At 40.7% G+C, this 69,284-nt stretch overlaps 2 protein-coding genes across 2 annotated transcripts; both read right to left on the reverse strand.

Moving 5' to 3' along the window:
* Positions 1–36,455: 36,455 nt before the first annotated feature.
* Positions 36,456–41,311, reverse strand: kcnj2a (potassium inwardly rectifying channel subfamily J member 2a). Its single transcript, XM_027023251.2, has 2 exons — positions 41,158–41,311; positions 36,456–38,022 (listed from the first exon to the last, which is right to left on the reverse strand). Exon 2 carries the CDS (start codon positions 37,759–37,761, stop codon positions 36,472–36,474), a length of 1,290 nt encoding a protein of 429 aa, XP_026879052.1. The 5' UTR covers positions 37,762–38,022; positions 41,158–41,311; the 3' UTR covers positions 36,456–36,471.
* Positions 41,312–47,284: 5,973 nt separating this feature from the next.
* On the reverse strand, positions 47,285–60,477 carry kcnj16 (potassium inwardly rectifying channel subfamily J member 16). Its single transcript, XM_027023243.2, has 2 exons — positions 60,403–60,477; positions 47,285–50,531 (listed from the first exon to the last, which is right to left on the reverse strand). The coding sequence occupies exon 2, from the start codon at positions 50,511–50,513 to the stop codon at positions 49,416–49,418; it is 1,098 nt and encodes a 365-aa protein (XP_026879044.2). The 5' UTR covers positions 50,514–50,531; positions 60,403–60,477; the 3' UTR covers positions 47,285–49,415.
* Positions 60,478–69,284: the final 8,807 nt, after the last annotated feature.

A 69,284-nucleotide genomic window follows, 5' to 3' on the forward strand; every position in this document is an offset into this window, starting at 1 on the left:
ACACTGCTGTCGTCCCACTGATGGCAAGATGACGGTGGATTGTGTTTCGTGTAGTAGCACTACAGCTATCATCGCTATAGAATACACAGACGATGCCAAGAAAACCAGATTATGTGGTGACCTAAGGTGGTATTATCTGTTCAGTTGTTTTGTTATGTACATGAATATATTGTGATTTTTTTTTTTATGTTATACTTTAGAATTCTTTTGTCTATTTATGTATGAATTTGTGCAATGTGGGGACATTTTGTGGTCGATGCTCTATGAGCACCACAGAAAGCTGATTGCTGATTAAAATGACACACACACCTTCCAAAAATAACATGACCCTCTCTTGCAATGAATGGTGTGTTCAAGTAAAGTGGGACAGCCTTCCAATCTATATGATCTTTTCTTGGGTACTCAGAAAGTGAATTAAAATATAACGAAATATCTTTGCACCTCATTGCATCTTTTGATTTATTCATTTGAACAGTGTAGGTCTGTGTGTGAGAGTAGGGCCAGTAAATTCAGCAAAGGTAAGTTATCCATTTTCTTTTCATCTTAAAAGTAAAAACATGTTTGAAAAGTAAAAATTAAAAATGTTATTGTTTAATGAATCATTACAAAATACATTTCAAAAGTACGAATTCAGATGGATTAATTTATTTGTTATTTGAACAATGTAATAATGTTTACAACTCTAAAAGCTGTAATGTGTTATTATTATCATCAATTCACTTCTGTCATGTGAAAACAATAACTTGGATTATTTGATGTTAAAATAGAGAAAATAAGGAAAAGAAAACTACCTTAAGTTTGGCTACACAAAGCACTCTTTGTATATAAAGAGATCACAAAGAGTGCAGTCTTTACAGTGCACAACTCCCTGGTTCACACAATCACCTCTGATCAGCATCTCATGAGCCTTGGGGTCCTCTTCATTGCGATTGTCCATTTAAGTCTATTTTCTAGCCCCTGCACTTTGACATGTCTTCTCTGAACTTGTTCACTTTCCTTTGGGCTTGTCTGAACTCATCTGTTTGCTTTGCCATTTTCACAGCCTAGGTAGCTATATCCTGTAAAAACAGTCTGAAACATGATATGTAGTGTGTTTGTGGAATATGACAAATATAACAAATATCACAGTTTTATATCATAAATCAAGTGGAAAATTCTGTTATGTTTTACTTAAACTATGCCATAACATTTTGTCTAAAAGGTTCCCTCATATTTTGTTGGTTCTTAACCTGTCTGGTTATCATGGAAAATATTTGTTAGTATTAAAAACGTCTTTTAAAGATTATTCGTTTTTTTACTGTTTTCTTGTTGACACTGTAAACAATTTTTTATAGTATTATTTTATAGTATTATTATCTTGGTCTAGATAAAATAGATCTACATTCTATTTGGACCACTTAGATTTTAGACTTATTGACAAACCAACATAACTGATTTGAGCACCATTACTGCTGAGCACAGTCAACACTGGTTTGGACTTTATATTTACAGCATTTAGCTGAGGCTTTTATCCACAGTGACTTACAATTATGACTGAGTACAACTTGAGCAATTGAGGGTTAAGGGCCTTAATCAGGGGCCCAACAGTGGGAAATTGGTGGTGGTGAGGTTTGAACCAGCAACCTTCTAATTACTAGTCCACCTTAACCATTGAGGACTTAGAGTGAAATCTCTGTAAGGTTCTTCTCAGAGAGTACTGAAATGGCCTAATTTGTTGAAAATATACCAGAGTGAAAGTTCTTGGAGTAGTCTCTTTCTCTTATCACTTTTGGTGGCTAATATGAGCATTTATTAGAATGCCATAATAGCTTTTCCTTAGCGCCATGTTTCGGTGCTAGGTTCATTTGAGCATCGTCATGGTGCCCGGCTGTTCCATTGCCTCTTTAATTTTTGCCTGGCTGAGAAAAGAGAGACAAAACAAGGGGAAAAAAAGGCTTTTATTGGCGATCATGCCTTCCAAATCATGTGGTGGCTTTCTTATTTGTACTATTCAAATGAAACATCTTGTAAGACACCCAGAGAGATACAGTCAAGCATTCTGTGTTAGTGGGTTTGGAATGTGTCTGGTTGAACCATCCTCAGTCATGCACAACATGTAAGAACATTTGTCGTTAGGGTGACGAGAACAACTGGCTTCCCAGTTGCACGTCATAAATAGCATCTTTCCCGCATTTCACACAGTAAAACGTAGCTTACGGTTTTGCCAGCCTGGTATATAGTAACAACATGAGATGAAATGTAATCATTCAAATTAACAATTGATAATCGATTGATATTTCATTTTATATATATATATATATATATATATATATATATATATATATATATATATATAAAACCTTCCCATTCTACCCTTCTACTGGATGGTTATAGCTTTTATCCTCTGGCCTTCTATCAGAGGCCTAGGAGTTTGAGGATGAGGTGCAGTATTTTTGCTGTGCCTAGCTCTGTGTTCTTCTTTTTTATATTCTTTCCTTTGGATATTTCTACCACTTGGCATTGCTACATCTATTACCACTTCTGTTTTCTGCATCTTATCTACTACCTCAGTGCCTGGTTGGTTTGTGATTACTTTCGTATCTGTCTGGATCTGCAGATCCCACAGGAATTCTGTGTCTCTCAGGGTAAGTTTCCCTGCCAGCATCTTACATCCTGTTACTAGGTGTTGGACTGTCTCAGAGGCTCCCTGTCGCAGTCTGTGTCTGCGGTCTAGTCTGATATGACACACACCTGCTTCTGCTCACCTTAATGCTTAGTGCTTGATCTTGTGCTTCCATGATTAGTATCTCTGTATGCTGTAAGCTTTTCTCTTGGCCATCTTAATGTCCCTGCTGTGATAACTGGCAGGGTACGTGTGTCTAGTTCTTTGATCTTAAAAGTTCTGAGCTGATTCTTGAGCTGAGCTGATTCACTGAGCTGATTCTTGAGCTGAGCTGATTTGCTGAGCTGATTCTTGAGCTGAGCTGATTCGCTGAGCTGATTCTTGAGCTGAGCTGATTCACTGAGCTGATTCTTGAGCTGAGCTGATTCACTGAGCTGATTCTTGAGCTGAGCTGATTCGCTGAGATGATTCTTGAGCTGAGCTGATTCGCTGAGCTGATTCTTGAGCTGAGCTGATTCACTGAGCTGATTCTTGAGCTGAGCTGATTCGCTGAGCTGATTCGCTGAGCTGATTCGCTGAGCTGATTCTTGAGCTGAGCTGATTCGCTGAGCTGATTCTTGAGTCCTTGACTTGCCATGTGCAGGTACTTGGATGTTGTTGTGTTTCTGGTTTCTGCCTCACGATTGCCATGCCTCTTGGTTGTAGCGTGATTGGAGAATCCCAAGGTATTTTGTAGCTGTCCTCCTGTCCCTTTACATCTGGGAATACAGCTTGTTATTCGAGATTCCAAGTTCCAAGATTCAAGAATTTTATCATCATATACCCAACAAACAGTTACAATGTCAGTTACACTGAACAGTGAAGTTCTTATTCTGCACCCATTCATGTACAGGAGATATGGGAGGTGGCTGATCCAAGAACAGTAGATGGATGATGGTAGTCTCCTTATTCTTTACCTGTAACAAGGTCACCGTAACCACAGGAGTGAGGGGGCATTTGATCCACCACTGTTCAAAGTACTAGGGCAACACCTGGCCACTTTTAAGGTGCGTTCAGACTTATCAGCTTTGGTTCAAATAAATCTACATTATACACACTCATTCTGGTGTGATTGTTCTGTAAGATTAAGACTAAACAAGTTCTAGTGATCTAGTGATCTGGTTAAGTAGCTAGCTAGCTGTGTTATTTATTGGGTTTTTTTTGTTTTTTTTTAGCTTGCTATTGCCACTTTTGCCAAGTACAAGCATCACAGTTTAAAACGATGGTTTAAAAAGATGTTCTTTCACATGTAGCTTATGTGTAGCTTTTGTCAGTCAAGATCCACTGTAACATAACATGCTGGTTAACGTGCACTTTGAAATTTTATAAGTATTGCTAACAGAAAAAAGTTGTATACAGGAGACTTTAGTATTTAAGATGTTTTTGTAGATTAGAAAAACAGAAGATGATAGACCACTGTGCTGGGATAATCTGGACAGGTATGTTAGCCTATAATTTATATTGCTTCTGTTTTTACAGTTTTATAAAATGTCTTAAATATATCTAAATAGCCTAAATGTTTTAAACTACTGCCACTGGGCCTCTTGGAGTTCCACCACACCGCGTGACCCCACCTCTGACCAGACCCACTCTTATTGAAGATCTGGCTGAGAGGATTCAGGCCTATGCAGAACTGCAGTGGGATTAGTGTATCTCAATCATATATACCACACTTTATGGTCACCTGGGTAGTTGTCTTCCATTTGGTTTCTTGTATTATCCTCCAGTGTTCCAATAGGCTCTGGATGAAGGCGTTTAACGTCTTATCGTACAGGATTACTTGGACAGAGACAAAAAACAGCCAAAGTCGATAGAAGTAGCTTGGAAGAACTTGCCTTGATAAACATTATCTTTTGTGTAAGCAAAGTGTTTCTGAAGCTTTAGCTTGTGATCCAGGAGATGTTAAAATTTGACATTCAAACTTGAATATTGAATATTGAAATGTCAAATGTTTCCTTAGCACTTTGCATGTGCAACTGAAATGTCATGTGTCTCAAGAAAGTGTGTGTTGCCTCTGAATCTTTTAAAAATTAGTAATAATAATAATTTTTAAGATTAATAATAATTCAAATATATGGCCACCTCAAATATATGGCCACAATGCTACACACATTCACAGCTGGAATCATACAGGAAGTGAACTATGAAGCAGCTCCACGACATGGCACAAATGGATGAGCTGATAGCCTGGCATAGAGTTAGACACACACACGCACGCACACACACACACACACACACACACACACACACACACACACACACACACACACACACACACACGTACACACACACACGCACCTACACACACACACATACACACGCACGCACACACACAGGAAACAGTGTTTTGACTTCTCCTGTTACTTACCCTGGTAATTAGATGTGGAAAAACCAACCCAGTAACATCTCAGGAGCTGCTCTTAGTAGATTCTGTAGACAGTTAGAGCCAATGAGGTTGAGATTAGATTATCTTTGAGTGCGCAAGCTTGTGCGTGCACGTGTGTGTGTGCATTTGTGTGTGTGTGTGTGTGATTGTGCATGAGACTAGAGCAGCATGCAAAACTGCACTTTAATTCATCAACATGGTTGTCGCCATTGAAACCGGAGCTTTTGCAAATAAGACCGTCACAAGATGATACGGGTCTTCTCTCTCTCTCTCTCTCTCTCTTTCTCTCTCTCTCTCTCTGTGTATGTTTGTGCATGCACTTGTGTACATTTCTGTGTGAGACCACATGTTCATTCATCATAGTCATTTCCAGTGAAACAACACATGGTGATGTGCTGCAGTTGAGAAAGCATCTGTGCTTTGGTAAAACCTGTAATGTCTACCTGCTCGCAGTATCCACTAACACAAATATTTAACCTGAGCTTTATGATCCCCTGTCTCCATTTATAGTCTTACAGGAAATTAATGGAATATTTTTATAATCAAGACATGAGCTTTCACAGTGCACCAATGTTTAATATAACAAAACGGTAAAGTTGCATGATAAAGAAGCATGGGAAATGGTCAGATTTGTGTTTCCCTATTTTGTTCTTGTTGTTGTAATATCAGATTTCCAATTGCTCACCGTTTCACATGTGTGTTGGCCTACTGTAGTCCTGACAGATTTGGGTGAGCACAGTTTTAGAACAGTTTGACTTGTTAGTGGTGAAGTGCATGTCTCTTCAGGGTAAATGATTTGCACAGCAGAAGTTGAGTTGAGGTCCCAAATATATATATATACATTTGAATTAATTTAGATTTATCGAACTTCCTTTTAGGTAATACTTGCTAACTAAATTTAAAGGAATCCAAATCATTTGGTCTCTCTTGTGCTGACTCATTTCAGCTGAAAGGAACTTGGATACACTTTGACTCTGTGAGTTCCCCTGGTGGTCTACTGACCTTCTGAGTACCACTGGTTTGAGAAGGCTCGTGGCAAAATAGTTGGATGAGCCTTTGCGTTCTTAGGAGCAAATGAACTACAGTGAACTTCGCAGCGCACAAGAAGCACTCATCCATGGTAACAGAAGGAGCGGCCACAGGACTTAATGAGAGATGCTGGAGATAGATCTTAAAATAGCAGGCTGATTACACACCTACATAATCACATCAAACCTGCTCATTATCACCCACACTTCTTCATATTCGGCTGCATGCGCTAAATACTCGAGGCAGAGTAAGCCACACAGACTGTCATGCTGTTCTCGCATCACCTTAGTTGTCTCATGTCGTAACACGCTGTCAGTTTTGTAACAGTATCTGGGCCCTGCCTTTTTTCTCAGCTAACATGAACATATCAGCTTTCCTTATACAATTATGACATGAAGCTTCCGGTCATGCTCTTTCTCGTTTGTCTTCTCTAACAGCACTTATAGTTCTGTTCCCTGCGGTTCCCTCTCTTTTCTCCTTGCATTTGCTCACGCTGCTCCAAGTTTACCTGTGTAGTGTTTACCTGTCTCCCACCTCCCATGCCGGTTGCTATGGCAGTGTGTTTATGGCGGGTGGCGCAGGCGAGCTGTGTCTGCAAGACACCGAGTCAGGTGATTTGAGTGCTCCCCTCCACACACACACTCACACGCTCCCGTGTCTGTTAGTGCTGCAAAGAGCCTGGCCTGTCAACATTAATCTCCCACAGCCCTGTTATTGCACACCCTTAATCAGAAATGCTTTATCGTAAATGAACATGGTGAACACTTCCAAGCTGGCCTAAACCTGCCTGCACCTGTTTGTGGGTGGAGAAGTGTGTTTAATTCATTTATGTTGGAGCTGTAAGGGTTTAAAAAAGCTCCTCCTCCTCTACTAACTTTACATTTTGCTGTAAGCCTCTGGTATTGTGTGTGTGTGTGTGTGTGTGTGTGTGTGTGTGTGTGTGTGTGTGTGTGTAATTTAAAGTTATAATGTAGATAATTGTGTGTGTGTGTGTGTGTGTGTGTGTAATTTAAAGTTATAATGTAGATAATTGTGTGTGTGTGTGTGTGTGTGTGTGTGTGTAATTTAAAGTTATAATGTAGATAATTGTGTGTGTGTGTGTGTGTGTGTGTGTGTGTGTGTGTAATTTAAAGTTATAATGTAGATAATTGTGTGTGTGTGTGTGTGTGTGTGTGTGTCCCAGCCAATAATGGCGTTTTCTTCCCACCATTCCTTTTTCCTTGTCACCGTCTGTGTTCCATTGCCGTGGCGCTGGCTGGGCTATTATTGGATGGCTAATTGTTTTGAAGAACCTGGAGGAGGTCTTGCTTCATTCTCCGCCCTGCTGCCATGATGACGACTCTACAGCCTGCATCACCCAATGACTCGTGAGCTTCTGCAGAGCCATGGGATGCTGCACAGCTTCACATTCACACCTGAGCGTGCGCACACACACACACACACACTGAGCACACAAACACTCTGAGCACACAAACACTGAGCACACACATAAACACTCTGAGCACACTCTACAAACACTGAGCACACGCAAAAAAACCTCTGAATGCACACATACACAAACACTCTGCATGCTCACACACACACACACACACACACACTCTCACTCCAAGCACACATACACTTCGAGCACACAAACACACAGTATTAGTGTTTGAGTACACACACAAATACTCCCAAGCACAAACACACATACCAATACTCTGAGCATACACACACACACACACACACACACACACACACACACACACACACACATATTTTGAGCACAAACAAACACTCGCAGTGCACACACACCTAAACACTACAAGCACACACACACACACACACAAACACACATATAAGCACTCCAGGCAAAGCGTGTTTAAATGGACATATTATACAGGTTGAGGAACACATAAGAACATAAGACTGCATAAGTCAAGCATGGCATGATTGTGTGTGTGTGTGTGTGTGTGTGTGTGTGTGTGTGTGTGTGTGTGTGTGTGTGTGTGTATGTGTGTGTGTGTGTGTGTGTATGTGTGTGTGTGTGTGTGTGTGTGTGTGTGTGTGTGTGCGCGCGCACGCACACTGTGCATTGTGAGCTAAAACATGTCAGCAAGAACAACAATACAAAATGGTTGAACATATGTGAAATTTTTATAGCAAAATGTAAAAGTTGAGTTGCTTTGTAAAATATAAATAGAAAATGTAATTATGTGCAAATCAATTAAACCCTATATTTAATTGAAAATAGTATTAAGACAACAGGTCAAATGTTGAAACTGAGTAATTGTATTATTTTTTGGAAAATATAAGGCCATTTTAAATTTGATGCAAGTAAAACCTTTCAAAAAAGTTGGGACAGAGGCAACAAAACTGGAAGAGTTGTGTAATGGTGGAAAAACGATGGAAAATCTCACAACGAATTAGGTTAATTAGGTTAATTAGGTTAATGTGGTTCATTGACAACAATTCAGTAAGATGACTGGCTATAAAAAAGAGTTTCCCAGAGAGGCAGAGTCTTTCAGAAGATGGAGAGGGGGTCACCACTCTGTGAAACACTAATAGTGCCAATAGTAGCAAGGGACAAGGGACAAGATCTTCGGGTTCTGAGGGTGAACTGCAGTAAAAACACACAACATGGTTAAGGAAACCACTGCATGGAAACCACTGTGTCTGGGAACACAGACCAAAAGCCAGCATCCATGATAGTACGCAGGTGCATTAGTGCACGTGGCATGGGTTATCTGCAGCACCTTTAATGCTGAACGAAATGTACAGGATTTGGAGCAATATATGTGGCCATCCAGACAACACCTTTTTTCAGGAAAAGCTTTGCTTATTTCACCAAGACAATACCATTATGTAATGAAAAATACGACACATGATACTCAGAACTGTCAAGCGTCTGAAATCCTAGATTAAGCAAGAATGGGAAAACATTACACTTTCAAAATGACTGCTATTGATCTCTTCAGTTCTTAAATGCTTATATTGTGTTGGTGATGTAACACAGTGGTAAACACACCTCTGTCCCAGATTTACCAAAATGTGTTGCTGGCATCAAATTCAAAATGGGCTTATATATTTTTTTAAATCGCGAAATGTACATATTGTCTTTCTACTATTTTCGATTAAATATTACATAATAAAGTTTTAAATGATTTGCACATCATTGCATTCTATTTTTATTTACATTTTAATACAGTATCTTTTTTTTTTTTTTTACATGGGATTATAAATTGACAAAGACAGAATGGCCCAGAACTGATCTTCTCTTTCGCTCCTAGGCCCAAGACACAGTGATACCAAATTCCTAAATGTCCTCCTTTCAGCACGTGATGTCTTGTGAGATGAATAAAACATGCCCGAACATGTTCCAAATCCGGTGTTCTGAATCTGACGAAGCTCATTAGCTCTGTACACATTTGAATGGAGCTTGTTACTGGCTCAGCAATATTTGATCTATGTGTTCTTTTATTCAGTTATTTGTTGTTTGGATCCCTCTCCAACCATTCTGTCTGTCTCTGTCTGTCTCTCGATCACTCTCTCTCTCCCTCCCTGTTTTACTCTAGGGGCCTGCAAAGTGGAGCTGCCAGTGTGCTTGTTAATGTTCCAGTGTGGCTGATTTTGTTTCCACAGCAACAATGGCTTGGAGGAGTGGGGCCCTGCTCAATGTGTAGGTGCTTGTTATCCTGTTTCATCGCACCTTTCATCACATTAAGCAACTTTGTTCTTATGGATAATGAGCATTGTTTTGAAACTGATCACTGAAATAATATGTGCAGACGTTTACAGAAATAAGCTTTTCACCTTGGGCTTGATATATCTTGGATTTGGCATTGTAATATAAAAATACAAAAGCACTTTAATTCAAGCTTTTGTTTATACTTCAATGTCCATGTATAATCTTCAGATACTCTATGCCTGCTTCATTTATTTGTAGCCTTTCTCTCCCTCTAACGTTCTCTCTCTCCCACCCTCTCTCTCTCTATCCCTTTTTCTTTCTTTCCTATTCGCTTTCTCTCTCCCGCTTGATGCACTGCAGCAGATCAATGTGGAGGCCTGCCCGGTATCTCCTGTCTTCTGCATCTCTGTCTCTGATATCCCCTCCAATCTCTGATATTCCCAGAAAGCAGGCATGCAGAAGGTGTGAGACTGGTGTTGTCTGCCAATCTTGTGCCACACCCCAGTTTACTCTCCCAAACATGTCACAGCTGCTGTTCCCCTCTTTGCTTCTCGGCCCTTCTCTTTCATAACCAGCTTCTGTTTTTATAATCCCAGTGAAGACATGCTTGCCAGCTCTGTTGTTTGTTGGTATTTAAACACAGATGCACATGCACACATGCAAACATGTACATATACACGCATGCTTTGAGTGACTCAGAAGCCAACTTCAGTGAAAAATAATGCCATTGTAGAATCTCTGCCCAAACAAATCATAGATCATAGAATCATTTGTTCACACAAATGCTGTTCACTGCTGTCTTCTTTCAAATAACCTCTTATAAATGGAAAAGTCCTGTGAAATAAAAAGGAAACAAACACCACCACCACCACCAACAACAACAAAAGTATGGTGTCCTCATATGACAGTCCCACTGTTAACAAAGATAACTCAGCCAGTCAGGTGACATGCCCACATGACCATAATTGCCACATTTGTGACGCTAAAGTGCACTGAACAGCAAACGGCCCACAGGGTACATAAATGGGTGTACATTAGCGCTCATGAACTGACAAATGCATAATCTGAACATTAAAATGAGAAGAAAAATCATTCTTGTGAGACAGTCCATTAAGGTAATAGGTAAAATGAATGAAATAGCTGTATTGATGAATACTGCAAATATTTTTTGATGACAACTCATATACTGCTGGGGAGTGGGAGGAAAAAAGAAGAAGTCAGAACCGATGTTATATCATATGAATTCCAGTCTGGCAGATGATGTAACAAGGCTCGCATGGTCATAGATCAGACATGTTTCCAGTCTACTGCCAGATCTAAAGTGCTTAAAGTCTGAATTGAAATGGACATATTATTATCACACTGCATTAGAAATCAGATCGGTGTCACAAGCATGCAAAAAAAATGGATTCAGACCACTTTTACTTTATGGTGTGAATCTACCCTGTTGCTTTCCAAGTTATATGGGTTTCTACAGACTCTGGCTGCAGAATGACAGTGAAGGAGGTTTCCCCCCATAAGCACGCGTGAGGAGGCGCTCTCTTAGTGGTACGGCCCTCCGACCCCTCCCTGCTGTCAGTGGAGAGCTTTCAGTCCATAGTTATCACTGTCTGACAGTATTGGAAAGACAAGTGCATTTTTCAAAGTCCTTCCAGAACGGCGTCATTCGCACAGACAGGAACCTGCGTGTCCGTGACCTTGTTCACGTTGTGCTTTTAGACAGGTGTAGCTGTATGGACCTAACTGACCAGTCACCAGAGCTATGAGGTATCATATGTATTGAGAGTAATCCTGTTTAATATCAAAGTCACGGACAGGTCTGTCATGAGGGAACGTGTTGAAAAGGGTTCCGGACTTTGACAGTGTTGGCTGACCCCTACACTGAAGCACGCATTCACATATACAAATACAAAACACAAAGAGATAGTGTGACGTAAGGAGAGGTAGACTGCACTAGTGAAGCTCTGTTCGAAGCCAGAGCAATCATGAACATAGCCCCTAAAATCACTAGCATTCCTATAAGGTGTCCCTAAACTCAGTCATTTTCTGAAACACTTGGGTATTTGGGTACACATTACCTACCAAGTCCATTTGTGGCCTTAATACTTACAACGCAGAAGAGTGTTTTGCACCTTTGCCAGACTCATAATCAGAACACATCAGATGGTTCAAAGTTTTCCAACTGTTAAAGTGAAGAGGACGAAGAGACAACAGAAGAGTGCAGAATTAACATACCACACACTCTGATTCAGGGACAGGATAACCAGTAGGATCTGCCTGTGACTGACCCAGATAGCTTAGGTGCTGAAATCCACATTGCACTAAATGCTAAAGTGCACTGACCCTAACCGAAGACCTACAGCCACCCACCAAGCCAATGTGATCAAACTACCGTTATAGCCTTCTCAAAACATTATATTCGTACATCTCTCATGTGAAAATAAATAGGCAAGGGTCAGAGACAAAAGGGTTTGTTCCTTCTATGCCACAAAAAAAGAGAATATGATAAAGTAAAAGTGTACTTCTTTTTTTTTATAGTAACATTTGGCACAACCTTCATCTAAGTACCAGTAAGGTTGTGTGTGTATGCACACCCAGGGAGTCAAACCCACGGCGTGTCACCAACACCACACTTTGGCTGCTCTACCAGGTGAGCTACACATTCCTTATAAAAGATACCTTGGGTGGGTGGAAAACCCTAAATGGATTTTTCCAGGAATTCTTTGGTTCCTGGGGAAATGGACATAGGAAAACCAGAATACAAAGCAAATACAAATGACTTTTGTATAGATTTATTATGCAACCTTCCACATTTGTCAGCCCGATACCATGGCTGCATAATAAGTTCGACCCTATCAAATCTGTATTTTGCGACTGCTTTATTTTCATTATTGGGGCTGACCAACAATTAGCTAGATATTTACCAAGACATTTAACTTGAATAACCAGGTGACACGTGAGGTAACTTTGGTCGAGGCTTGTTTTGAGTTATGGCGGTAACTTTGGTCGAGGCTTGTTTTGAGTTATGGCGGTAACTTTGGTCGAGGCTTGTTTTACAGTTAAGCGAGTCAGGCGATTATAGTGCTTACGTAGTTTACAGACCTGTCGACGGTATTTCAGTCCTTATGCCGTAACGCCGCGCCACGGTGGGCAGGTACGTAGCAGTATTTGAGTATATAGTTAGCCTAATTTTATTTTGTGGCAGTGTTTGTTACGTTAGTTGGCTATACAATTTACGTAGCTACTACTCAGCTCACTGACGATGTTTCAAATGTTTAATCAAACTAAAATTAAAACAAAACGATAACTAACTCAAAATGTCAAACAGAGGGCCAAGACTAATCCCTGTCCCCTAAAATGAACTCATCCTCCCCCCCGTGATTTTAGTTAGGCAATACTGTAAAGAATGAAGTACGATTAATCCCAGGCCCTCATTGTTCATCAGTCTGCTTTCATTTTAATCATTTAGTCTGTGACCGACGAGGCATGTAAAGGAAAGAAACACTTCGCACATGCGCCGACCTGAACAGCTGCTGCACGTCTCTGGACATAGTTTACCATAATCTGTTGAATGAAACTGTGGAGATGCGTGACAGGTTTGTCATCATTCCTCATTTCACGAAAGTGAGACACAAACAAGAAGAAACTGGATGCGGTCGACCTGCTTATCTCTCTTTGAGAAGTGTTCATTATAAACTAAAGATAACCCTTGGCAGACCAAATTAGCATTGGCAGATACTGGTGCGACCAAACAGCTGTTGCACTAAACACATCCTCATTTTATCGTTCTATCAAAAGTTCCTGTGGACAGGGAAGGCTCTTCATATTGTTCCTAACATTCCTGACCTTCACAGTGCGCAGAAGCCCTCACACTCGTGCTGCTGGGTTCCAGCTAAGAGCTCTCGAGGGCCTACACGCTAGACTAGCCAATGGTTTACATGGCGTGGACTAGATGTGGGGGTCCAGGCAACACTTTACTGCCTAGTCACTGGCCCTGTGACGTATGTTTTAGTTTATAAATATGATATCATATGCTAATTGCAGTGTGGTGAGAGCTAATTAGCTTTATGTTTCAGAGCCCTCAGACTGCAGATGGTTCATTTCGGCAGTTTTTTCATGTATCATGTAGTATAAGTAACAAATTATTAAGAAGTGCTGATTATGGGTGACTTGTGAAGGCCGTTGTCATTTAAAAACACCTGAGCCACAAGTCTTAATAGGCAATAACTTTTGGGGGCGTGAAACTGACTCTTGCATTATTCTGCTGCTCTCAGATTAAAAACAAACAAACAAAATGTGCCTACTCAGCAGTCTGTAACCAGAAATGCCATTCTCAACATGTAGTACTATATTTACCTATGCAAATATAACTAACTCAAGGCTGTGTGCACGGGCATATATTTAGTGATTAGACTTTCAAGCCATCTCAAGCTCACTAAGTGTCATGACTCAGTTACACACTGACAGGTGTAGTGTAAATCATTGCCTTTAGCACCCATCCAGCACACTTTTGCTTGTATGACTGAGTTATGAGTGCAGAGGTGCATGAGACATTGCATAATTACCTAGACAGCATATGTACACTGCTCCAGATTAGGGCCAAATTTAGCGCTGCATCTGGTATGGATCTGCAAAGCAGATCTGGCCCGGTGTTGTTTTGCACAACAGCCCAATACCGTAACTGATCCGGTTACGGATCTACACCAAAAGAGTTTTGAGACTGGTCCATATTAGAAATGATGATCATTATATGTGTTCCAGATTTGGCAAAGCTGCAAACATTATCTTCTTATCTGGGCCAAATCTAGACTTGACCCAGTTTAAAAGAATTTCAATTTCAGGTCAATACAAACATCTCTGAAACAGATTCAGCCCTGATATGCCGGATATGTTGGATATGCCAGCTATGTCAGATATGCCTGATTCAGTCCAAAGTCAGCTCATATCCTAGATAATCATTTACAAAAATTTTAAGTTGATTTTGCATGTTTTAAAAATAGAGGTTTTCTGCAAAGATAATTCACATAGGAAAGCAAAACCATATGCATATTTAAAATTTAAAATTTAATATAAGCATCAATGTTTTCAATAAAAAGTTTTTTTTTCTGAAAAGTGAAATAAAAGAAGAAAACTGCCAGTATTAAGGTTAGCAAACATGATTCCAGTAAAGGCCCATCAGCTCGCTCTTTTTAGACTGAACCACTGACAAAGAAAACCTTTAGAAAACTGTTCAATGCTCATTTCCACAACCACAGTATAGTTCAATTTGTAATTCAAACACAAAGCATCAAGGCAAAAATAACCATGTCACATGCCTCCAAACCTAACCTTTAGTATCAGGATTACACACACACACACACACACACACACAAACACACAAACAAACACAAAAACAAACAAAAACACACAGGTTCTGTGTCAGTCAATAAAAATGATCAGAAAATACATTTAGCAAAAAACACTGAGAAATCCATCACCCCTGCACTATAATAAAAACATTGTTAAGAGTTGAGTTGAAACTCAAGAAATATTCTAATAGTTCCTACAGTTAATTGCGGCTGTGTTCATTAGCAGAATGGAGGGCTGAATGGTAACGTTCCTTACAATCGCTTCCCCAGGCTGTTGTTAGATTAAACTATCTGATGATGTGTTATTAATCTTGCCACTGGTCACTTGTGTACTGCACCTGCACAGGAGATAACACAAAGAACTTTTTCCAGATAAGGATAAATATCAAATACCTCTCAAGTCTCATGCATTGGCTGTGAGTTGCATGCATTTGGGACAGATCTCACAGTCTCATGCCAAGCAATCAAATCTCACTCATCACAAAAAGCTCTGCTACAATAGCCAATGTAATAGCCAAGTTTTTTGCTTTGACTGTTTGATTTGTTGCTGAGAACAGAAGATGTAAAAAAGAAGATAACAAGCTTGCAAGAATATAACACGTATAACACTAGTGCAATGTTATATCTGCAGTAAGTATGTTGAAGTGTGTTAAAGCAGTACTCCCATTTTCTATATCCCAAGTCATCGAGCATGTTTGTCCAGCTTCTGCTCATGTGTAAGTATACCCTTGGTTGCCATTGCGTCAAATTTCTTTTTGTGGTTGATGCCCTTTCAATTGATATTTTTAGCCATGCAGTCTTTTCCTATGTGCAAGGAAAAATAAATATAGTTTTAATGCTCATAACAGCAGCAATTGTTTTTCAGAGAGAATGAAAATGTGTAAACTAACATAAATAAAAAATAAACAATCAATTATAGTGCACACTGTGGCACCAACTCTTTGTTTTTGGTCCCACTGAACATTTATTTAACACTATTATTCACTTGAGCTTTCATTTAAAAAATGTGCATTATATGCTTTAGTTTATCTGCACTCTACTTATTATTTTAAAAAGATTAAAAATGTACAAAAAAAATAATCCAAAAAACTAAGCAGAACTAATCTAAGTTGTAAAAAACTTAATTGGCCAACCATATAATTGGTCAACCACTAATAACAGGAACAGCAGCTTTGCAATTAAAACAAGGCCAAGGGCTTCATGGAAATTCTCATAAGCAGAGAATCACCTGGCGAGAGTTTTGGACAATAGATGTGAGTCATAAAAAATATTTGCTTGGCGTGACTTATGACCTCCTCCCAACTCAGCAAAACCTCGGACGGTGTGTAGGTGAAGATCCAAGGTGTGAATTATGTGTGGGGGTTGGGTCACTGAAGCATATTTTACCAGTACATAAGGTTAGCTTGTTACAGAAATGATATATGTGGAGACATAATTAGGTGCTTAGCTCAATAGCATGTTAATTTAAGAATAAGTGCATAGAGTTTACTGCTTAATAAGAGTGGTATGAAAAGAGCATTTAGGTTTTCGTCCAAGGGACAGTGTATTGGAAAGAAAGCACAGGCTATAAATATTGGTAGATGGATTGAAGCATGAGATTAGAAATTGGTAGGATGTATCACTTAAAAAAATACAGGTCCCACAGTTTATCACTTTAACTACTAAGTCCAGACATAGTGGTGTACTTTGAAGATAAACAGATTTATTTGTTTTATAGAGTCACCATGAAGCCCAGTATGGATATGTTGTATTGGGGAATGTTTGGTGCAGTTGGTAAAATCCAAATTGAACTGGTGGCACTGAGAATGCATTAACAGTGCTAGTGGGGCTGGATAGGTGCTTAGTCACTGGGGAGACCAATATGGATTTTACAGTTTAGTAAGTGATTGGCTGCACAGGGGCAGTGCAGTGGGTAAATATAGGGAGATTAACACTGTGTTTGTGGTTGGGCCAGTGGGTAAAGCCCATATGGAACTTGTGGCACTAAGCCTGCTTTAACAGTATCACTGGGGCTGGGCACGGCCTTAGTCACCAGGGAGGCCAATGTGGATTTACTTTTAAAGAGGTGTATATGGCTGGTTTAAAAGTGGGCTTGGAGGAGGGAGGGCATGGCATGCGATGCCAGAACTCACTGTTCTGCCTTCTGGAGGTGTTGTGGGCTTAATTCAGACAGAGGGAAGATAGTTTCACTGGCCATCTCAGCTGTTGTGCCCAACATGTCACCTATATGTGACTACAATGTGTTGACCACGGTGCTGATCTGTGTGACCTGGTATTTCATGGTCTCAAGCATAGTCAAAATAACTACAGCTAACTACAGCTAAAAGACACAGCATTAAACAAAATAAATCATTAATGGTATGTTAAATCTGTGAGGTAAAAACACAGGATAGAATAGATAGAATCTAGAATAGACAGTAGTAGTCAAATTTATTTATATACTGATCTCTGATGAGCATGCCAATGGTGACAATGGTAAGGAAAAACTCCATAGGTGGAGTTTAGAAAGAAAGCTTGGGAAAAGCAAGACTCAAAAGAAAACCCATCCTCTTTAGGCATCCCAGCTTATAAACAGTCCATGCTTTACAAAATGATATAGAGTCCTTGTACCTTACATGCTTCTGTGGTGCCTCCAGGTCTTCGTTTAAATCCAGCTCATATATTTCACAAGTAAGTGAATTTTTAAGTCCTTGTCTTGTTGACATGTTAAATTACAATTATATCAAGGGTATTAATTTAATACAATAACAAAAACCCCACTATTTTATCCTTTCAGTAGAACCCTGAATGTTAAGCTACTGCTTTGTTTCTTAATGAATTAAAATGACAACTTGAATTAAGTGAATTAATATGTAAATGCTGTGATGTTGTGAGTTTTGGGTCTAACAGGAATTTCTTTGAACAAAGTGGGAATTTTTCATTGTATCTGAAATGCGTTGAAATGTGTGTTTGAATATTTTTCAACTAAACTTGTCTCATTGGGACATTGAGACATAATCTATCATGTAGTGTGTTGTGCATATCGTTTCTCTGGTGGTAGAGATAAAAAGCTTCAGAAACTAATGACTGCTCCAACAGTCATTTGAGTTCAATTCTTCAGAAATACTAAAAAGCACATCTATATAGTGCGACACACAGTGTGACACATAGTGTGAGGTAGTAGAGTGAGATGTAAGAAGTGACAACGTTTGCCTTTGTGATTTTTTTTTTGGACCCAGGACAGAAAGTAATATGGAAACTAAATGTGGAAAGTACAGGGAACACAGAGCTTGTCTGGATTTAAGTCTTTTTGCCATTTGCAGAGAGTGAAGGTTCTTGTGATTGGTGATTATGAGTAATGGATGCTGAGCACCTTGTAGCCAATGTCACCACTCCTCGAATGCAAGTGTAATGGCCAGCAGTTCCTTGTCCCTTATACTGTAATTTCTCTCTGGGTTCTAAGCTTTTTAGAGAAGAATGTCACCGGTTTCAGTTTTTAGGACTGCCATTCCTACACCCACATCTGAAGCATCTACTTCAATCATAAGCAGTAAAGAGAGGTTTGGATGCTGTAGCATAGGAACAATTGTGAAGGTGATTTTCAGGGCACTGAAGCCAGATCTTGCTTTTGGAGTCCGACCAAGCTGGGTTTACTTGCCCTTTAGATCTTTGGGTGGTTGAGCTATGGAGCTAAATGAATGGATGAATTTGTGGTAGAAGTTGACGAATCCCCAGGAAGTGCTGTAACTGTGCATAGAAGCTTCGGGTCATCGACTAACTGCCTGGACCGTGTTGGGCTGCATCTTTACATGGACCTCGTCTATGATGTACCCTAGGAAGTCCACCTGCAATTTATGTAACCTGTACTTTGCAGTTTGCAGTTCAAATTGCTCTTCAAGAAGGTGCAGAAAACCTGTATGTGATGAATATATTAGAATGTCATCAATGTTGATGTTGATGTGTTTTTGCAGGATCCAGTACTCAAACTGACTGGAGATCATCCTGAATATTGTTTTCCATTCATCTCCCTCCCTGATCCGAATAAATTGTAGGTACTGCGTAGATCCAGGTTAGTGAAATAACTGGTGTCTCTCAGCTGCTTATTAGGGAATAAAAGGCAAAGGGCATAGGCACTGTACAACGTTGCCATTTAACGTCTGTAATCTATGCATGGTTAAAGGCTCCTGTCCTTGTTTTTCACACAAAGAAAGAAAATCACACTGGCTTTATTGATTCATGACCTTATTCTCTTTGTGGGATTCAGTTCAGTTCCCTTTATGATCCCCAAAGAGGAAATTTGTTTTGCAGCCAGGCATACTAAATATACAACATAAAAACATTCACATCCACAAAATCACAATACAGCGCATATCCTTCAAATACAACAGTGTAACATAAAAAATACAACAGTCTATAAAAATGTAAAGAGTATAAAGAGTAAGACAGTAAAAAAAAAACATACCTCACAAATGGCATAGTCCTATAGCCTCGGGTATGGAAGAATTCTTCCATCTGTTACTTTTCATGAATGGGAGCCTAAACCTACGTCCAGAAGGGAGAAGCTGAAACGAAGTTGATGATCTGGAGAGCTCAGCATCAGTCTTGCTTTCTGGGTGACCTTACCAAAAAATATATCATTTAAATTTGAATAGTGCCAGTTATTTTGTTAGTTCCCCGACCAAGCAATCATAGAAAAAGTTCAAACAGATTCAATAAATGACATGTAAAAAAAGGCTTAGAAAAAGGAGTAAACATGGCTGCCAGGGGGCCACATGTTAATGCCCCATGTATGGGTAATTGAGTGGCCTTCATGGGACTGTACGCATCTGTCAATGTCAATGGGGTGCCAGAACTGGTTTTTTAGACTTCTCTTGGGGACGTTCTACTGAGGTGGACAGGTTGATACATGTTAGTGAAAGGTAACACACAGACCATTTGAGTGTGTGATTTTCTGACCAAGATATGAGTGGATTGTGCTGACGTAACCAGGACATCTCTACAGTGATAGGATAAGCCAGGGAATTAATTAAACAAAACAACAGATGTAAATAGTGCACTGGTTTGCAAGAAGATGTGTGGTATGCAGCATATGATGTGGCCCTTTCGCACAGAGCGCCCATTCAGTGTTCAGGCCAGCTGCAGGTCTATGAAGCAAACTTCTGTCCCAGAGTCCACTAGTGCTGGAGCACATGCAGACCACTTCCATGTGAGAAACATTTACCACAAGAGTACAGAAACTGTGATGGGTGCCATCCTGTTGCATTGAATCTACAGGTGGCAGGATCTCTTGTGCTGGTGCTGGTGGAATTCATGGATGAGTAGGGGTGTAAAGATAAAGGTGATTCTCTTCCAAGAGCTGGTGTTTTATGATTGCCCAGTCTACTGTGTCATCATGGGGATTTGCCCCCTCGTGACACGTTTACTTCTTTAATCTATCTATGAAAATTTCGATCGGCGTCTTTTCATCTCAACAAGCGGCTGCTGCCATCATTAGGTAATCTAAGGTCTATTCAGCTGTTGAGCACATGCCCTGCTTGAGGCATAACTGGGCTCTCCCACAAGCTTGCCCATGTCAGGCAGTGAAACGCTGCCTTAAGTTATTTTATGCTGTCTCATCTGAGAATTGCAACACAATGCCCCAGGCCACCTTATGATGATGAAGGCCACCTTAGCATGACTAGGCATTGATGACAGGAATGCAAAGTACAGTTCACACTGCCTCACAAATCCTTCAAAATGCTCCAGATCACCCTCTGCTGGTCCAAGAGCCCCTGCTGCTGGTGTCCCAGAGCCGTCCCCCGTAAGCTCTGCACTTCAGCTAGGACAGGATTGTTTGCTACACTCTTCACCTGGCTTCACATTCTGTGACATCTTGTGAGGCAGGAGAGCGAGATGTAAGCAATTAAGCACACTTTGGCTTCATTTATAGAATCTAAAACAGCAAGTACAACAGAAAGGAGGAACAGGGAACCAAAATGAGCGCAAACAATTGAGTGGAAATAAACAGATTCGGTTGAGATAAAAAAGATTGAATCAGGTAAGACGCAGACGTAGCTTTAGATGGCTGGCAGGGTAATGCAAAGCAATGTGGGAAGAAACCTGTGGGTTTAGACAACACTGAGGAGATTGGGAACAGGTGTGTATGACCAGTACACAGACGAAGGGGAAAGGTGACATATGTGCAGCAAATGAGAGGTGTTTTGCAAAGTGGAGCTGATTGGTGCTTTTGTGTGTGGTGTGTGTGCGTGGTGTGTGTGTTTGTGCGTGTGTGTGTGTGTGTGCGCGCGCGCATGCCCTACCTTGTGTCTGGCTGGGTGTTGGTTGTTGGTTAGGACGTGGTTCTTTGCTAAAGATTATTACAAATGTATACATTAGATGTTTGAGAAATATCTAAATTAAGCTCATTTCTCCCTCTGCCACATTCTATTTGATTTAAAGATAATTAAAGGGAAGGCTTGTTAATTTGATTAAGGGGAGACAGTTAGGTTTGCTATGTTTGCTAGCATAGCGAACATTCAATATTATGTTTCATGGAAACTCTACTACGGTTTTGAGTAAAATACTGAAAAAGACACACATTGAAAAATGAATTAATAGGTGCCCATGTAAGCAATGCTTCACTCGAAATTTTGCAATGAGCCGATGACTACTTGAAATCAGTGCAGACCAAAGAGTTAGTGGAGAAGAGGGGGCAGGGCATAATTTAAATAAGGCAAGGTCTGTTTTAGGGATATGGCATGTATACGATCTGAGTCCACTGTTAATGGCACAGTATTTAGTGCCAATACCAGCTGCTTCAGGTGTGACCACTAGGAGGTTTCCGTGATGGCCACGGAAAACCAGCCTGATAGTGCGCACTGTATAGGTCATACTTGCTACCCCTACTAGACTCAAGAGTGGCACTGAGAGATGGCTAAAGCTAGATCAACTAGATATGCTTGTATTTATGTCTGCAGGTCATGTTCCTCCATGAGCAGTCATAAATGAATAGTCATGTTCAGTCTTGATCTGACAACATAAAGGGATATTATGAGCTAATTGTAACATAATCTCTATCTGCTGCAACTGCAGTAAACTTTATTACAACAATAAATCAGTGCCTCTCAGGGCAAGTAGTTGGCATAAATAAACTGTTGAAAGTAGTTGTAAATTAAACTTAGATGGTGTAAATATATCGTTTCCGAAGAGAGGCTACATGGGAAGATGTAGAAAGAGGTGCTGTATGTTTTGCTGTTCTGGAGTTGAAACAATTTATAAAACATAATCAACCTTCATAAGATATTTCCTCATACCAGTTTCATGTTGTTTCCATACAGAGTTATATGTAGTTGCACAAATGTTATATAAAAGTTTTTTTAAAATATTATGTGCCTGTTTGCTGCCAGTATGTGTTTCAAACATACATAGAGCAAAAATGTAAACCAACTTAATTTAAGTATACTGGGATACACAGATTTTATTCATGGTTAACCTGGAATAGTGCTTTAACTTGCATAGCTATACCTTATTAGCTGCCATAAAATTAATTTTCTGTGAGAGAAATCTCTGCCAGACTATACAGCCCAATTACTGTCTAACTGCAACTAACTGGTTTGCTTGTCATATTGTAGGGGGCATGTTGTGTTTTGTAGGAAGTGTGACATTTCCACTGTTAGCCCTCCTAAAACACTGTACCAGAATTACCAGGCATGGCTGTCCCCACCCAACAAAGCTGCATTCCCTGCACTGTGTTTTAACCACATGTTGTTACTGTGGCAATGCTGCTCCTGTTTTGTTTAGTTTTATTTTTAAATTACATAAGGAGGGAATGACAAAACCACACACACCCAACAAACACAATTCGATTCAGACATGGACCTCCACTGCAGGAGTGGGAAGTGTGTTGTGTCATGGTCTAAAAAAAGACCAGAGGTGGCTAAATCACATTATCACAATGATCCTGTTCCATAATCATGATGATGATGGTGTGGCTGATGATGATGGCCTTTCTTTAATGACCTCCCAGCATGTTTGGCGGTGTGCAGTAAAGGAAACTGCTAGGCTGAATGGCCAAGTGCGAATGTGTGGCAGGCCTGCGTGAGTCAGGGCTGAGGCCAGCGCCATACAGTGTGGCCACTGTAAAGTCATCATTTCCTTTCTCAGTACTAATCCTATCAATAATAGATCTAAATGAAGAATAATGATGGAAATGCTAAGATAATTTGGTGTGTTATTTTTGGAAATGTCCAGACTCTGATTTGTGCCTTAGCGCACAACAGGACTCATATTCCAGATAAACATCAGCTTTGCAAGACATTCTCTTAGCATGTTTGGTCTTTTTGCTGTGCTTCTGTGATGTGACTGGTCGTTGTAAGAGTTATGAACTTAAGTTTAGACCTTCTAAAGAAGGCAATAATGTGACACACACTAACACTACAGTTTGTTGACACAGTTGACCAATTCATATGAATGGGACTAATGTCAGACATGGCTTTTTATTTGGAATCCTATGGTATCTCTTTCTTATACTAATACTAATATGACTTTTTTGAGACATCACACTAATAGCTAATATATCTTAATGCAGTTTCCTATAATAATAATAATAATAATAATAATAATAAGAAGAAGAAGAAGAAGAAGAAGAAGAATATGCAATATAATAATCACATCTGATAATGCTAACTAACAAAAATATTTGGTTGCAACAATAAATGCACAGAAAAGCACTGACTCCAAGTTTTGGCTGTCTTGTTAAACATGTGATGGAAATGAACAGCCTTTTGATTTTGTTTATTTGTCCTTCCCCAGCGGAGCTATGTAAGTCACTGTGATACTGCGTGTGCCAGACCAATTCTGGACAGCAGGATTCAGCACATCCCAACACTTGAGCTGAAACACATTTAGTCGCATCTCTTGTGTTTCTCGCTTTACCAGGGAGTTCCCGCATGCTGGATTAGCACATCATCTCTAATATCACAGCTGCTGCATGTAAACTTTATTATTATAGCATATGTGGCTATTTCAGACAGAACTATTTCAGGGGATCAGATGGATGGAAAAATATGCTTTTTTTTTGCCCTGTTTATTGTCATCACCTCATTGACCAAGTGTCACACCCTCTGCTGCAACTTGGTCTACTGCGGACTACACATCCCATAAACCTCCTGTACAGTCCCAGTCCCCTGTGTTCTAAACTCACCTGTGTCTCATTCTCCTTAATGTGTTCACCATATATTTATCCTATTGTCTCTATTTGTTGTTGCAAAGTCTCATTTGCTAGCCTTGCATTTCTGAGCCGTAGTTTTTCTTCTTAGCTATTTTGGATATTTGTATTACTGCCCTGTTTTGGATATTCTCTTGCCTGTGCCCTTTGGATGTGTTTGCGCTGTGCCTCTACTTATCGACGGTTGCCTGAATTAAACTGCTCTTTGGATTGCTGCTATTAAATTGAAATTCTATACTGCATTCGACTCTGTCTCTGTTCAAAAACCTGACAGAAGACTTTGCCTCTTATGGACTCGGCAGAATCAAGCTAGATACCCAAAGCCATGGCTGCACAAAACCAATTGCTGAGACAGCATCTTCAGCGTCTTGAGTCTCTGGGCAATCGGGTGAAGGAACTCACTCAACAAACACAAGAAGTCACTGCACTTGTGTTTGCCATCACAGAGTTAACACATTGCTTGGTGACGCTACCTACCAGCAAAGTGAGAAACTCCAGCTTGGGCACCGTCTCGCCCTACCTGCTAAGTACAACGGAGATTCAGCTGGTTGTAAGGGGTTCCTGTTCTTTGTAATTTGCACATCACCTTCCATGTATAGAGTCAGCCTGCATTTCCTTCATTATATAATTATTATGTGGAATTATTATGTGGAAAGGCACTGGAGTGGGCTAACACAGTATGGATTGTCTCCAGTCCTGAGAGTGAGCTGCTTGGATGGGAGTCCCATTGGATCAAGAAATATAACCCATCGCACAATCCCCATCATACTTCATTGCAGTGCAATCCACCAGAAGGAATTGTTATTCCTGATCATATTTAAGGCAAATCATTTTTTGGTTTTATGTCATACTTGGCACCATCTGCACAATCCAGTGATTTCTTGACAGGGACCCGACATCATTTTATGGTCTGCCTTCTGTAAGAACAATTGTCTGTGCTTGCCTAAAGTCATAGTCTCCATGTCAGTTGAAAGCCCAGTGACCATTGAGGGGTTTGTGGTACTGAGAGAATACCAAAATCTGTCTTTACCAAGAGGTCTTTAGCAAAGGAAAGGCTGCTAACTTACCTCCTCATCGCCCCTACGACTGTGCTGTCAACCTCATGGAGGGAAGCCCACTGAAGCGAGTTTGTCCTTACCCTCACTCTTTAGCAGAGAATCATGCAAGGGAGGAATGCGTTACAGAGGCTTTATCACAAGGTTACATTCGTCCCTATAAATCTCCTGCTGCAGCTAGGATTTTCTTCATATCCAAGAAGGATGGGGGATTGCATCCTTGCATCGATTACAGAGGCCTGAATGAGATCACCATTAAGTATCCCTACCCATTACCCCTGGTCCTGTCTGCATTGGAGCAGATGAGAGTTGCCCAATACTTCATCAAGTTGGATCTAAGGAATGCGTACAATTTGGTCAGAATAAGGGAGGGAGATGAGCGGAATTTATTACCAATTCAGGACATTATGAATATTTGGTTATACCTTATGATCTCGCGAATGCTCCGTCTGTATTTGAATCATTCATAAATGATTGAGGGACTGGGGGAACTGTGGGAACTGGGTACTGAGGGAAATGTTTGGGAAGTTTGTAGCAGCTTATATTGATGACATTCTCGTCTACCCCTCAACGTTCTTTCTACTGGAATACTGGACAATAACTGGTACGTTAAAGGTAGGAAATCTGAATTTCATCTACAGAAAATGGCTTTTCTGGGATACGTCATTAGCGACATAGGAGTTACTATGGAGGATGGGAAGGTAGAAGCTGTGGTAGACTGGCCAGTGCCTCAAACCCTAAAGGAACTATAGAGGTATCTAGCATTCGCCAACTTCTACTGAGGATTTACAACTTTAGTGTCACCTCTCACATCTTTGCTGAAGGGAAAACCTCAACGGTTAAACTGGAGCCAAGCATTTTGAGCATTAAAGAGGGTATTTACTGAGACACCAGTTTTGAACAATCTGAATCCTGTTGAACTGTTCATTTTGGAAGTCAATGCCTCAGAGGTTGGCATTAGCTGTCCTGTCACAGAGAAGCGGTAAACCTCCCAAGCTACATCCCATCCCTTTTTTTTTTAAGTAAGCTAACTTCAGCAGAAAGAAATTATGATGTGGGAAATTTGGAGCTATTGGCAGAGCGAGGGTGTTATAGGTGCGGTGCAATGGGAGTTTGGTGAGGACCTCAGCTGCAGTCCCACAAGCGTGCCCAGAGGAGATGCTCTACATGCTGTCCGAGTTTAGAGACTGATTGCTCACCTGAGTTCATTCATTGTTTATGTCTGGGCATCCCAAAAAAGTAAAAACAGAACAGATGCTCGCAAAGAGGTATTGGTGGGAGACCTTGCATAAGGAGTAGATTTAAGTCCTGTTCAGAATGTTCCCAGGCTAAAATGCCTCGCACTCTACCATCCAGTAAGCTGATGCCGCTTCCAACACCCAAGAGACTGTGGTCTCACATAGCAATAGATTTTGTCACAGGCTTACCTTTGTCAGAGGGACACACTGTTATACTTACCATAGTGGATCGATTCTCAAAAGCAGTGAGGTTCGCATCAATACCTTGTCTTCCCACCATGTTTGAGACTGCAGTGATCATGTTGTGAGAGGTTTTTCGGAGATATGGGATACCTGAGGCTATACTAACAGACAAGGGAGCTCAGTTCACATCGCAAGGGTGGTGAGCTTTCCTGGAAAAGCTAGGAATTCATGTTAGGCTCACTTCAGGATACCATCTTCAGATCAATGGACAGGTGGAGAGTGGTAATCAAGAACTAGGAAAGTTCCTGAGATTACATTGTGGTGACCAAAAACAGGAGTGATTTAAATATGTAATTTAGGCAGAAATGGCACAGAACTGTGCATTCAGCTACAGGACTTGTTCCTTTTCAGTGTGTTCTAAGTTACCAGCCACCCTTTGTGCCGTGGGATCCAGAACCTTCCGTATCCCTCGTTGTGGATGAATGGATGCAGAAAAGTGAAGAGGTGTGGGAGAACACCCATCAGAAACTCCAGACAGTTATCAGACGTACCAATGCCACACCAATCGTAGGAGGGCCCATACCAATCGTAGGAGGAGTTTGGTTATCTACCCTAGATCTGCACATTAATTGGTGCATTAATCTAAAGCCATGGTATCTTGGCCCATTCCTGATAAAGATGTAATGTACCATCTGCAACTGCCCATCTCTTACCGTGTTTCCCTGTCCTTTCATGTTTCTCTGTTAAAGCCATATGTTTCAGGTCCTTTAGCCACCCCTGGATACTGATGGCCCCCCAGCTTGTCCTTGCAGCAGTTCAGCTAAACCGGCTGACTTGGACTCTTTGGGGGGGGGGGGGGGTACTGTCATACCCTCTGCTGCGGACTACACATCCCATAAACATCCTGTACGTTCCCAGTCACCTGTGTTCTAAAATCACCTGTGGCTCATTTTCCTTAATGTGTTCAAATTCAATACTGCATTCGACTCAATCTCTGTTCAAATACCTGACAGAAAGAGCTGACCGGACAGCTACTTGTGAGGTGTCCCTACTGTCAGATAAATAAGAATTGACCAACAGGTGAAATTACAGTTGGCTACTAGTGGTTTAATTGAGCAGGAAAACAGAAATTCAAAGTAGCAAAGGAAAAAAAAACAACCCATTACAGGAAAGGTAACATCTTGAATAGGTGCTGCTCTGGCTGCAAAATCCAGTGAAAATTTAAAAACATGTAAGAAGTGTCTGACATATGGATGCGTTTCAGGCTGCTTCAGTGAAGGTCAATGAGCTAGTTCCCTCTATCCTGACACTTGGAGAAAGAAGCTGCTATCATCTGTGGCCTCTCCCTCTGTGGGTGACTAATTGGTAATCAGAAACGATTGTTATAGGAGAGACTGTCACATGAGATGCCTCTTGTTGTCTTCTATGTGTCATTACAGAAGCCAAGCCCTTTTCCAAAGTTGCCTGTAATAAGAGTGACCAGGGGAACATTTGTCAGGGCTTATACCCCTGTTCACAGTTCTACTTGCCAGCCAAAAACTAGCTGTTCAAATCCTTCCCTCTCTTCTCCTCTCTCAGTTAGGATAAGATAATGTTCCAGTTCTAGCCCCTAGTCAGTCATGGATTTGGCAGTCATTTGGCCTTCACAGGGGACAAGCAAAAGCACGCTTGTTTGCGTAATATACAGATCAACAGGAAACATGCCCCAAGTGCTGTGGACACTTTACTGGGTTGTTAATAAACTTCTGCCCTAATCGTGAAAGCTTTGCAGGCTCATCTGTCAACATTATCATTATTATACCCATACATGTAATCAAACTGCTGCTTCAATGACTTGAATTCACCAGTTTTTAAGGTACAATGCATGCAAGTTGTGCCTGGACTGTCTTTTAAGGTGCAAAAGAGTTATATACGAGGTCTTTATGAGCTGTATTTTAGACTGCCAAGTGTAAAAATTGTCCAGGGATCCTGTGGATTCATAAGTGATTTGCTGGTATATCATATTTTTATGCCAGAGCTAAATATTTAGGTTCAGTACTTTTTAAGTAGATGCTGTGAAATTGTGCAGATGGGACAAAGAGCTAAATAGGTTCTGGTTAGAGGAACATTGCCTTCTAAAGAAAAAAAGCAGGATTTTCAGCTTGTAAAAAGTTACATTTGCTCTTTATTTTATTAATTACATTTTTAAAAATATTTATCTTGTTTTAATAGTTCAAGGCATTGAAAATGGAGAATATTTGGAATTAAGCAGTAAGAAAGGCAAAAAAATTTGGAGCTGAAATTTCTTCAAGAATGTTTTAAACAGCAAGTTTTTATTGTTGAGTAAACTATAATTCAGAACAGTTAAACTGGCAATTATGCCACAAACTATAATTTATTACTAATTTATTTATTATATAATTTATTACCTCCTCTTTTCCAAGCAGTTCTATTTTAGTTGTATTTAAGAGTATTTTAAAGGTTATTGTTACTATGGAAGTTTTGCCCATTATCAAATAATTTTACCATTACAGTTAATTGTTATCTGTGCATTTATCAGTCTACCAGGTTTAGTGGAATCACACCGGGACCATAAAGAATGAAGACAAGGAAACTGGAAGCAACATAGCTAGAGAAACGTGTGCTAGAGAGGTGTGTGTGCTGAAGCAACAGACCGGTATTTTTTCTGTTCTGGTGACAGCATCTGTCTAGATATCAAAGGAAAATGGCCAGTGTTTCTCTGTTTGAGTTTGCTTCTGCTGTGCACCTTGAGATTTGAAGGCTAGAACAAACCGAGCAAATGCCCAGTATCACCAACCTATCCTGTTGCTCTATGCTCCTGGAGCACCGTACAATAGCTGACAATACTCCCTTTACTTTTCAGTTTTAAACTGTAAGATGTTTCTTCATAAAATCGTGCATGCTTGTGATTCTTGACCCTGGGTCTGGACCATGCCCAGTACTGCAGAATATAGTTGTCACTCTGCTTTAACACACCTTTTCCATACAGAGGGCTTGATGTTACCTGCAAAATGAAATTAGGCATGTTAAAACAAAGGACTCTAGGACTGGGAACCACTAGAATGAGGAAAACTTTCTTCTCTCTTCGTCACTAATCATGCAGTGTACTCACGGGAAACAGGTTGTTTCTCTTGCGTCTTTTAGCCTTACCTCCTTACTTCCTCATTTCTGATTCAGTCAAATTCTTTCCTTTCTTGACTTTGCTTCAGAGACTGTAAAGTTTCTTTCTGTAACAGCAGCAGGACTTGTGTTGGGTGAAACCTGTCCCGTGGCCCCTTCTATACAATGAACAGATGCAGAGGAAGGAAGTTACACTTTTAGTCTCTCCACTGGTTTCTAGACACATTTCTAGACACATTTCTGGAGAAGAGTGTTTCGCCCAGTAGTGTGGCTGAATGAGTGAAAGTCTGAAGAACGGTTCCAAGTCCAGCACTCGATGGTGGATTTATACTAGTGTTAGGCTCCCTCTGTTAAAAGTGATGTCTTATTGAAAATAGTTCTCCAGTCATGGCAAGACATGGTTATCATGTGGTTGACCAATTGCAGGATGTATGTCTGTGTTCCTATGCAGTAGACACATACCTTTCCTCTTTGAAGTACTATTAGCTAAAATGTTGATGGATCTTGCTTGGTATTGTCTGGTATTGCACTTATAGTTGTTTGATTTATTACTTACATTTTGCATTTCTTCTAGGTATCTGCATTGATTCCTTTTCTAAGTTGCTCTGTATAAGAGCATCTGCTAAATGCCGAATATGTTAAATGTAAATGGATATTCTTTAATTCCAGCCCACAGTCTGCCATTCTGGCAACTGTCACCAGCTGACCTCACGTACCTAATGACCCAGGGTGTCAAGTGTCATGTATGCCCCTGCCCTGGGGTTGGGGAGGGGCTTCTTCTAGCATGGCTGTGTCATTGAGCAGAGAGTTGTGTGGGCCATGTGAAGCCAGAAACCCCCTGATGCAGACAGACACAACAGCCCTGAGGATCGCAGGTCTCTGAGTTTATGAGCTGTTCCCAGACTAACACTTCTTCGAAGGGTGTTCCGGTGATAGTTTGGAGGATGGATTGTTTTGTGATTGTTTGTTCACCCCAGGTCCTTCTGACATTGCATTGTTTACCCTTGCTTCTGATCACAGCTGGCCAGAGAGTTTTAAAGGTGCAGGGCGTAGCAGGAGGTTAAATCAGTTGAAAGTGTTACACAAGGGTGTTTGATTTACATGGTTCTTCTCAGGTCTTGTTTTCTCAAGCATTTTTCTTAAAAAAAATGAGCGAACTTGGTATATGTCTTGACTGAAGTAAGTCCTTTATGGGAAATATATTTTGTTGTTGGAATTTTCTGTGAGCAAGCTTGCCTGGCAAGATTATTCAAGTGGGAGGGTTAGCATATAAGCCATAGGTTTTCATGCGTTGTTCCCTGGGAAACAACATATGCCAAGAAAAAAATGTTTTTGGCATTACTAGACACATATTACAAACACCTGTCTATAATTAACTACTGGCTTCTGTGCATACATTTCATTCTGTGGTGTTTTACCTTCATTCAGGTTTCTGTGTGTGCTTTTAATTCTGTGGTGTTTTACCACTGGTCAGGTTTCTGTGTACATTTAATTCTGTGTGCTTTACCACTGCTCAGGTTACGGTGTGTACATTTAATTCCTTGGCAATTTACCTCCGTTCAGATTTCTGTGTGATAACCATTGAGGGGGAAAAAATGACCATTAGGGGAAAAAAACAGGGAAAATGTAAAAGGATCTTTCAGCTTCTTTCATTGCTGGTTTACTTCTGAAGCAGCCGAATGCTCAGAAGTTTGCCTCACGTCCGATGGTCTTAAATGCATGCTTGGAGTAACTGAGAAACAGCAGCACATAAATAACCCATGCTTAACAATGTGAACTCCTCTTCCTTTCCAGCAGGAAGCACAACCTTGGCGTGCTTTTCCTGGTCACCACCTTGAAATGAATAATTCAATAAATAAATGGAATATTAAATGGTGTGACCGGAAAAAGGGTGACTCCTGACCACAGATTTTCCCACCAGCACAGCAGCACAGCTCACAGCACTCTCAAACTGTGGCACCTGAGACTGTTAGCGCAGGCATGTGTTTTCAACCACTCATATGGTCTGCCTTACACTTATAACTTCTGTAATAGGTGCCTTGCTGAACTTAACTGCCACAATTGTATTTCTGTAATGAGCAAGTTCTGCAGGCTTTTCAGAGTGCCTTTAAAATGGAGAGGTTTCCTAACTGTTTACCTGATCATGACGCTATTATCATCACAGATTAATTGATGAAAAATTATAGAATAAATGACTTAAACATGTAAAATGATACATAGACCACTTCTTCTTATATGTGGATATTAAAAGAAAAAAATATCCCGCATGCTGTCTTTTACAAAGAGTGGAAAGGAAGTTCCTACATATAAATGTAAGTTATAAATGTATAACTGTATCTAATGCAGTGAAAAGATTTAATACTGAATGAAAAATAATCTTATATAGACGCCATCTGCTCTTTCTCTCTCTTTCATGCTGCTCTCATCTGGCCCTTTCTTCCTGTCTGTCTTTCTTATTAATGGACCTTATAATGACCATTAGCAAATAGACTAGATCTCCACACACACACACACACACACACACACAGAGTTTGTTCCTTTTTTCCATGGTTTCAGAAATCCAGACTCCTTAAGTTGACATTAGTGTCAATCTCACTGACCTGCAGATGGTGATATTTTCCACTGAGCTGGACCTGGGTAGAGCATCTCCATTATAATCCAGCCCTGGCAGAAGGGAACTGCCAGAGCCACTGTCAGCTCATATTATTTCAAACACATGCTATTTCCTCTCATCAACAACCTGGGGTTTCTCACCTTGACATAATGACATTGGATTACACAGTGGATTACACAGTTCATTTCTCAGAAGCGTAAAACCATGTCATTTTCTGCTCAGTTAGTTGTTTTTGAGTGAAGAGGCATGGATGTGATTATAGATAATAATTATGTAGTAATTACACAACAGAAGAACACCATGCGAATGTAATGGACACTAAGTGATATTTGGTGCAAGGAACATGACATGACATTTTCTTTCCCCTGGGTTATCAAAATGTGACTTTTTAAAAAGCTCCCCCCCCCCCCCCCAGTTGACATTTATGCTCACATCATTTAGCAGACACGCTTGTCAAAAGTGACTTAAGATGTTCTTCGTTGTTTCCATATAACTTATCCTTCTGCTAGTACAACTAGGCTTTTTAGCAATGATGGAGTGATGAACAGGAAGAGAAAGACAGGTGGTATAACTGAGCAGGAGAGTGTGATGTAGACGTGCTGGGCCTCTCTCAGGGTATCTTGGGTCTGCGCAATGTACAACAAAGTGGTCACTGGATTATGAATTGTTTATGTAGTATCTGCCTAAAACACAGATGACCTCTTAAACTTTCTAAACTGTATCCAATTCTCCAAGATGACTTTGATAAATGAGCAACTTAAAATGTAATTTAAACAAAATGCCTTGTATTTTTAAGTCTTGTTTCAATATTTTAATTCTTAGAACACTGCATGGAAGGCAGTAAGAGTTTCCTTTGGAACTGCAAAAAAACCCTTAAAAAACCCAAAAAAACAAAACCCCATACCTATGAATTGAATTTAGTGTTTTAGTATAAACACCATCTACGAAAATAAGAGGGCTGTGGAGACGTTTTGTGTAATAAAATGAAAAAGCTTCACAGTCAGAGCTTTAATAAAACACCCAACCTTTTGCCTTCCCTAGCAGAACATCATCAAATTATGCACAAAAATCTCTTAATTGAAAATGCTCAGATACTCAGAAAGGAACATGCAACTGAGAAATTATCTCACACCTCTTGAAATGGTTATTACGCCACGTTTTCAATTGTAGTCCATACCATGTTTTGATTTTTATTATTTAAGTCAAACACATCTAGCTAATCACAGGTCCTTTTGATCATTCATCCATATTTTATTGAAAAAAGAAAATAAAATATAATGTACAATAATTACAATAATAATAACTTCAATAATATTAATCATAATATAAAAAATCTGTACATTCCATTGTTTTGCAGTACAAGGAAGACTGATACAAAAAGACTGCAAAAGGTGCTGGGATATTTACATACGGAGGAGAAACGCCATACATCAAACATCCATCATTTAAAGGGGCTTTTTCTGCTTCTGGCAGAGTTGACTGTAGGTCAGTTTTTATCAGGCCTGTTGAGATTGGCCACTAACCTAGTGTATTTTTTTTTTTCTAAAACAAATTCAACAGCAAAAAGATAAAAGGCTAAAAACAAAAACTAATACCGATTCATGATAATTCACACCTTCACACACTCAGTATACCATATGTAGCGTGTTTCAATGTGGGGGGAACAAAAATTGTTGGTCTGGGTTTATTATCTCCGTTTAGAGAGCGTTGGAGAGAATATGCTCTGGTAGACACTTCACTAAAGGGGCTGCTAAAGTGCAGACTAGTTTGATAGCAGAATATCTCTAGAAATCATGAAATCAGGGCTATGTGATCACTTTTGGGCACATATCTGATATTCAGTCCTGAGCTCAATGCTGGTGACACAACTGGGCTACTGGATCACAGTGGTGCAGTATCTGTCCAGTTACCCATCATCCCACAGGCTCCACCGCCCTTGTACACGACCTGGATGAGCCATTAGAGTCGTATTGCAGTTTGTCAGGCAGTTAGAGGTTAGTGTTGGTTGAGAAGTCATAACTATATTATTATTATTAAGCAGGTTAACCCTTGTAAGGGTAAAGTGTGGGATAGTGTTGTTTTCTATCCAGTTCTACATATATTAGCTACCTTAAATCTCCAGACCATGATAAGGTGCAGGTTTTACACATGCACAACTACTATTTTTTGTATGAGAATATATATGTTCAACTCAACATGTTTTAAATCTGTGGGTTTCCTAGCAAAATTTTTATAACCTCAAAACACTTGTGTAGCACTAAATGTTTTAGTAACACTGAAGGTGGGTCAGGGATGGGCTTTAGAAGAGGCTAACCTGTAGCCTTATTTCTAAAGGGTTTTCTTATATGTTATTTTGTCTCACAAACATTTGGCTCTGAATATGAAAATAGCTGATAAAATAAATGTGTATTGGGAATTGAGCAAACAAACAAATGAAAATCTCTTCACTTGTAAAATATCTGAATTTTTTGTATCTCTCCACGTTGATTTTGGGACTTATACCTAGAAAGACTTAGACATACTATTTAACACCTGTATAAGAATTTGATGCATTCTTTATGACAGATTGTTTAGAATACTCTTTGGTTTCAGTCATCTCCAAAACCCTATTATAATATGCAACATAGCAGCATGTATAGAAAAACATTCATTAGCACATTCTCACCCTGTCTGTCCCAGTGGATGGGATGACTGCTGTGTTTGGCTTTGACACTGGTCTTACCCTGTGGGAGTTAGCGCTGTAAACAGGCATGTTCCTTGCATTTTCCCCTGTGAGGCATACAATTAAGCCCAAATGACCCATGAAGGGCAAACTGCTGACTCTTCTTGTAATAACAGTCAGGGACCTGTTTGTATCGTGACCACAGGTCACAGACACCTAAGTCATAAGTCCCCAACAGGACTATTTCAGGTGGTACCTTTGACCCAACTATGGCCCTTGGGTTTGTACTTAAAATAGAAAAACATGGTGGTATGAGTGTTAATAAAATACACTGAATTTGCATTGTCGGATGGTGGATTTCATTATTATGTTATTTTCAGAGGTGTAAAAGTTGGGGTTCATAAAGTGGTTGTAACACTATCTGGTTGCTAGTGACTTAGATATCAGACATGAAAGTAGTCCCTGTAACATGGGATTCTAAACTAAGCTCACCTCTGTCTGTACTGGAAAAAAAGACCAGATGTATTAATACAATGTTTGTCTAGCAAACTTTATATTTTCTAACCAAAAGTCTGGTCAGGCTGCAGCAGGAGCATACCTGACACAGGTAAGCAGCTGTTTTTAGACTGAGGCCAAGTGATTAAACAAGTGGAATCAGGTGTGCTCCTGTTTGGGTTAAACCTGCAGTCATTAAAAGGGTTCTCACAATGTGTTTTTTTTTTTGTTTGTTTTTTGTTTTACATTGTTGTGATTTAAAATAGTTATAAAGGGCATTCGAATTGAATTATTCCAGGATAAATTAAGGACAGTGTGCAAATATTAAAACATACACTTTTCAGTGTCTAGAGTTGTGTGTAGGAATCAAGATTTTTGACCATCATAAATCTGTTTGCTACGGGAGTTTTTAAATAATTATGTAGCTGCCACTAAGGACAACACCTTTCTTCTCATATCAGCCATTGCAGGATAAATGCACAGGAAGACATGCCTGACATTTTCAAGTTTTGCATAGCAGTTACATCCTCTCCACTCTGTGACATACAGAAGCAACAGCCTAAAAGGGAGTGTTGCATAACTGGATAACCCCTCCTTTATGTGCACCCCTTAATCAGTGCAATGCCTCAAATCTGTGGTGTTGTTTTTTTTCTTTTATCAACATAATTTTTTGTATGTTTTTAAACCATGCATACTCATAAGAACACTCTTGTTCAGTTCGTCTATTCATGCTTCCTTGCAGCTGTACCGTCAGCTTAAGTCTGCGTCCCTTAAGGGCCTCAGTTCAGTTCAGTGTGCCTGTTATAATAAGCGCAGTCTGCCAGACTGTTTCTTTAGGTCTGTACAGAGTCATATTTCTGACTCCCGTCGCAGTGGCCGGGGTTCTGGGAGCACACTGGCCGGGTTGTAGTCACAGTCCAAGCCCATGTCGGTGTGTGTGCCTGCAGGCCCGAGCCCAGACCGGTCCCCATCCTCCTTTTCCTCTTTGCTCTGAAGTACAACCTCGTTCTCGTAACAGAAGGAGCTGGGATTGGATAGGATGTATTTTTTCTCTGCAAGCTCCCTCGCGCTGCACAGCGGGGTGCTGGGCACTTCGTAGGTCTTGTGGAAGTGAGAGTAGTCCACTTTATAGTAGCTCTTCTCCTCAAACAGCACAGGCTCAAAGCGGTGGCCCCAGAGGATCTCGCCGGCCACATACGAGCTACGGCACTGGGTTGTCATAGCCGTGGCTTCCACCATACCCTCCAAGATCACCACAATCTCGAACTCTGAGCCTTCAAGATCCTGCTTGCTCATGTCATAGAAGGGGCTGTCCTCATCTATCTCATGTACGATGGTGATCGGAGAAACCAAGAAGATACGGTCAATGCCACTGTCGAAGCCCACATCAATGTCCATCTGGTCCAGAGGGATGAATTCCCCCTCTGCTGTAGTGCGAGATCTGATCAGCTGAGCCCGTACATGGGCCTCCACCAGGTGGCTTTTGCGTAGGTTCCCCACCCTCCACATCAAGCATAGCTTATTGTCCCTCATGGCCACCGTAGCGTTGTGGCTGAACACCAGTGTCTCGTTTCGCTTCTTCGGCTTGGCCATCTTGGCCATAACCGCACCTATGATGAAGGCATCGATAATGCATCCCACGATGCTCTGAAAGACCACCATGAAGACCGCGATTGGACACTCGTCCGTCACATAGCGGTTGCCGTAGCCAATAGTGGTCTGTGTCTCAATGGAGAAGAGAAAAGCAGCCGTGAAGGTGCTCACGTTTGAAACGCACTGGGGCTCTTTGTTATCCAAGTCTCCGTGAAAGAAGGCCACCAACCAGAAGATGCATCCGAAAAACAGCCAGGAGAGCAGGAAAGCCAAGCAGAAGATAATGAACATCCAACGCCAACGAATGTCGACGCAGGTGGTGAAAATATCAGCCAGGTATCGCTGGCCCTTGTCGCTGACGTTGATGAACTGCACGTTGCAGTGTCCGTCCTTTTTAACGAACCTGCTCTGGGGCTGGGGCTGGGGCCGCGTGTACACCTTGCCCTTCCCCTTACCACAGCCGTTTGGCACCGTCATAGTGGCCAACTTCATCCCGTCCTCCTCTGATGACACGACGCTGTAGCGGCTGGCCCGCACACTTCCCATCACCTCAGTCTGGGAGGCCTGTGCTGATTCTGCTTTGGAAAACAGTCCGAGTTTCTGGAAAAAGCGTTGGAGAAACAGTTTTGAAACGCTCACGGGGACCGACACAAGCAGGAAACGGTGGAACTGTTCAGAGCAGGACGCAGGAGGCGTCGCTCTGCTCCAGAGGGACCTTCTGACTGGCGGAGAGGTCAACGCAGCCAAGGGAGTGCTGATCAGTCTGCTCTCATCTGCTCCCTTGATCTCATCAGAGGGGCATCCTAACTGAAACCAGAGAAGGCAAAGACGGTTTAGTCTTAATAAGATGAAACCTGAGAAATACAACATCCTCTCTGTGGTCTACTTCAGAGTCTAAGTGTGTAAGCTTGAAAGCTAGACGTTCAATCTGAAACGCATTTCTCATGGAGCTCACTTGTCCTCAGGCATCAGGTTTAAAGATTAAGATTTTGGAACTTCAGTCTTATCCTTTTAACCAAACACCGTGATTAGTGTTTGTTGGGACTGAAACCAATGTTAATACATGTTGATACATGTTCCACTTAAAAACCAGAAGTACTACTGTGAAGCCAGTGAGGACTATGGTTAATCCCTGAGGTTAGATCAAAACTGCAGGTCATGCCAAAAATACATCATTTAGTTCTTAATAATATAAGATAACCCTAGTAACCTTAGATTGTCATTCCCTAGTGTTCAGTGCTAAAAAAAAACTGTGGGGAAAATGATTGATGGTCCATCTTTGATTGACAGCCTTTTTTCTTGGCAGCAATATTATGACAAGATAATTTCAAAGTTTGTCTCCAAGTCACAATTTCTGATCCCATGGAAATGATCTTATTAATTTTAATACCGTCTTTCCAACAATGCTTTGTCCAATCCATTTTTGCATGATGCCACCTGTGGAGCAAACAATGAATGTGCTGCTACGATTACAGATAAGCAGACAAGAACATGTAATTGCATCGAGTGCAATGCTTATTTCCAGTAGTTGCTTGAAGCACTTGTTAATGCCACATGGGTATATTGGTCACAAGCTCCACACTCCAACTGCCTTATTGCTCACTGGTGCATTATTAATGCCCATTTTCGCATACTTTGCTAATCACAGTCGGAGAACATGGAAAATGTTTTGCATGACTTTGTCCTTTAACCAGTGCACTGGCTGGATTTCTCTAACTGGCACCAGGGTGCCAGAAACTTTTCCAGGAACACTCTAAAACACATTATTTTCAGTGTGCTGACCAGGGTGCTCTTCTCTAAAATACAGGGAAGAAGCCTATCACAGATGTATATTTGATAATCAGTGCAACTTAAAGGAAAATGCTTGTTTATATTTCTGTGGAACATGTTCTGCTGCATGATATTTCTGACCTCATTAATTGCTGAAATTAATTTTTACATTTCTTTTATATGGGGAAAGATATTTGAGCTGGCAAGGAACCACTTACCGTACTGAGCCCTGATGCCTAATGCATTAAAGATGATGGAGTATGTAATAACTAGACACGGGAGGACAAACTATTGGTCGAGCTCCAGCAGAGGAGGAAAACAAAACAAGTTAAACCTATTTAGCTGCAGTGTGCACTGCCGAAAGATGTATGGGACTTGAGAGCTGATCCAATGGGACATCATCTCCCAGCTGTACAACGGTCTGTAAGGGATACCTGACGCAGCTAACACATCATTCATTAAGGCCCTTAGTCTGTTCTACGTGTTTAAAACCACCATGTGATTTCACCATCCTAGCAACCAGCACTAAAAAAGATTGTGGATATTTTTTTAAAAATGATTATTATGTTTATCCTCCTAATGCATAGAATGTTAATTTGCTTAATGGAAAAGACTATAAAGAGGTTATGATTAAAGTGATTACAGTATGATTATTATGATGATGAATATTCTTAATAATAATAATAATAATAATAATAATAATAATAATAATAATAATAATAATAATAATTATTATTATTATTATTATTATTAATATTAGTAGTAGTAGTAGTAGTAGCAGTTCTCATCTGTGATGTGTGCAAACACAATAAACGTTCACAGCAAGGAGATTTTTGATCCCCAAATTCCTGCATGCCTTCTTTTGTGGCATTTGATTGTGTCCATTGCATTAAACTATCTACATTGTCATCTTATAGCGGATCATCTTAGTGTAAAACACTAATAGCGTTTCAACTAAATGTGAGTCAGACTGATTTGGGACAAAGTTAGACAGTGTATCCTTTAAACTCTGATGGTTGAACATGGCAAAATATTCTGTTGTCTTAATAAGCGTTAATGATCTAATACCTGACGACGCGATGAAACGGCTTAACAGATGCGGTTATTTCCTGTGTGAAATGCAATATGACATTGTTTATGTCTGGGAAAAGTGTTTATTTTAATAGCGTGGAACAGGGAAAACCGGTGGAAAATCTTACATAAAATTCATTTTAACACATGCTTTTGATGCTTGTTCCACATATTTATGTGATTTGATTTTGGGGAAATTCCTTATTCGCTGTAATTACTATTCGTATGATTGAATTACCAAAAGCAAACAACATCTAATCAGTTTGTCAGATAAGTGTCTGCAGCACATCACGAACACAACTGGGTTTAAAAAAAAACGGTCGGGTAAAACAACATCGAACCGTCCCATCCTGCCGTCGGCCTGTTGACCAGCTGAGCCCCAGCCAACACAAGCCCGACAACTGCGCAGCTGTGCTGCGAGGATTACCCGAAATAACCGCGGGGCTGCGAGTATTTAGAGGTGATGAGAAGCACACGAAATTTTGAATAAAAGTACAAAACCAAAAAGACATAGATATAGGGTGCACGGCTCTTTTACAGGACATACAACGTCTGACTTTATGCTGACTAATTGAAGGAGAATATAGGCTGCTATGGAAACGCCAAAGTTAAAAGCGCACGACAAGTTACAACAGGTGCAGGGTAGAGAGACACTATGGGTTACATGAGACTGAAGTTAAATGCAGGGCAGTTATGACCTGGGATCTCTCCGTTTAATCGCTGTTTAGGTCATATCAAAATCTCTTGACGATCCGTGTCGGATACCTTTTACTCATCAATACATTTGTACTACGATACACATTTTAACATTACGTTCCTAAATAATTTATCTTTCATTCTCCCCTGCACAGAAAGCTCACGGATTTGTTTGGTTCCAAGCACACAGCTATTTCGCCTGCAGCTTTTCCGGTACCGCATCATCCACATTGAACTTTCATTGAGGACCTTCTATTACATTCCGCATGAAAGGCACAGGGGCTGCACTTTTTCCTACAGTATCTTTGGTCTTTACTCCTTTGTAATGCCAAGACCAGCTCACCCATTTAAAGTATTACTACAAGCCTGCTAACGACAACATCCCAGACGTTTATTCACCCTTACCTGATAATCATTGGTAGCCTAAATAAACATCAAACAGCTGGTTCCAGTATATCCAACGGCACGTTTAATCTTGATGTCGTGTTGTCTCCACATTTACGACTGGGATACTGGCGCGATACAAAAAAAAAAAACTAAGTCGTCCACGTGTTCAACTGGTTCCGAATATGCGCTTATTCATGTGCTCGTCTGTCGGGGCTTCCAAACAATTTAAATACCCTACACCGGCTAGCTCCGCCTCCTGCTGAAGCCCCAGCCAATCGCCTGGCTCAGGTACAAATGGAGGTCGCGGACGCTGATAAATTCATTTGCGGCACCGAATCAAGCAAAGAATAAACGGAGAAGTAAAGTGACTTATTGTTCCTAGATTATGCAACGGCCAACAGCAGATCTGGAAGGACTGGCTTCATCTTAATTTAACGCCAAGTAATGTTTTAATTTACGTTTTTTCTTTCCAATTAAATCAACAGATTGTAAAACAGACAAGACATTAAAGATACTGCGTGCAACGCGCGGTAATGAAGAAGCGGATGAAACCGTTTAAATAACTTTCCCTCTTCGGCACTTAGAGTCTGATCGGGAAAGATCCAGTCTAACATCATTCACGCTAGAGCTCGAATGGGTATAACTTTATCAGGAATCACGCAGATTATGTTTTGTCATTTCTGATACTGTGATTAGGAGTATTCCAAACATTCACTTTCACCCGGATGTCTAATCCATGCCAAGTATCTTGCAGCAAATTGCTTATTTTTAGGTTTTAAGTATGGGTTTAGAGGAACGACATTCAAATATTGGGTTAACATAGCAGAATCAGTTCACATCTCTTAAACTACAACTCAGATCTGACTTCATTAAACCATCGCGCCATGCATTCTAACAAATGTATTGAAATGAGATATTTATTATTTTTGTATTTTTTGGACCTTTGCTTATTTATTTATATTTAATGATGTAAGGAAATGAAAATCGGCATGACTTAAGTTTTTTTTTTTTTCTCTTCAAAACGGGATAATTAATTATCCCTGTCTAGCACGAGCTCGCGTTTCCTTGCCCTTTCGGACTGCTGCGTGCTTCAACATGGTACAATATCACACTGCTTTAGTAATCATATGCAATGAGCCGTGTTTGAATTTGTTTGTAAAGCTGTTTTGCAGGTCTTATTTTAGTTCCTTTCTTGTTCAGTCTATAAATAATACCGACTATTTATAGCCGCGCTACGGTGCGCGAACTGGCCGACTGCGCGCAGCTTATGTTTACCTTCTGGGTCGATTTAATGCGAGGCTTGGTGAGAACTGCCTCTAACCACAAGGTGGAGGGCTGGAGGCTTAGTGTTTCCTCATGTCCTTTCAAGGCATAGCCAATTGAGGGGAAACCATCCACATGCAGAGGCACAAAGTCTGCGCTAACCAATCTAGATGAACATTTTCCGGCGCTCTAAATAAGTCAGGTGTCAGCATAAGCCTTTGTAACGCAATGCATTGCCTAGTATATAACATGCGTAAGTGTTTGGGATTATGTGGGTCATTTTGGACGGTGAAATAGGGGTGATGCACTTTTTCAGATGTCAAAGAAATATGGTGCCTTAAGCCTGGTCAGGTGTGTGTGTGTGTGTGTGTGTGTGTGTGTGTGTGTATTTGTGTGATATTCCTAGAGCGTGAACAAAGTCTATAATGGCCATATTGAGTATATACCAGCATTTAACAAACTTGTGTTAGTAGCCTAAGTGCAGTTAATGTAAAGGCAAATGCAATATGGACTATCACTATGGAAATAATATGATAGTCTATATTTCTCCAATTCATATATATTTTTCCAAATTATATAAAAACACATAAGAGACATGTGGTCATGCATAGCAGATGCATAACGCCAAATATTTTGTCAGTAGCTTATATGATTCATTCTAAATATATAATAAATGTCTAAAACACACAATAAGCAAAGCAGAAACATTTTTAAATCAGTTTCAGTGAGTTAGTCCTTGTACACAAGTTGCTTCTTTGCTCTTCATCACTTTTGTATAGGCTGAAAACATAAAGCTTATATTTCAATTATCATTAATTCACAGAAAATGTAATTATCCCCATTGAAAATATGATTATCCCAATAAAAATACAATTAACTCTATAGCTCTCTTTGTAGTTTATTATGATGTACTGTATTATCTTCAGGGTCACCTTTCCTTTTTGGGGGTGGAGACCCCCCCAAAAATAGAAGAAACAACAGCCAAATAAAATTAATACAAAGCCAACAACCAAAAAATAAATAAATGAATGAATAAATAAACCCAACCTACAGACTAACATAAATTAACCCAACCTACAAATCAAGATAAATTAATATAAAGTCATGTAATAGGGTAAAAGGAGGGAGTTACCAGAATGTGTACAGTGTACCAGAATGTGTACAGTGAACACTAGTACTCAGTGTTCTACTCACTAGTACACAGAGACTGTACTTAGTGACTGCAGTTAACTTAGTTACTGGGTGTTGTTAACATAATTTAAGAACAGCAACTATGTTTGGACAAACGTCTGATCGGAGCCTCAAAATGAATACTTGATTGTTTTCACCTTCATAAAATAAAGGCATCTTTTATCCAAAGGTACTGGGAAGGTGGGTGTGGGTTTCTGCAGTAACTAAGTGTGAAACATGTGAAGGCAGCATGTAGCCCACTGGTAAAGCTTGTAAACAGCTGACTAAGGATGAGCGGGCCAGTGTCTTTAGATGCAACAGCAGAAAGTGAGTCAGTACAGAGGTCCAGATCATATGTAAAATATTGGCAGGACTATGGTGGTACCTACCAGACAAGAGCCGAGACCTGGACACATATGAGGTGGTTTCCTCTTACAGCAGTATGTTTTGCTGCACATAATGACACCATTGTACTGCATTGCGAGCACAAACACATGAGCTGTGCACTTGCTCCTGGATTGCTTCACAAGTCTCAGTATCTATATCTAGGACATAATCTTTGGACCACGTGGCACTAAGAGAACTGGGCAGGGGTCAGAGGGGATGAAGGCTAATGTATATATAAGAACATATATAATTTGGAAATTTGGCCTTTATTTCAAGGGACCATTTCTAATATTGGACTGAGTGAGAAGCAAGAGCAATATTAAAAAAAAGTTATAAAAGTTTTTACAAAGTCACAGATTTGTAAATATCTGAACAGCTTGGCTCTAGATGATTCAAACACGCTGATTAGGCGTGATTACATGTGGCTGGGGGAGCAGCGATCAAACCCCATCCAGGCAAGAGCTCTATGCTATATCAATAAGAGTCCTTCAGCAAGACTCCTAACACTACACTCACTTACCTCTGTAACATGCTTGAAAGTCATTCTGGAGTGTCTGCCAAATGCATAAAATGTAAATGTAAATTTGATTCCATAAGCACCCCATAACACATACACACCACCTAAGATGGAAAGGGGAATAATGAGTTTGAATATAAAGATCATAACAAAGCGGTAGTGTGAACATATACACTCCTGTGGAGAAAGAGAGTGAGTTGGAGGCAGAGAGACCATAGTGCCCTATAAACTGGATCCAAAATCATTAAACTATTTTTAACAGTAAGCTTACTAGAATACTAGTATGGAGAGGAGAGGGTAGGAAAATGGAAAAAGGAAGTCAGGCTCAAGGTTGAGGAGGATGGTTAGTCTCTCTGCTTCTCAAAGGACCAAATCATGGTAGAATGCATATTGGCCACCCAGTGGTAAAGTAGGAAATTAGAGAGGGCCAGTCCACCCATTTTCTTTGGCTTCAGTTAAATCTTTTTCCATATCCATGGAACTTTTTAAGGCCAAATAAACAGGGAAGTAAGCCTACTGAATAAGGATAGAAATGATTTGGAATAACAGAGATGCTCTGAAAGAGGTAGATATAAACATCTAGGGAGTATATTCATTTTAATAGTATTTATCCTACCAGCCAGAGTTAAAGGACGGAATGACCAGCAGTGGAAATCATCAGCTAAATAAGTGAATAAAGGATTTTTATCAAATAAATAATTAAAATATTTAGTCAAGTTGAGACCCTGGTATTAAAAGTACTGAAAAGACACTTTGGCTACTGTGATACTGGACGTAACCTACCAGCAAAGGTAACTGCCATGAGCTCTATCCAGCTATGCTGTCCCAGTACCCCTAGTGCTATGAGAATAGATTTGTCAGGCTTGGAAATAAATAGCAAATAGTCACATGTTTACAATGACAGTCTGTGCTCCCAACCCCATCTAGAGACCCCCACCATCTTTGTATAGACCTTAGGGTCTCCGCCAGTGGCTTGGTAGCTATGGTGAATGAGCAAGCAGCATAGTCTCCTCCCCCAACACAGAGGGAAGAAACAGGGGAAAGATCCTGGTTTGTTGTTAGTGTGCACACAGGCTGAAGCTGAGGAATGCATCTGTTTGGCCCATGATATCCCTGAGACCAGATCTCCTCGCTGCATCTCAGCATCTCAAGTAGAAGCACTATAACATAATCTAACATTCACAATTAAAGTTATTTGAGCTGTATCAATAACAGATGGCAGAACAGGGGTCCTTGCGCTTATGTTAGGTGGTATAGGGACAGTAATGGAAGCTTCCAGATTCAGAGGATTCATTAAACATGTTAAGTAGCAGTGATGCTAATTTGTTTATGTATTTAGAAATTCTGCTACAGGGCCCGGGCATTTTCTGTTCTGCATGAATAGTTTTCAGCCTTGTCTATGGTAAAAGGTTTGTTTTAGCCTAGAGGTTGTTTCTGAGTCAGTGTTAGGAGGATTTAAAGAGCTGAAGAAAATGTTGCATTGTGTCTCAGTAGTCACTCTCAAAAGTGAACAGGTCCATGTAAAAATGAATGAACTGTTGGTTAATCATGGGCCAGCTGTGTTGCCATTGGAAGTGCCAATCTGAGTACTGTGGTGTGAGGATGAAGACGTGTAAACGATATAAAAGTAATTTAGTTTCTTCATCAACAAACTCTGAGTAATGGGGCTTTTGTAACATTTCAGCTTTAGAAGCTGGGGTATCATATTCTGTCTTAGTGGCTCAGAGCTGAGTTGCATTCATAGTCTTCAGTTCTGCCAGTGTTTTGAAGAGGCTGGATCTCTTTTTCCATATTGATTCTTCTCTGATGAGAAGAGTAAGATATGATCTCTCCCCTGAGGTAAACTTTGCTTTTTCCCAGATTATAGCTGCAGAAGTACCTGATGTTGACATTAGTTGAGATGAAAAGGTCAAAGCAGTTGTTTATAATCTTAAACTCTGCGTCCAACAGCAGTAGTGAAAACAGATCCAAGGGACCAAGTTGAGGATCCACCTGAGAAGGTGATTTCTACTATGACAACCACATGTTTAGATATTATTTTGGGTTATATGAGCAGGAACCAACAGGGGGAGAAGAAAAAAAAAATCAATCTGTGAAAAAGTATTTTGGACGGGGGAAGAAATAAGAATATTGTCTTGTACTTGGCCTAAAACAATGTCAGACATCTGACTTGGCAAATTGCTTTAAAAATGACAGAATGAGTTTTGCTGATTTAGAGAGGGTAAATGGTTTGTTAGAGGAACAGTCTGAGCTGGGGTCATGGCAACAGTTAAAATCCTCTCCAAGTATTAACTAACTTGAGTTTAAGTCAGGAAGTAAAAATAATAATGTTAAAAAGCCCTCATTATTCCAGTTTAGGCCATAAACATTGGCAAGAATGATTTGGGTGCCAAATATTTTCCCAACAACTATAACAAAGCGCCTGTTTGAGTCTGATTTGACTTTGGAGCCTGAAAACGGCATTGATTTATGAATAATGATTGCTGCACCTCGAGCCTTGCTAGAGAATGACGAATGGTAGAACTGGCCAACACAGACCCCATTGACTTTGAGGCGATCTGATGGCTTAAGGTGAGTTTCTTTAATGAATTCTACTTTGGAACTTGGATTAGTTAAATGGTTAATCTCCTTGTTTAGGTGTGAATTTAGTCCTTCATCATTGTAGCTAACCGCCCTTAGTGCAGTGCCTGATGCTCCAACACTAATGCAGCGTGTCGGAGGTTGTGTGGCAAAATGAATAACTGGCACTGCCCAGTAACACACCAGTCATCAGAGAGAGCAATACTTTATTTGGACAGGGGTGAAAAATGTTTGAGGTAACAATGGGAGAAAGTAAAAAGAGAAGAGAAAATGCAACGACAGCGTAAATAACATGGAACAATGAAGAATTTAGCAAACAAAAGGGCAGCCACACTTCATCACCCCATCCCCCAAGCACACAACTGGAAGTGCAGTCAGCAAGGGGACAACTCCAGTAGAATAAACTACGTCCTTTAGTTCTTAACTCCTATGACCCCCATACCACTACAGTTTAAACCTAACCTCACAGACATAAGTATCTCTGAAAAAAAGAGCAAAATATAAAATGATAAGAATCTGTAAATTAATAAAAGATTGTGGTTGCGGCTTAAGGAAAAAAGCAATACAGTAAGTGCAGTGAGTGCAATAGCCTCGTTTTTAACAGTAGAACTGAACTGACCAAGTCACCTGAGTCAAGATATTATGGTTCGAAAGTGACCTAATAAAATAAAGTGAAGCCATATTTTAGACTTGTTAGTATGCAGTTATAACATAAATAAGCAATCTAGTGTATTCTGCTCCTTATAGCATACTCACAAAAGATAATGGTGATTATCACCTACAGCACTACGTAGAACCTGATTCCCCAGGGTCATTCAGTGTGCTGAGAAAGTTACTGGCCTCTGGAGCGGACTGAAGCCATTTCTTCTCACCAGACTGCAGTGTAATGTGTACTTTGGCTGTATAAAGCAGTGCATGCTGGAAACTATTTTTGTAAAGCTGAGCCATGAGGGGTTTGTATTTGGTTTGCTGCTATATAACATCTGTGCTGTAGTCCTTGAAGAAATGGATTTAGCACCCCTGGAACAACAGCTCTCATCACTGTAGAGCCTCATGGATCACTCAACCATTAATCTCATACCAGCTAAATCAAAGAATGATGGGCCATGGTTTGCCTTGCGGACCAGCTTTGGGTGTGAGGCTTCAGTGGGCTCTGTCCGGCACTGGATGAGTGGGGGGACTCGACTGCCAAGGATCACACTGAGAAGGATCGGAGAGGAAACCTTTATAGGACGCTGGTCTTCCGACTCAGGTACGCTAACAACATGAATGTTCTGACATCTGCTGTGGTTGTCCAGGTGCTGTTGCGTTCCTGTAAGGTAGAGCCAGACACCTGCAGCTGCTGTAGTTGTAGGGCAAAATCTGTGACACTGGATTCAAGGGGAGGTGTGGGGCTGTCCACGATCAGACACTGTAGAATGGATGTTGTCTAATTTAGATGCCAGTGATGATAAAGAGGAGTCAAAGTCGGCGGGGAGTGCGGCTCCCCGTTCATCCAGGAGCCAGCTAATCTCTGCCATGTTTATGATAGTCACAGGTGGTGAAGTTCCTTCTGGGTCTTTGTCAGCCTGTTTTCTCCCCACATTAGACATTGTGCATTATATTGTAGTAACATTTAAATGCATGCTTTTAATAATCAAAATGGAAAAGGTGCAGTTAGATGTGAGAAATGATGAGGAATGTGCGAAAGAGTCACAGCCGTGCCTACACCATGCACTGCATCCCAGAAGCCTCCCAGGGTCCCAGAAGCCTCACAGGGCTGATCTTGGTTAATCTTTCCTTTGCGATGATTCTAGACCCACATATTCTTTGGGCTGAGCCTAATAGACAATGTTTAGACCCAAAGCGATTGTGTGGTTTGGTGAAGATTGGTTATTCATATTCATCTTTGTATTCATTAATTAATTCATCCATTAGTTATTGGTTTATGTTTAATGTTTGCAGTTTTGATCATTTTCCATCAAACACATTTTGGAACTGATCCCACCTGTCAAAATGTATCTGAAAAAAAAAAAAATGATATTCTTGATAATCTTTCAATGCAGGCATCTTTACTAGGCTGTATGTTCAGAAGCCTACCAGTAGATGAGTTCTATGGATGTTCTTGTTTTGAAGTTTTGAAGAAAATAACATCTGTGACAATGCACTTACATGATGTGATGTATTTATTTTAGCATTAAACAGACCATTCTGTGTTGTGAGTGAATGCTATTGTCTACACAAGCAATACCCTATGTGATGTCTATTTGATGTAGCCTAGGCGTTGCATTATCCTTTAGGTCCAGTACTTGATTGTGGTTTAGCTTCTGGAATAGCATTTCTGGTTATTATGCATTTTTTAACCCAGGATTTCTTCCAATCATATCTCCACAGATAATGTCAGTGGGTTGGCATGTGGCAGCTCGTATTTAGGGCTTTGGGAAGGCTTGCTTTGTTCAAATTCTTCTGCGCTGATTTCAGGCAATGGAACCTTAATGGTTTGGTGAAACAGGGAATAGTTTACTTTGTAGTACTTCCTGTTAACTTTGAGCATTTCCTGAAACCTCTGACCCCACATTATTTCACTGGGGATGTAGGAGGTACGCGTCTGGTGGGTAATCCCACTGAGGTCGTCTATGTAGGTGAAAGACACCACCAGCTCAAAACTCTCTCTCTGCAGGTCCTGCAGACTCATCTTGTAGAAAGGACTGCTGGGACTGATTCTATGGACAATGGTGGCTGGCATGGCAAGAATTATATGTTTGGTTTGTATCTCTAAGTCATTGTAGGATATGTCAATTTTGCCAGTTGTGCATGCCAATTGTCGTATCAGCTGGGCTTGGGCAATGCCCTCTAGCACGTGGTTACGACGGAAGTCCCCTACCCTCCAGGATACACACAGGTGTCCATCGCGCAGGTTTATCACTGCGGTGTTGCTGAAGCCAACCGTCTGGGCTCTCTTCCGGGCTGACGCCATCTTGGCCACAACGATTCCTATTATGAAAGTGTCGATGAAGATGCTGATGATGTCCTGGATGGTGACGACGACGATGGCCACCATGCAGTTCTCGGACATGCCTCGAGCGCCATAGCCGATGGTGGACTGCGTCTCAAGGGAGAAGAGGAACGCCGCAGTGAAGCTGTGGACCTCGTAGACGCATGGCTCACTGGTCAGGTCATTCATGTCGCCGTGAGCCAGCGCGATGACCCAATACAGGGTCCCAAATAGGAGCCAGGACAATATGTAGGACAGGGCGAAAGTCAAGAACATGACTCTCCAGCGGATCTCCACCAGTGTGGTGAAGATGTCAACCACGTACCGTTGCCACTCACCGGGGACATTTTGGAAGGCTGTGTTGCAGCTGCCGTCTTTGCGCACGTAGCGTCTCTTCTTGGAGTTGCAGTCAACATCTGCAAAGATGCCACGGGCACTGCTGCAGTGCCTCACGTTGGAGTACAGGGCCGTGCTGGAGCTCATGATGTTCTACTGGAAAATCTAGAACCAAAAAACGGACACGTGAGTGTCTGTTACACCAGAATGGCAGACTCGATAACAGGGTCTATGTGTTGGCTAACTGGCCCTGCTCCCTTGAAATGCACTGTCCTGGAGACTTTGGCTCAACCTAACACACTTGATTTTAAATTGAGATGCTTTGTAAGATCTTTAGTAGGTTTCTCCTGGTTTAAATGATTATTAAGTAACACTCAGTGGTGTTTGAGGCTACTCTGTCTGAATATGGTGAGACATGATTAGTGCTACTGAAAGACCTGCAGATGTTATTTTTAAACTATGATTAACAGTGTATCTAATTAATATTCGTCATCATTAAAGGAAAGGTAATGAAAATCATATTCACCACAGTATACTTGATGCTATTGACTGGGTAAGTCAGAGATTTAACTTCAGCAGAAGCACCTCTAGCTACTTTGCAAGTCTGCTATTTGCTAAAATATCAGAGCTGTGAAATGACTGTAGTGTTCACAGAGAAAACATTTTTTTTTTTAAACATTCAGTGATGCTCATGTACTATTACAGGTATTCACAATATCACAATTATTATGCTTTATTATTTATTATTGATAGAAGATGAACACTGATATATGTAATATGCATCAGTCACTATATTTTGGAAATGTAAAAAAAAAACAAACTGCCAAATTATGGAAATGGAAATAAAAATAAACAAATTCTGGAGAAATGCTGTTTGAAAGGAGGTTGGGGGGACGGGACGTTGAGCTAAAATGTTAAGAAAGTCATGTTTTCCTAACCAGCCTGTATGAAAAAGTCAGTACATTTTGATGAGAACAGAATATGAGTAAATGGTAAGTTTCTATGTCTCATTTTATAAGGCAAGATGCAGACTGAAATAAATAGTGCAATCATTTCACAATGTCACATAACTGTACAGCTGCGTGCTTGCTAACATATCTGCGGATGGACATCCTCCTGGAATGCCATTCCATCTTAATGTTACATCTTTAATTGTTTTTAGAGTAAAACACTGGTGACGCTTAAAACACTAGTGGTTCAATGGACTTCCACTGCCTAAATATGGCAACAGTAAAAGCTAAGCTGTTTGGTAAACAGAGGCATAGTTTGTGTGTTGGTCACCAGGGCTGTGGAGCGTGCTGGTCGACGAATAGACTCTGGGTGGGTGGAACAAGAGACGGCTTGTGGTCAGGGGGCTGGTCATTCCATGGTGGTGATTTAGCACCAACAGCAACTGGAAACAGACCCTGAGCGGGCCACCAGTAAATGTGGGACGGATCAGGAAGGGTTCAGGGTGTTCCTTGGCATCATCCAAAAAGCCGTCACGATCCCTTTGAGTGGAAGTGATCTCTGAATGCTAACGCATTTATCCACACGAACCCTAATCTGAATAATAATGAATGACAAACCTTATATGAAATATCTGCAACATTCATCGTCAAATAAAATGACCCAAAGAACTGAGAAGGTGAATCAATCCAACAGTGTCTGTAACTTCTCTTGTATTATCAGATTAGCAGATGTGTCACACTCAGGTACTGAATCAGTTGTGCCAGAGTTTGGATTAGGCTTAAAGTAAGGAAAATCCAGAATGGTGGAGTCAGTAGAGGGATGTCACAAGTAAATACTGAAGCTCTTAAATGAATAATGGGTTCTTGTGATGGGTCACAAGTCCAAGCTAAGGAAGTAAACCAACCTTTTTTCTGTATGGTGACTTATTTACCTGTGAATTCAGTACAGACTCTCTGCAGCTGGTTTGCAGATCTAAATCAGAAGTGTCTGAGCATGATCTGGACTGTACAATGGCACTCACGCTGACCAGGTTCTTTGTGTGTAGAATCAAAGCAGCCATGAAAAGGCCATCATGATGGCAGTTCCCAATGATGACAGAGTTTGAGCAGGGCTGATATCTCCTCACCTGTCACCTCTCTGTGCTATTGTAAAGGGAAATGTTTTATGTTTGGAAGTAACAATTTGTGATTGAATTGACATTTGCGTCTATAGTTGTGGAGTGTCAGTGGCATTGGTGTTGCAGTTACTTTGCAATGTGGACTTTCCCCCTCGAAACAGAGTGCTCTGTCCTTTAGCCTTAATTTCATGCATGAGCAAACATATCTACCCCCTGCCCCCACTCACACACACGTATGCACACACACACACTCATGCGTGTGTGCGCATACATGTCAAATGTTTTCCAAGTTTATGGCAATGCAAAACATATAAATATATTCTCACACACACACACAGACACACACACAGACACACACACACACACACACACACACACACAGGTGCTTAATTTCTTATTTAATGTTTGTTAGAACTGAGATTTCTTAGAATTGTGGCTCAGTATTACTGCCTGTGATCACCAGTAATGTTAAGAGAATGAGTTAGAGTAACAAAACACACACACACATTACAAACATTACATACATCCACATATGTTTTACACACTGTTCCACATTTACTGAGATGTATTTTGTTGCATTCATGCTAATGTATTTCACACACTTTGTATATGTTAATTACTGGATCCATTGCCGGAGCCATTGCGATGCTCGGTGAATTAAACCGAACCGCAAGCCCAGAAACACTGGACCCGCACATATGAAGCTTTTTTTCCATTTGTTTCCCCAAGGCAGAGCCTGGAAGTGCCAGATAAATGAGCGGGCCGAGCATAGTGCTGGCCGGCGCTGAAACTCTGCGGCTGTGCTGAGATGCAGGCATGCTCCCTCTGAGTGTGTTGTTGTCAGTGGACCACATGGCCTTTCACTCACCCGAGCCCTGGCGTGCCCACTTTCCGCCTGCTTTTCCTACTCTTACCGTTAAAGGAAACAATTAAGCGAAATCGTCTGCTACGTATCAAAAAGCGGACTGGCCGATCAGTGGAATTCTCCGGCTTGTGCTCTCTCTCTGTCTCTCTCTCTCTCTCTCTCTCTCTCTCTCTCTCTGTCCCTCCCTCGCCATGGCAATATTCTCTGCCTTTGTCTCTTTGTCTTTTCTATGTCTCTTTTGGTCAACCATGAGGAGTTTGCATACTTTGAAAACTAGAATTGAGCAGACAGAAAGAGAGCATGTGTGGTGTGTGTGTGTGTCTCTCTGTGTGTGTGTGTGTGTGTGTGTGTGTGTGTCTGGGTGCGCGTGTGTGTGTGTCTGGGTGCGTGTGTGTGTGTGTGTGTGTGTGTGTGTGTGTGTGTGTGTGTGTGTGTGTATGTGTGTGTCTCTGTGTGTGTTTAGGGCTTGGTGGCAGTGGTTGGGGGACATGGAGAGAATTCATTCCATAGTTTTTCCACAGTGGGTTTTGTCATAATTTTCTTCACGTGTTCTGTCATTTTCTTGCCTGTTGTTTGATTGGCTTTTCTTGTACTTTGTAGGCGTTTCCTGTGTCTATTTTAAGATCGGGGTCAATCTGGAAATGTTTACCATTTTGTGATTCACTTTTTTCTCTGCTTTCCCCTCTGCCCAGTGTCCATGCGGTTTATCATACATAATCGATCGGTCGCCTGGAGATCTATGCAACAAATCTTTGTGATCCTGCTAGTTTGTGCCATTTTCAACATTCGCATGCCATCGTGTGGCTGTCTGGGTCAGAAGAATGTAACATCTTCAGTTCTATTTGTCTTTTTCTATTTGCATGTTTTTGAGAGGTTGTTTTAGGTGGCTAAAGTCATACTTATATGTCCTAGTTGACATATATAGAACGTCACTCATGTCATAGTTGTTTGCGTGCTTGTATTCAGCATTCTTATTCTTGCCCCTTCTATGTCACTGAAGAGGAATAGCCAAATGTGTTTGGTGTGTCTTTAGTTTAGAGCAAATTCATTCACCCGAGCTTCATAACACAGCACATTGTCCACTTTACTAAACCTTGTATATTGCACTTCCTGTGTAGGTTTGTCTCGATGAATGACCCCTTTGAAAGGATCTTCCTAACAGCTTTGGGATACCTTATGTAATGCATCTAATCTTACACAGAGCATTTCTTTGACTGAGACAGACACTCCTACACAGCTATTGTGTCCCTCTATCATCTGTATCATCCTTTCTTCTGTGTTGATGCAGTGCTGTGATGGCTTAACACTGCTGGCTGAGCTTTGAGTGAGGCTCTTGCTGGGGTGTAACCCCGTGTGAAGCAGCTACTGCCAGAGTGGAATGCAATGAGCAGAGAAAACTCTGGTGTACTCCATGAAACCCGGGGTGACAGAGGGGGCAAGAAAAGAAAATATGGAAACTGGAAGCATCCACAGGCGGGAGACAGCTTACTCAGGGCCAAACCGCTACTAGCGTCCTCAGTGCTAAATGATAACCCCACCCTGCTGAGTTTCAGCCTCCACTAGCTGAACTGGGTGAACTGAGCCTGGGGTCAGTTTATGAGCACTACTTAAGAAAGAGTTCTTGCCTGAAATATCTTTATGGTTACAAAACTGGGTTAATCTGATATATATATATATATATATATATATATATATATATATATATATATATATATATATATATATATGTCCATTTCACATTGGTATTAGAAGGTTAGACATTAGACCTGTTCACATTGGTAGTAGAAAGTTAGACCTTTTCACATCAGTATTAGAAGCTTAGACCTGTTCACATTGGTCTTAGAAGCGTAGACCTATTCACTTTGATATTAGAAGGTTAGACATTAGACCTGTTCACATTGGTATTAGAAGGTTAGACCTGTTCACATCGGTATTAGAAGGATAGACCTGTTCACATTGGTATTAGAAGGTTAGACCTGTTCACATTGGTATTAGAAGGTTAGACCTGTTCACATCAGTATTAGAAGGTTAGACCTGTTCACATTGGTATTAAAAGGTTCTAGCTGTGGTGCATTGTCATCCAGTCACAGTTACATTTTCACCCACCTGGGCAGTCTCATCCTTCTCTGTTCAAGCCTTGTTTCCTTTGTATTCAGCAAAATTGTTATGCACCACTAAATTAAACTCTAAACTACCACCAGAAATCTTAAATTAGATCATGTTTTTGAAAGTTTATAAAGTGTGACTTCTAACAAGAAAATCCATTCATTTTTGCATTTACATAGCTTAAACTATCAACTAGAAAATACAATCAACAATAACTGTCAATGTGTGCAACAATCTAATAAAAGGTGTTACAATCTTTACTATTAAAAGGCCAGTAGTAATTTTTTGGATGAGTTACATCATCTCAAATCATTAAAAGTGTAATATATGCTACTCTACTCAATTTCATTCTGGATTAATATTTATAGTATTAATGTTATATCAATCCACAGAAAGGCAAAGATAGCTCTGTACCCCAATCATACCTACCATGAAAGTGTAAGCTGAAAATAATTTATTTAATTACTTAGGGAACTTAGTGTATCATAAATTATCCACACAAATGCAATTTTATTAAATAATAATCACCTTTTTAAAATCACCTTTGTTATTTTTAAAATGATAAAATGGTTTGCAGGTAGTTTTATGTGTGCTTATATAATGTATGTTTATGGGCCATTCTTATGATTTGGAAAATAGACAAACATTTTTCAACACAACTGAACTAGCCTGTTTTATTGATGATTTGCTCAGGTAGATTCAAAATATGGGGTTTTATACTTTTCTCTTTTGAGTGTCAATGTCTCTAATATGAACTTGCAACTGTAATTGAACTGAAAAATAAAACAAATAATTTTTTGCCATCTAGGAATATAGTTAGTTAGTTAGTTATAGTTAGTGTGTAATTACACTATGCTGTACATGCAAGGAGACAAGCAAACATCTTATACAGTATCCTGCTAGATTTTTGCCTGTAGCGAATGAGATTCTAGGTAATAAATGCATGATTACAGTAATTACATTTGCTATCAAACCGGCAATAAATGCAACTATGTTTAGTGACATGGACTGTGAAGTAGGGACCATGGAAAAACAGCTGGATGATCTAGACCAAATATTCAGCAATATAACACATAATTTGCACTGTCCTGGAATTGTTGTTTCCTGGCTTCAGTTTCTGATTAGCTTCTATAGATTTGTTTTACTGCCAGAAGTTGAAAGCAGCCTTGTAGTGCAGGAGTATGAGTCATCTCACACAGTTCTTCCTCTGCTTTGTTTGTGAGGGCACAGTAGCTACACTTTTTGGGGTCATCTAGTGCATCTGTTTCACTCCAAACCTTATTTTCATTGACTTGCCTCAAATAGCATATCATGCTATGCAATATAGTTATTAAAACAGTATGAATAGTCCGCATTTACGAATAGAAGCTATATTAGTTTCGTCGCGTCAGTGCAAAACTAAACGAATACACCCAAAATAAATAAATACAAATAAAAATAAAAATATGTGATATGTTGTGCAGCGCAGCGCATAAACTATCAAGTTTACTAAAGTGAATCCACAGTAGCGTACCCGTGTCAGATTATTGGTACAGTAATGTCGCGTCCCAAGGTAAATCAAAACGGACAAGTAAATGAGATCATGCATATTGAAGACCGAGCACACTCCTGACAGCTGCGGTAAAACAGGTGCATAAAAATGTCACTTTCACCAAGATGGGAACTGCATACTTGTGCCGAGTTGATGACTTCAGTTCTACTTTTAAATCATTGTACTCGGTCTGTATCTGCATCGTCTACTTTAACAAATAGTACTGTTACAGAAAAAAAGGTTCCTGGCATTCCGAGATCCTGCTAGGGCTAGTCATGTGTGTGTTAGCCAAATGGGTGCGCTTGCAGAGTTTTGTTGGTGACTCGCATGTGTGGCCAAACATTTTATAGAAGAGATCACCTCGGCTTCTTACCGAGACGTTCACCATTGGACCGGTTCGATCTCTTATGAATCGATACCGTCATATGCAAATGAGGACAGTAGTACCGTATTTCATGCGAACGGTAAAATAGGCTGGCAGTCCACGGTTACAAAAGAGAAAACGTGTTACTGCGGCGTTATTTGCTGTTAATGCCACATTAAATCTGGCGATATATTTCATGAATTTGGCCCTGAATGGTCTTGCTCCTGTCTAGTAATAACAGACAGGCCTCAGTGAAGATGCATGCGCTACCTCTTTTCCAAGCCCCACCAGAGAAATGGGTACTTTCCAGTGGGCCCTTCATACGGCTTAATCAGGGCTGACTGTTCATACTCCATGCCACCAACTTCCCCATCTAGCAAGCAATTTGTTATCAAACTTTGAAGTGAATAATGTTGCCATTTTTTAATGAGTCACCCATGACAGACTAGTTCCTCCAGTGCTTCGCCACTGTACTGTGCATTAAAAGAAGCTAATGGATAAAACTGAAAGAAAAACAGGAAAGTCGCAGTATTGTGTGTGAACGGTACCTTTAAAGACATCATGTCCTCCTGCAGACCTAAATACACTTTACACACAAGCTATTAATTCCTCAATTTTTCCACACTATGCATAAGACCAACAGGTCTCCCAAAGTCACACAGGCTGTCTGCGTCTCTGAAGTGCACACTTCACATAACACAAGAGGGCACAGTTTATACTCAACAACTTCTCCTTCAGCACATGATACTTCTACTCAAAGATCCACTTTAATAATTTCTAGGCTGAGATCAGTTATTACTAATTATATTTATTTGTATTTTCCTTTTTACCAGTTTTATCGTTTTACCAGGAAGTATAATTGAGATTTAAAAAAAATATATCTTATACAAAAGAGACCTGGCTGTTACAGAATTCTCAGTGACCAAACAACTGCATAACTATGCAGTCACCTTCTGTCCAAAATTTCTGCAGAGTGAAAATATGATGTAGTGGTAAAAGGGGGGAAAGGTCTGTGTACTGTATGTCATTTAAATAAATGTTATGATTATGTTTAGCTGAGTATAACGAAACATTAATAGTATCTGCAGACATTGTGAAATGAGCATTTTTACTACACACAGTTAACCCAGAACCAGAGAGTAAGAATGTGACGAAATCTTACTTACATCTAGATTACGTAAATGAGCCAGGAATTTACACATGCACCAGATACTGACACTAATGAGAAATCACACAGTACTGGCGACATGCTGTTTTAATTGCAATACATCAGCTGTGCAATGTTGTAAATCTGAATTAAAAACAAGAGCAAGTGTCACATGTGCACATAGGGAGATCGGCACATACACACATGCAAAGCATGCACTCGGGCACACACCACACCCCCCCCCCCCCCTCTCTCTCTCTCTCTCTCTCTCTCACACACACACACACACACACAAACAAACAAATCTATATGCACTGCACACATTTCCAAGTGTGGCTACCATTTCAGAAAGCACTTTATGGTAAATGCATGACCCACCCACTTTCACCACATGGCAGCTCTCGGTTTCGGGGTCTGTTGAGCTCTCTGTATCCTGCTACCACTGGCATGCTGGATGGAGATGTGGCCTTCAGCTCTTGGTCATCTGGGTCATATGGCAGCATTCTGTGCTTCAGTGCTGATGTTATGTTTCCTGTACTGCTCCAGGCCCTTACAAGTCCATTACATGCTCACTTTAAGCGAATAACATTCTTCCAGCCATTCAGGGTTCACTGGTACAAAACCATCTTGTGTGGAGACCAGTGCTTTTATTTTTTCTGCTTTTGCCCTGGGTTCCAAATCACCCGTTCTGACCTTGACTATCTCTGTGCTCTGGAAATCAAGTGTACATTATTTAGGTAAAGTTTGACTAGGTCCATTAAAGGATCCCACGAACTGGAACGCGAGATCTAAGTTTAGCAGTTGGGGGTTGTGTAACATTGGCATAGAGAAAGAGAGGTCTTACAAGTTGGCATGAGTCAAAATGCACAATGCTGCTTCACTGGGCTGGGTTCCGGGGCTATAGACGTACAATAGAGCTGCCCATGTTCTTGATGTTGGCAGCAAAAATCAACATAAGTGAAACAAATTGTGTTTGACACTTGCCATCACCAGTTGCTCACAGGAAATGTTGTGAATGGCAGTCTCCTGGAAATCTTGCGAACGGTACACACACAAAACAATGTTTTTAAAATGCAAAACAGTAATGAACACCATCCCTAATCCTGCCCTGACTATGATTCACAAGTTATTTTACATGAACTGGGTTGTGAAATCAGGAAATTGGCATAATTGAAATAAATCATGATGCACAGTACAGGAAGCAGTAAGCAAACTTTGACAAATACAAAAGATACAAAAGATGTTAAAAAGTGAACAGTAATGCACCCGATGTAAGACACATCCAACGTTATATACCTAGTATGAGAGACATAGATAGCTCCCCCCCCACGCTTTTTTAAATTAATCTAGTGTAGAATCATCTTCCTATATCAGGCTTTGTAACAATCTATCCTCAATCAGGCATCCTATTAGTGGATTACATGTTATTTGAGTTCTGGAATCGCACACCTGATCCTGTATGGTTCACAGCTCAGTAGTGTTGTCATAAGAATCCTCTTGCCTGTCTTGTTCGAGTGTTCTCCTCATGCAGCTTCAACCGTTCCTCTCTAGACCCTCTAACCTAGTGTGAATGCACTTTATCTCCACACACACCGCCCTCATCAGACCCCTGCCCGACTCTATCAGGATAAGCAGAACTGTAAATGCGAAGAATGGAGAAGGGTGTTGTAAGGCCGGGAATTTGGTGGATACGAATTCCTAAAAGCACATACACACAAAAGCCACAGTCCACACCTAGATAGATCTATGAATCTTTGTTTCATGTCTTTGGCTCTGTGTTATTACTTAGCCAATTATTGTCCTTAAAATGTCCTTCATCTAAATCGGATCTGTTTCACTAAACTGAAAAAAAAATGCAAAGGTACTGCCATTCTTAGGAAACTGAAATAGTTGATCAACGTCAGTCACCAACAGAGACATGAGTTCCTCAGCTGATAGGAGCAGAAATGGCTTACCTGTGCTGTGTCCTGGTCCCTGTTTAATATGTGGCGTGAGAACCTGAACATTGACACTGGAACCCAGCAGGCTGCAGGGCCAGACTGAACCAACCCACCTGTACCTTTACTGAGAAACAGACTCACGCCCTCAGACAGTGAACGCTGGTGTGTGTGTGTGTGTGTGCGTGTGTGTGTGTGGTGTGAGCTGGTGCCTGTGTGGTGTGTACTTTGTTTTAATCTCTGTGAGGGGACAAATGTTGTTATGACTACACATAAGGCAAATTATAAGGTACTATGGAAATTCTGACATTCTCACATGGAGATATTTCTTGCTCAACCAATGCAGAAAAGAAAAAAAAAATCAGTTTTACTTTGAAAAAAGATTTTCTTTTGGTCACAGGGACTGAGTTAGGGATAGGTTTGTTATAGCAGACTTTAGTGACAGTAACACATAGTTAAAAGAAAAAAAAAGAAAACAGCACTAAACACACACTGTATTCATCCGCAGAGCTTGTTGTTGTAGCGTCTAACATTACAACTTGCCTTCAATCATCCAGTAGCCTGTTCTTCCACAATAACCAAGGCCACTCAATTTTTAGCTAGAAAACAATGAAGTTGCTCAGTTACGGACTGCACAACACAATTGTAGTCATACTGAATGCAGGTAAAGGCTTTAACAACACCTGAGGGGAGGGGCTACACTCAGCTAGCGGCCTCCATTATAGGCCATTAGTTGAGGGGAGGGGCTAAACTGAGGTAGCGACCACCATTATAGGGCGCTAGCTGTGGGGAGGAGCTACACTCAGCTAGCGGTCTATAATGGAGGGTCCTTTGCTCGAGCTTTTGACAACAGTGTGGTGGACAAAGGTAGGGGTTGAATAAGTGCACCAGTATCAGTACATAGCTTGTCCTATCATCAAAGCCACACTTGCGTCACACTGGGACAGATATTGTCATTTGTATGAGTACCGTCACAATGTAGTGTTCAAAGTCAGTCTGTCTGTACTCTCATGGGCATTTGAACCTATTGACAGAGAACTGGCGATAACATGCAAAGTAGTCATTTTTCTCTGAGAGGATTTAAAGAATCTGCTAAAACAGCTCCTCACACCAGCTTTACTGTCAAAGGTCATTGAAAAAAAAGACAGTCTGTGAACAAATCTATGTTCTTTTATGTCCCAGTCTTAGTGCTACCTGAGAGGGTATTATTCATTTCCCTTTGGACCAGGTGGTTCATTCATTGTCAAGAACAGACTCTCACTCAGATTTCAGATTTCAGAATGTGCTGTCTCTCAGTGTGCCCAGAAACAAGGTGAGGTTTATTCATAAACACTAGTGTCACTGTTTCTGCTTTTCTGCTTGCACAAAATAGGGGATATGCGTGTGAATGCTGGAGCTTTAACAACCTTGCATGGGTGAAAATTAACCTTGAATGTCATTTTGCACTTTGTTGCAATGATATTACAACACTGGTGAAGAAACTGCCCTTTTTTTCAAACACAGATGTGCAAGAAATCATCTTCCAGAGACTTCCAGAGACTTTCAAGCTTCTTGATATTTGAAAAGCTACAGAAAAAAAATGATCTAGAAAAACTAGATAATTTAAAAAACAAAACAACTAATAGTCAAGATGAAGTCTCCGTGAAAACACAGGCTAAACCCTTAGCCTTGTATCAAATGAAGACATTTTGAAGTCTTATTTTCCTGGCAGACTGGCAGTTTAGATTCATCCTGCCGTTAGTGAATATGTGGTGTAGGAACTCCAAAGGAACTACTGAGTTCTAGCCCGCATTGGAATTAAATTTGCAATTACCACAAATCACAACCAATAATGATCTGGCAAAGTAATACATCCAATAACTCAACAATGAATAATGGATCAGTTGCATTACTTTAACCCCATTAACCATAGTATCTTATTTTATAAAATCTAAGAAAAACTAATAAAGACACACTACTGTAGTTAATACTGTTGTGAGAAATTCCATAGAATATATTTTTCCATGTAATGTTGCCATCTTTTGACCATAAACACTCACTTCACCTTCTTCAGGCAAGGCAGTGACAGTTTTTCCATAGCAACAATCGTAATGATCAATCTTAATGATCAATCTTAATTAAGTGAAAGATAACCAATCTGCAACCATCAGTACATGTTCCTAAAAGTTACATTTGAATGCTGTTCTGGTTCACATGCTTTCAAAAAGCCAGGGCCACATTGGCTTTGTTAACTAACAGAAGAGCTTTTTGGTATTTTTTGCAGCAGACTCCACCGGATTCTGTTCTTGTAGTGCCTCTCCAGATCACAGAGTTCTACTGCAGCTATGTGTGCTGTAGGCTAAGCCAAGCCTTTAATGTGGTTCCATAATTAGAGATCTCCCTACTGCTGCAGCCCCTGTATCAAACACCTCATCTTTTTTTTTACTGTGCTTCTCTTAAAATCATTTAAAGCCTATTACTCGAGACTGAGTGCTGGGAACGTTGTCCACTCTTCCTTTACCAGTCCTTCATCTTCTGGTCATGATGTCTGATGGTCTTTGCATAGCCTTTATGTGCCTGGGTCTTCTTAATGATTGGATGGTTAGACTTTTATCGTTTACATATATTTTTTATCGTTATATCTTTCTGAGTTGTCAACAATAATGGTATGTCCGTATTAAAGGTCTGTATGTCTGATTTTGAAATTGGTAACTAATTGTGTGAGTGTGTGTGTTTGTGTGTGTGTTTGTTAACTTGTTCTGGGCATTTTGTGTCTAATTGTCCAAAAGAAACTCTCTTTTAAGTCTCTCTCTTCAAGCAAAACAAGCAAACGAGTCAACAGGGAGACAGGTTTGTCTCTGCAGGGATGTTGCAGGCCACCCTGGCTACTGTATACACTGACTGCATGAGCACGGCTTAAAGGTACCCGTTAGTTGCCCTCACATGTAAACCATTAAAAGAAGGAAAGGCTTGAGACAAGTTTATTTATGCCCTGTACCCCCAAAGAGCACCTACAAAAAAGTTTGCAGCTCAAGTAATAGCAGTTCAAGTAGGCTAATGATTTTTGGTCAGGCTTTAATAGCTCTATGTAGGTGCATTGAGTATCTGGGTGCCTGTAGTGGGCTACTGCGTATAGATCAAATGTAGAGTGAGGGCTTTTAGTTATAGATCAGCACTGGTTTAGGACCCTTAAGAAGAGGCTTTGGTACACTGATACTTAAACAAGAACATACATATATAGAGTTATGTGTATATGTGTGTGTGTGTGTTGTGTGTGTGTGTATATATATATATATATATATATATATATATATATATATATATATATATATATATATATATATATATATATATATATATATGTGCACACACAACACATAATATATATTGTATATATTTATGTATATATGTATATATGTAAATATGTGTTTGGGGATGGAAATCTATACATTTCACTTCACATTCCTGTTTGCAGGACATTCTTCACTGCACAACTCAAGGATGCCATCCTAGAGGGGGTTATGGGTATAAAGGGCAAGCTTCACATTACAAGATCCCTGTTCCCTGCTGGGACTGTTTTGTCTAGGTAAATTCTTTGTTGGCATTCATAATGAAGGTGTGTGAAGTTCATTAAGAGTACAAACCTTTGAGGGCTTTTTCCTGGCCTACAGTTTACACTCTGAGCCTTCCATGGCAGTGTTGCTTGGGAATATCATGTAATGACTAGTGTTTGCATTCATAAAAGATTTGTTAAGTATTATGAATAATGTTCTGTAAGACAGCTATGGCAATAGGTAAAATACTGTATACTGGTGCAATCCAGTCATTCTTTGCTAAGTATCCGAGCAGTACTAAGAATGTGCATTAGCTTTAAGTTTATTATTAACACTTTCTCTAAGCAGTGCCTGTGTGTGTGTGTGTGTGTGTGTGTGTGTGTGTGTGTGTGTGTGTGTGTGTGTGTGTGCGCATGTGCCTGTGTGAGTGTGTGTGCGTGCATGTTTGCGTGTGTGTGTGTGTGTGTGTGTGTGTGCATGTATACGTCTTTGTGTGTCCAAGGCCTCCAATGCTATTCAGACGCTCGTGCATGTTTGCGTTTTAGTTTCATAAGCGTTCTCATGTCAGCGCTGATGAGGCAGTGTGTTGACACTAATCTGATGGAACAGCGTGAAGGGAAGTAGCCACTTTTCCCTGGCCTGGCTGCCCCTGAGATCAGCCCAGTAGAGCCAGACATGGCCTGACCCAGCCGCCTGGCTCCCTCCAACCACTTTCCATCTCAAACCCACTTTTTTCCATGTTGCATCCAGACCCCCTCCCCACCCTCCCACCCCGGGTCTATCTTAGTCTCTCCTTACCCTGTCTTTCCTCTACTGAAATTCACTTAGATTATGGTTTTTTTTTTAGATTATGTTTTCTGCTGAGCGCCACCATACTGCAGGGGCTTTGGCCGCTTGCTTTAACCCACAATGCTTCTGACTATGGGGCCTGGGAAAACCTTGTGTCTTATACTTTTAGCTGTCATGGCTCAGAAAGGTGCATGATGGGTTGTGTCTACTGTGTTGGAGCAGCGCAAACTCAACAAGGTTTCATGAGTTCATAAGCACTCTTCTAGATTGACAGTTTGGGTCTTTTTCTGTGTGGACATGCATAGATCACTGACCTACTGTGAAGTGGACGCTCATGTTGTAAAACTGTGTATAACTGGTTTCAATCAGGGTATCATTTTTCGTGTCCTAAATGACTGAGATAGTTGTGGTGTTCAACCATTTTCTTCTCTGTTACTGTGTTTTTCACTTTCTTAAACTGATCCAGCACCATTCAGTCAAGAATAACAAGTTAATTTAACAATTTTTCTCTTTTTGAAATAATCCATAAAAGATCTCTATGTAAATGATCTGCCTCTATCTGCACTAAAAGTACCATTTGGTTTTAGTATCTGAGTAGCAGAAAGTTACTAGCTCTGAACAGAACTCTTGTTTCCTGAACTGTGTTCAGGGTCCTTTGCAGCTTGAAAGAATTTAATCGAAACGTATTAGCATTTCACGTTGTTATTTTGACAGGACGCTTCTTTTCTCCCTTGTTCTCCCTCCTTTCCTGCTCCTGTTTCCAGTTGGAGAATGATTTCCACAGAGAATGTCTGACGGCCTTGTTTTTGGTGGGGCTGCGCAGGGCCTGAGCGCACTGATTAACAAGAGTGTGAGTGGCGTCATCTGATGAGCCGTGAAGCTCACGCCAGCCCTCTAGCCAAATACTGACTATAGAAGAGAAAGAACTGAGGAAACCAGCACTACACATACTGTGGGAAGCTTTGGCTGTGTCGCTTCCATCACTGCGCCAGGGTTCGTAAATGAAGACACTACAGCGGTTAAAAGAACCGCTGTTCCCTAACAGTGCCTGAATTTTGTAGATGCTTTAGTATACCTCACGGTTCAGAATGGGCCAAGTAGCTGACCAAATTAAGCACCTGGTTATCAGATATCAGCTGTTGGTGATTGGTGATTGATTTAAATATATCCTAGTCTTAACATGAATGAGGTTGATAGTGTAATTGGTTGAGTGATTTACTAAGCGAAAGGGTTGAGGGGTTGAGTGATTTATAGAGCAATTAGATGTTATGAAATATATTAGCTAACCCTACGCCAAGATTCATTGTTTGATTGACTGACTGAGTGACTATCTGTGTGATTGATGAACTCTTACCTTAGTCCTAACCAGAGTCACGGTGTTTGACACCTGGTCAGTACATGGGTCTGAATTATGACATGTAGCCTGAATATTTTAACCTTCCAACTATGCAAGTCCAGTTGAATGACTTTTGAGGGTCTGAGGAGAGAGATGGAGAGTTCTGATGTTTTTGTGCAGTAGGGAGTAAGTTCAGAGGGGATGAGACTAGCACCTTATAACGGCACACATGCTCTCTCTCTCTCTCTGAGTGTGTGTGAGAATGCGTGTGTGGCCACCGATGTGTGCACCTGTCTGTGTGTCTTGGTATTTCATTAGGACATGATTTAATAGTACAGAAGGGCAAAGGCTATGGCTAGACTTGAATTATTTGAGCGTTTACAGGAAATGCTTGCCAGACTGAAACCAGATCCTGCCAATAACAAGGACGATGGTATGGCTTCCTGAAACTGAATCTTTTACATGTTTAGCTGTAAAAAGCAAAAAAAAAAAAAAATTAAACAGAAGATCTCAGCCTCTCTATCTGCTAGTCACGCAAGGTCTTCTTACCCAGAGCTTAACCAGATTCAAACTCTTTTGGGCACTTGTCCAAAAATGTCCTAAATACAACAGTTTACAGATTACACCAGCGTGACATGCATGAGGACAGCCTAGCCATGCATGTTCAATGCTGACTCAGCATGGATGTCTAGCTGCGTTTACAAGAGAATGACCCTTCACATAGCTCTCTTAATACCTACATGCGGATCACCTCTGATACGAAAACATTCCTGCGTCCGGAAAGAATTACAACCTTTATGTAGCTGTGAGTGTGTAGCTGAGCAGTGTCGGAATGTGACTGTTTTCTTTAATAGTGATTGTTTTATGGATCTTCTCAGAGAGAAAGGCCTTGTACACCTATCATAGTCACCAAACAGTCCAAAAACGGGGAAGAGAGAGAGAGACAGAGAGAGAGGGAGAGATTAATATTGCTTATAATCAAAGATTAGTTATTTCCGAAACCTAAAACAGTCAAATATGTTGTCAAAGCAGACAACACAACCTTAATAGAAAGCATACTGAAAATATGACCATTGTCACGGTACGGCCCCTCCCCCCCTCAAACGTCTCTATGTGTGTGTGTGTGTGTGTGTGTGTGTGTGTGTGTGTGCATCTGTGTGCGTCTATGTGTCTGTCTGTATCGTCATGCCCTCTCGTGTCGTTCACCTGATCCTTGCTGTGTGTAATTGCCATGCGTGTATATAAGTCTAGTCTTATCGTTGAGGTTGTCAGTGTTTGACCAAATTAGTCTGTGTTAACACATGTATGTTACATGTGCAATAAAATGTATGTTTATGTTCAACGTGCCTCGTCCTCGGATCCTGCTTAACCCTCCAACGTTACAGCCATTGCAAGGCCATTGTGTTCTTTCTTTATTGTCTAGACTTGTTCTTAAGAAGTGTTGGTCTCATAGTTACACATAATGTTCTCAATAATTTGACACAGAGCATCTTTGCTCTTTGTGCTTACTGCTGAATGTTGTCCTGTAAGTCATTAAGGATGTTTCATCCTCAGTATTATTGGACTCCTTTATAATGAATCAACTCAAACAGTACATTTTGTCATCTCTCTCTCTCTCTCTCTTTCTCTCTCTCTCTCTCTCTCTCTCTCTCTCTGTCTCTCTCTCTCTCCCACTTCAACGTAGCACTGGAAAATCCTTTGAAGGTTGTTTGTAGATAGATGTGGAGAAGGAGAATGACCTTCTGAATCTTTCCAGTCATTGGGTTTTTCCATGTGTTTACTTTCTCTTTGCGAAGGACTCACTAGTGATATCTCTTTAAACCCAGCATACAGATTCACTACACACTCAATTCTCTGTTCTTTCACCAAGCAATTTTTAATAGTACTAATGCCAGTCTTCTGAATAGTTGGCAGACTTGGGTAGGAGCAGCAGTCATTGTCCCTCATGCACCATTACAGTATGTTCTGTACTTATGTGTTCTGGCTGAGGAACCCCTCAGTATTCATGAGAACCTGTCCTGGGATGCACTGGTAGAGTTGATAAGCAGAAATCAACTCTCTCTGTCTCTGACACACACACGCACATGCACACGCGCACACACACACACACGCACGCACGCGCGCACACACACGCACACACACACACACACACGCGCACGGACGCACACGCGCACGCACGCGCGCACGCACACACACACACACACACACACACAGAGTGAAAGAGCGGAGAAGAAAGGAGATCAGCTGTTTAGGAGGAACAGGGACATAAGCCCAGCCAAGACTGGTCACGCTGCCAGGAAGATTCCACTCTCTCTCTCTCTCTCTCTCTCTCTCTCTCTCTCTCTCTCTCTCTCTCTCTCTCTCTCTCTCTCTCTCTCTCTCTCTCTCCAGCTCTCTTGATTTCATTTACTCTTGCTCTCTGTCTGATCATTAGGTCTGTCATATCCATCTCAGCGCTCATATTCCCTGTTCTGGCTCCACAAAGGAAAAGGGAGGACTCGCTGCTCTCTGCTATTATAAGATCATTTATAAGATTTCAGGTAAAATATTATGGAGTCTTAACTGAGCTAATTTCAGGAAATTAGTATACAAGCAGTATTTCTCATGAATAACTAGTTTTGTTGTTTAACTGGGCTAAGATGACTATTGCCATGTCGCAAAAATTATTTCATTTCAATGTTTCAAAACGTCACTGCAACGAGTTAAAATAAATACCTGGTTGGATAAAGTGGTTACATGGCAAAGTTATTAGTGTTTTGTTGTTTAATACAGTCACAGTAGTTGGCCAGATTCCTCAAAGGATTTTGTGGAATTTCTAAATATAAGACATACTGAGGAGAGAGAGAGAGACAGAGAGAGAGAGAGAGAGAGAGAGACAGAGAGAGAGACAGAGAGGCAGACATAGAAAGCGAGATAGAAAGCAACAGAGCAAAGATTCCTTACCTTTTGAGCAAATACTCACTCCTACTAATATAATTACTACAAAAAATGGAGAATGAGTAGCGTGCGCGCACATACACACACACACACACACACACACACACACACACACACACACACACACACACACACAGAGCCCAATAGACAGCACCACCGGTCTTTACAGCTGTGTTTCCAGTTCCGAGATGCACACAATGGCCCACCTGTGACAATAAACAGGCTTATTACCTCCTAGAGCCTACTGACGCCATCTACCACAGACGCAGGGAAGAGTCCAGGGCCTTGGCAACCTTTCCCACTGT

Source organism: Electrophorus electricus, chromosome 14, assembly GCF_013358815.1.
Source record: "Electrophorus electricus isolate fEleEle1 chromosome 14, fEleEle1.pri, whole genome shotgun sequence".
In the NCBI taxonomy this organism is placed as follows: domain Eukaryota; kingdom Metazoa; phylum Chordata; class Actinopteri; order Gymnotiformes; family Gymnotidae; genus Electrophorus; species Electrophorus electricus.

Coding starts and splice junctions, on each gene's coding strand:
- kcnj2a (XM_027023251.2), bottom strand. CDS start 37,761: ATGGGAAGTGTGCGGGCCAGCCGCTACAGCGTCGTGTCATCAGAGGAG.
- kcnj16 (XM_027023243.2), bottom strand. CDS start 50,513: ATGAGCTCCAGCACGGCCCTGTACTCCAACGTGAGGCACTGCAGCAGT.